The following is a 60,597-nucleotide window of genomic DNA, read 5'->3' as shown; positions in this document are numbered from 1 at the left end:
CAGTCAGTTGTATAGTTTACAACCATACACCCAATTAGTAAATGAAGAAAAACTCGACCAAATGAAAGATCCGGGCAAAGTGGACAGAAAAGTCGACACAAAATAAAAACAAATCGAAATGACATTTAAACACATGAACAAACATTGAGAAAAACAAACAACATGAACTGGCAAGGAAAAGAAGAAGAAAATACCTTAAAGAATTGAAAATCAGATGACCATGTCTCGGATTTTGACTCGAACCTCTTTTGGGGTTGAACGGACTTTAATCGAAGTGTTCTCAACTGAGAATACTTCGATTAAAATCTATTAGACCTCAAACTTCTTGTTTAAACGGACAAAAACTCGGATTCTGGACTTCTAGGGTTCCTAGGGTAGATTTGGGATTCAAGTTTTTCTGGTTAGATTCGGACCAAACCAAGCCTGGTTTGGTCATGAGGGAGGTCAGGGGAGTGCCTGTCATGGATTTGGGGGGGTTTGGCATGGGTTGGGGTCCGGCTCGAATCTTCAAATGAAGATTCGAGATGGTGGGGGAAGATTCGAGACCTACGGTTAGTAGATCTGTGTTCAGGGGGTCGAGGTGGCCTAGGGGTGTTAGTCTGGGGGTCACCGGCGTTGTTGCCGCCAGGTTTACGGTGAAGGGAAAGGGGGGCGGCGCTAGGGTTTCGTGGGGTTTGGGTCTGGTGAGGGAAACGACCTAAAGGAAGGGGGGGTCTGGCTTAGGGGGCGTGGGGGTAAGGGATGAGGGATTATATACGGGGTGGGTTGTTTGATCCTGGTCGTTGAATCGAGTGGGATAAATGGCCAGGAACCTTTCGTCAATGGGAAACGGTGTCGTGTGGTTTAAAACGTGGGACTGGGTCGGTCTGAAATGGGAACGGGTCGGTCCATGAGGGGCGTTTAACACCGTGGGATCAAGGGAGATGAACGGTTCTGATTGCATATCCTACACGGCGTCGTTTGGTTTAATGAGGGGTTGCATTGGACCGTTAGATTTGTTTAAATCAAAGGTCCAGATTTGACTAGCACTAAACGACGCCGTTTGGTGAGGCTGTAGGGATCAGGGACCGGACTGGGTCAGGCCATTATTGGGCCTGATTTCTTGGTCTCAAATTTGAGCCCAATTCCAGATTTTCTTCAATTTTGAACTCTTTTCTTTTCCTTCTTTTAATTTCTAATTTAAACAAAAATCCTAACTAAGTTGTAAAATAAAAATAAAACTTATACAAATATTAGTTACTATTTAAACAACAATTAGCACACACATTAAACATTTAATTAAAATAAAATCACTCAATGACAACAAATAGAATAAAAGATACATATTTTTGTGATTTTCCTTAAAACCAAATTATGGTTTGATTAATTTCTAATAGTAGAACGATATCCTAAACTTACACGCGACATATATTTTTTTATATATTTATTTGATAAAACTAAAACAATCAGAGACAAAACTACAAATAACTACCAAAAATGTCACGCAAATTCCAAAAAGTTGTACAACAAAACCATTTGTTTTTTATTTTTCGATTTCTTTTGGAGCAATTGTCGTGTAGATAAAAATCACGTGCTCACAATTCCAAAAACTGATGAGTGCATGATCATGAAAAGATATTGAAAAAGTCAACAATCACCTTTTCACATCGTGTTATCAACAGGCGGGCAAACCTGCTGAACATTAGCACGAGGATTGGAGGCATGTTTATCGACATTCCAGAGCTAGGGAACCTATGTAATACACGATATGATTTGGTAAAAGGTACCACTATTAACCTTTTCAATTTTTGTACTAATTAATGTAGTTTACATATGCTCATATCTTTAAAATGCAATTATCTTTTATCATATGTGATTCCTACCGTGTATAAAAAGATTATACAGCATGCACATCAAGTTCTTCGAATAATTACCAAGGTAAAAATTGATTGATCTTATATATAATAATTATTATTATTATTTAGTCGTATTTATTTTTCTTTAATAACCGCACGAAGCGCGAACAAATTTACTAGTTTTACTTATTACACAGTAAAAGACTTCATAATATCTCGGCCCTTAGCAAAAGGTGACTTCCCCCGGTTGGAGTATATAAACTGAAAGAAATCGCAGATGCTTTAATGGAGTATTAACTCCCACATATGCGCCGAAAACTAGATGCATTATAAACCTTTTTTGCTAGTGTAGGCTTCATAGTATAAATAACTATACTTAACTTTTTGACTTTGTTAGCTCTTTATAATACATATAGGACATCATTGTAGAGGAGCTCACTGAAATTTTGCTCACTTCTGTAATATTCAGCATCTTCTTGAAGCATTTTTAATGAAACTTCATTTACTTGATAAAAAGGAGAAAAAAAAGAACTTTAATGACTTAGGTTTGAAGTTGAATTAAGCTAAAAGCATGTTTAGAGTGCCCATAAATGATTGTCTAAACAGAGTTATAGTTTCTGTGTTAATCGGATGATAGAAAAAATATGTAAGAGGCTGCTTAAATGAGATAACTTATGATGAAATTGCCATATTGGTTTCTCTCCATTAGTAACAATCTCAAACACTACGTGATCTCCCTCCTCTAGGCAATTTGTATCACGGAATTCGTGCCATCCGCCATTAATACATGCGCCAGTACCAAAAGAAACGTAACCTTAAATTCCACGACCTTTGTCTTTCATCTCTAACAATCAAATCACATTTCTTGTTGATGAGACCATTTGTCAATGCAAATTGTTTAGGGATGCACTGAAATTTTGCATAACCATTTGAACAAATTATCAAAACAATTATTAAGCTCTACATATTGTCACCAAAAATAATACCAAAACAAATAGAAAAGAAGAAAATGCTACACATGATTACTTTAGCCTAAGCAAAGACTTACCAAGAGATCATTTGAAAGGCAATAGGGTCTAATAGTGCATACAAAATGCGTTAATGCCTTGCTTGATGACTTGATGTTGGGGTTTGGTTTGCCTGTTACACGGTTAATTACATGCAAAACCATATTAATAAACTAAATATGACAAAGAGATCACAAATTAAAATATCAAAATATGAAACTTTATCCTCATGGAAGCTGAGCCAGAACCTTTAGAACACTCAATATATAAACTTGAGTGAATAAATAGAGCAAACTGCCCCTTTACTATGATTTATGACACTTGAAAATGAAGTACACTTCTTATAACAAGCATAAGCAACTAAAAGAGAACCCTATAAAAGAAAGGACAATGTTATGTAACGCATTAAAACACTATTGTATTACGAAGTGGGGTTTGTAACTTAGACTCCTCATGGTACAACTGAAATAATTCCAACCAAATGTATTCTACTTATAGGAAACATTTTATGTTTCATAAATCATTTTCCAACTGTTTGGTTGGGCAACTTTTGAAAACTGTAGTTGTTTATGAATAATATTCATTTTACAGTTTTGAACAGTCAAACACAAATATAAATTTCTTGGTGTATATAAGTATAAAGATGGTTGAGGTTTCTTAAATCAGAAAACATACCATGAAATTTCCACACTGGTTGTTCTCCATTAGTAACAACCTCAAACATTATATGATTTCCCACCTTTATGTCATTTGCAGCACGGAATTCACTCCATCTGCCTCCCATATAGACTTGAGAACCATAGGTAGTTAGCTTTAAATTCCATGACCTTTGTCTTTCATCTCTGATAATCACATTGCATTTCTTGTTGGTGAGACCATTCGCCAGTGCAAATTCTTTAGGAATGCGCTGAAATGTTTATAACCATTTGCACATATCATCAAACATTCATATGCTTCATATTTTCAATGCAAAAAAAACTCCAATAAACAAAGAGGGGAAAAGGCTAACCAAGAAACCATTTGTAAGGCAATATGGTTTAACAGTGCATATAAAATATGATTGACCAACAGAGTTGTGAATAGCAGCATCTGCATTGGGAAAAGTCTTGCATTGTTAATTTTAGACAAATCCATATCAAGAAATTAAATATGACAAAATAATTTAAAATAAAACATGAATATCATCTAAACATCCATCCCATCTTTTAGCTAACTTTTCAAAATAGAACAGCCCCGTGCACAAGGTATCCCGCTTTCAAGCAGGGTCCGGGAAAGGGCCGCATAACAAGGGTGTGATGTAGACAGTCTACCGTAATGTAAGCATTAGTGGCTGCTTACGCGGCTTGAATCTGTGGCCTATAGGTCACAGGAGAGAGACAACTTTTGGCTAACTCTTCATTTAAATAAATTAAAACATATTACTATAAGTTAAGGGAATTAACTTGGAAATACATCAAGAACAACTAATGGACTATAAAGATCTTAATTACCTTTAAATTCAAAATTCTTGGAAGTCTCTTCAACAGTATGGACTTCTCCTTCTTCTTGTTGCACATACTCTGCATATTCTCTATCACATTGACTTGAATCAAATATGATTACCTCAAACTCCATATTACCTTCATGTCTAAACACCAACATATCTCCCAATTGCAAATCATGCTCCTCCGCAAATTCTGCCCAACCATCTCCGAATCGACGGCCGTTCACCTTCACCAGCCACTTCTTACCGTCCCTTTTTAGTATTGCATGTTCAATATGGTCGCACCCCTTCAGATACTTCAAGAAACCTATAGGAATTTTCTGCAATACAACATAAACTTAGGGTAACGCTGTTTCAAATCAGTATGCTGGTTTGTTTAGGGCATGAAATTGTAATATCTACTCAGTTAAACAATAAAAAATGATCATATGCACATGCACTATGGTTATGATTTTTGAGTGTTTTCCTTTTATGGGATAAATTCTTCCACCATGCATACACACACATAATTAATACATATAATAACAGAAAACGGAATTATAAATAAAGGATTACTTACAAGATCATGCTTGAAACCTGGCAGAATAGGTTTGAGAAAATGAGGTTTCTTTGGAGGAATTTTCATGGCAGCCAAAAAATTGTACTTTTATGTGCTTCTGTTTTGTATTTGATATAATTGGTAGTTGAAACTTAGACTTCAGCCGACGGTCTACCAAAAACAACCTCTTTACTTTCTCATGGTAGGGCTAAGAACTACATACACATTATACTCTCTAGACCCCGTATATGAGATTCATCAAGGTAGAGGCAAAAATTACGTATATATTACCTTTCTCAAACCTTACATATGGAATTTTTAAGACAAAGGTAAAAACTGCATACACACTATCCTCCGCATATCCTATATGTGGAATTTCACTGGGTTTGTTGTTGTTGTTGAAATGAGGGACGGCTTTTAGGCCCCACATTAGTGGGGGGGGCATTTTTTGTTACACCTAATAGATTATGTATAATTTTAAAAAAAAGTTTTGTGAAGTGAAAAAATTCGATTTCTTTCTTTAACAAATATAGAGAAGAAGGATTTGCAACTGCTAAGATTTTTGCCAAGGAATTTGCACTTGAAATGAATATCGAATCCAAATTTCATAAGAAACGTGTGATATATATGAAGTAATAATTTGATGAGAATGTTGATAATAAAATCTCAAAATCTTTCGAAGAGTACTTTAGAGGAGGGGTTATACACATTTTATTTGATGGAGCTAAGTAAAAGCTAAGCAGTGGAAATTCAAAAGATTCCCTGGGAAAAAAATAGATATCTCTCCTACATTACCCATTGATTACTTTTATACATAGTAGACAAGGTTATTTTTTTACTCAAAATAGATTTGAGCAATTCGAAGCATATAAAAATATTTTTGGTTTTCTATTTAGCCGGTAAAAACTAAGATCACTAGATGATGAAAATTTGAAAAAATATTGACTTAATCTTAAATGTTCCTTAAAGCATAATAATCAATTTGATATTGATGATTTAGATTTATTTTCTAAATTAAAAGTATTAAGTAAAATAGTACAATTAGACGATAACAGTTTAATTGATACACTCAATCAAATAAAAAGATGTGATTCTTTTCCAAATGCCTATATTGCTTATGGAATAATGTTAATAACTCCTTTTACCGGTGCTTCAGTTGAAAGAAGTTTTCAAAATTAAAATTGATAAAATCTTACCAAAGATCAACAATGTCTCAAGAAAGGTTAAGTGGATTAGTTGTATTATCAATTGAGAAATACTTATTAGGAGTTATTGATTATAAGAAAATTATTAATAACTTTGTATAAGCTTTGGTACTCAGGAGTCCAAAGAGGTAAGAATGAAGTGGGTATCTTGGTGGATAGGGAACTTAGAGAGTCAGTGGTTGAGGTTAAACGAGTGAATGATAGATTAATGAGTATTAAGTTGGTGGTCAGAGAGTGCACCATAAACATCGTTAGCGCCTATGCGCCTCATGCGGGCCTAGATGAGGAGGTTAAACGACGATTTTAGGAGGGGTTAGGTGAGATTGTGCACCACGTTCCGCCTGCTGAGCAGCTATTCATAGGAGGGGATTTCAGTGGTCATATTGGGTCGACCGTAGGTGGTTATGGCGAGGTGCGTGGAGGCTTCGGTTTTGGGGAGAGGAATGGAGGAGGTACCTCACTTTTGGACTTCGCTAAGGCTTTTGGGTTGGTGATTGCGAACTCTAGCTTCCCGAAGAGAGAGGCGCATTTGGTTACTTTTCAAAATGCGGTGGAAAATACTCAGATTGACTATCTCCTTATCAGGAGGTGTGACAGAGGGTTGTGCAAGGATTGCAAGGTGATTCCGGATGAGATACTCGTGACACTGCATAGGTTATTGGTGATGGAGATTGGTATTATGTTAAAGAGGAGAAAAAGGTCTGCTCGAGGAAGACCGAGGATTAGGTGGGAAGCCTTAACTAAGGATAAAGCCCAAGAGTTGGCGGGGCAGTTGTCGGCTATGGGAGCTTGGAGGAGAAGTGGCGACGCAAGCACTATGTGGTCAGCAACATCCGAATGTATAAATGAGGCTGTGAGAGAGGTGTTAGGGGTCTCGACGGGCATCTCTGATGGGCACAAAGGAGACTGGTGGTGGAATGAAGTGGTCTAAGGTAAAGTAGAAGCGAAGAAGGCGGCGTAGCTAAAGTTAGTGGGGAGTATAGGTGAGGAGGAAATAAGAGCGTGCGTAGAAAGGTATAAGGTACCTAGGAAGGAAGATAAGCTGGAGGTCACGAAGGCTAAAACTGCGGCTTATGGTCTCGTATGTATGAGGAACTAGGGAAAGAGGCGGGGAGAAAAAGTTATTCCGATTGGCCAACCTGAGATAGAGAAAAGCTCGAGATTTGGACCAATTGAGATACATCAAGGATGAAGATGGTAGAGTTGGAGGATACGCAGATTAAGAGAAGATCACAAACTTATTTTCATAAACTTCTTAATGAAGAAGGGGATCAAGATATTGTGCTAGACGAATTAGAACGTTCCGAGAGTCACCGTGACTCTGGTACTGTGGGTGTATCAAGGTTGAGGAGGTCGTAGAAGCTATGCGTAAGATGAGTAGGGGTAAAGCGACCGGTCCAGACGAGATTCCGGTTGAATTTTGGAAGAGTGTGGGGAGAGCAGGTTTGTAGTGGTTGACTGGGTTGTTCAATATTATTTTTAAGGCGAAGAGGATGCCATAAGAGTGGAGGTGGAGTACGGTAGTTCCATTGTATAAGAACAAAGGTGATATCCAGAGTTGTAACAACTATAGGGTATCAAATTACTGAGTCATACCATGAAAGTGTGGGAGAGGGTGGTTGAAGCAAGGGTGAGGAAGGCAATGTCTATATCCGACAACCAGCTCGGATTCATGCCGGGTCGTTCGACTACAGAAGCTATACACCTTGTTCGGAGGTTGGTGAAAATGTATAGAGAGAGGAAGAAGGATCTGCACATGGTGTTTATTGACCTGGAGAAAGCATATGACAAGGTTCCTATATAAGTTTTCTGGAGATACTTGGAGGCAAAAGGTGTGTCGATACCGTACATTATGGCGATCAAGGACATGTATGATGGGGCTAAGACTCGGGTTAGGACAGTAGGAGGAGACTCTGAATATTTTCCGGTTGTAATGAGGTTACACCAAGGTTCTGCACTCAGTTCGTTCTTATTCGCCTTGGTGATGGACACGTTAATGCACCATATTCAATGGGAGGTACCATGGTGCATGCTATTCGCCGATAACAAAGTTCTGATTGATGAGTCGCGAGCCGGTCTTAACGAGAGGCTAGAGATTTGGAGACAAGCTCTTGAGTCTAAGGGTTTCAAGCTGAGCAGGACGAAGACGGAATGCCTGGAGTATAAGTTCAGCGCTGAGCTGGGGGAAGTGGGCGTGGATGTGAGCCTTGAATCACAGGTCATCCCAAGTAGAGGAAGTTTCAAGTACCTTGGGTCGATTATCCAGGGCGGAGGGGAGATCGGCGAGGATGTCACACATCATATTGGGGTAGGATGGATGAAGTGGAGGTTAGCATCTGGAGTCTTGTGTGACAAGAGAGTGCCACCGATCCCCAAAGGTAAGTTCTATAAAGCGGTGGTTAAACTGACAATCATGAATGGGCTTGAGTGTTGGCTTGTTAAGAACTCACATACCCAGAAGATGAAAGTAGCAGAAATGAGGATGCTGAGGTGGATGTGCGGGCACACTAGGATGGATAAGATTAGGAATGATGATATTCGGGAGAAGGTGCAAGTGGCTCCCATCGAGGAAAAGATGCGGGAAGCGAGGCTCAGATGGTTCGGGCATGTTCAGAGGAGAAGTCCAGATGCTCCGGTAAGGAGGTGCGAGCAGCTAGATGTGGAGGGGACGAGAAGAGGTAGAGAGCGGCCTAAGAAGTATTGGGGAGAGGTGATCAGACATGATATGGCAAGACTTCAAATTTCCTAGGACATGACACTTGATAGGAAGTTGTGGAGGTCGAGTATTAAGGTTGTAGGTTAGGAGATAGTTGAGTCTTGCCTTACTTATACCTTTGCGAGACTAGTCTGGTAGAGTTTTTACCTAAGATAGCTAGTGCCATTGTTGTGTCTTACTATTTCAGTGCATGACGTATTTAAAAGCTATCGCTTTACTTTGCATCTTTCTTCTGGATTTCACGTTCATATTTTTTTCTTATTATTTCTGTGGTGATACTAATATTCTCTGCTTTTGTCCTTTTGTTCTATTGAGCCGAGGGTCTTTCGGAAACAGTCTCTCTACCCCTTCGGGGTAGGAGTAAGGTCTGCGTATACACTACCCTCCTTACACCCATTAGTGGGGATTTCACTGGATTGTTGTTGTTGTTGTTATTGTTGTATTAAAACTTTGTATCTCAGAAAAACTAGAAAAATAGACTTCAAATAAATAAATAAATTAAAAATTAAAAAAAAAAAATCTTTCACAAAGTTGGGATTTAGGCCACAAAATTAGCAGGGTCGCCCCTTGTTGAAACTTGACTTCAAGTCAGGGTTGCAACAATTTGGTAAATGAAACTTGAAAGGTCTTACGGAATGTTCATGCCCACATTCTTATGCATTTTCCTTGGTTAGAACCATTGTACATGTCTAAATACCTTATTGGGATAATACTCTAGTTCTGATTTTTCAAGTCAGTGGCCTATGTAAAGCAGTAAAATCACTATGCACTGTCAATCAAATACCAGATTTTCCAGCATCCCAAGAAATTGTGTTGAACAGAAATAGTCGGATTAGGTGTAAGCTCACCGTCAATCAGAGTGAATGGCACAGTCATTGCGACAATAGAGAAAAAAATAAGGAAAAAGGGCCAAAATATTTACAGCTTATAGGCGTGGGCAGTGGCGAGTTTATCATAAAAGAGGGATCGTCAGCTTGTTTGGCCAAGTTTATAAGTTGATTAAACTAGCTTACAAATATTTTTTGGCTTATTTGCATTTTGGTATAATTAAAAATACTTATAAGCCTGACACTTATAAGTAAAAAATAAACTAAAAATCATAATTTGGTTACCTCATCTTATGAACTTTTACCTTAAAAACATTTTAAGTTTAACCAAAATTTTTACTATTTTATCTTTAAAATATTTATTTTACAACAAAACTCCTACATCAATACTCACTGTCTCAATCAACCTAACCATGCTTTTCAGCACCTAATGTTTATCAGCTATTTCAGATTAGCTAATCCAAACGGGCTCTTAATCCAATATTCAATTTCCAAAGGGAGTCCAAGAGAGGCAGTAAAATCAGCTAATTTTGTAAGTGGTTTTTCAAAAGTAGTATTTGATTAACTAATTTAAAAAATATTTTTGAATAATAATTAGTATTTGATCAAATATTTAAAAAATACTTTTAAGTGTAACTTTTCTCAAAAGTATTTTTCAAAAAAAATGATTTTTAGGAGAAATTACTTTTTTCTGCTTCTACTCAAAAATACTTTTTTCTTCTGAAAGCTAGGAAAACACCTTAACTTTGAAAAATATAATTTGACAAAAAAAACTATTTTTGGACAAAAAAAAAAACTAAACCAAATACATTAATAAAATATTTCTTTAAAAACATATATCTCGAGTTCCAACTCTAACTTAATGGAACTTCACTAAGAATACCGCACATCAAATTAGAAAAAGAGCGAGGCAGTAGTGCAAATTGGTGACGTATGAGTGTGGACTAACGGCGCCACATTTATATGGTGAAAAATTCGATTTAAACGAAAACTGTTATAAAACAATAAAAAAAGAATAACAATGTTGCAGACAAAGAGAGAAAATTCTTATTGAATTTTGGGATGATTTACAATTGGGTAAGACCCCTCTATTTATAGGGGAAAAATAACTTAGCCACAAAGTAAAACTCTCTACAAGATAGACATTCACTCTAAATAGAATTCTATTCATAACACTCTCCCTTGAATGTCTACTCGATAAGTAATGTGCCTCATTAAAACCTTAACTAAAATAAAACCCAATGGGAAAAACAATTCTAGAAAAGGAAAAAGAGTACACATATTTAATAATACGCCTTTTGGTTGCCTCGTTAAAAACCTAGCAAGGAAAACCCAGTGGGACAAAACCTTATAAGGGAAAAAGAGTGCAACGCGCATTAACTCCCCCTGATGAGAGCATCAATTCACATCCTTGAGCCTTCGCATCCCGATTTTGTACACTAGCTTCTTGAAGGTTGACATTGGTAGAGATTTTGTGAACAAATCAGCCATATTATCACTTGAACGAATCTGTTGCACATTGATATCACCATTCTTTTGAAGATCATGTGTGAAAAATAACTTTGGTAAAAATGTGTTTTGTCCTATCTTCTTTTATGAATCCTCCATTCAATTGAACTATGCATGCTGCATTATCTTCATACAAAATTGTGCGCAATTTGTCACATTTCAAACCACATTTGTCTCGAATAAGATGTATTATAGACCTCAACTACACACACTCTCGACTTGCTTCATGAATAACAATTATCTCACCATGATTAGATGAAGTAGCCACAATTGATTGCTTAGTCGATCGCCAAAATATGACAGTGTCTCCACAGGTAAATACATAACCTGTTTGAGACCGAGCCTTGTGTGGGTCAGATAAATACACAGCATCATCATAACCAACCAGATCGGGACTGTAATTGTTGCCATAAAATAAGCCCATATCGGTAATCTCTTTTAGATACCGCAATATGTGTTTGATTCCATTCCAGTGTCTCCTTGTAGGAGCAGAGCTATATCTTGTTAAGACATTAACTGAAAAAGTTATGTCAAACCTTGTAGTATTAGCAAGATACATTAGTGCACCAATTGCACTAAGATATGGTACTTCAGGACCAAGTAGCTCTTCATTCTCTTCTTGAGGCCGGAATGGATCCTTATTCACATCAAGTGATCGAACAATCATCGGAGTACTTATTGGATGTGCTCCCTCCATGTAAACCCGTTTCAGTACCTTTTCTATGTAGGCAGATTGATGAATAAATATTCCGTTTGCCAAATGTTCAATTTGCAAACCAAGACATAATTTTGTCTTTTTGAGATCTTTCATCTCGAATTCCTTCTTTAAATAATCAATTGCCTTTTGGAGTTTTATAGGAGTTCCAATAAGGTTTATGTCATCAACATATACGGCAGGTACAACAAATTCCGATGTTGTTTTCTTTATAAAAGCACATGGGCAAATGACATCATTTATATAGCCTTCCTTTAATAAATACTCACTAAGACGATTATACACATTCGTCCTGATTGCTTTAGACCATACAACGATCTTTGCAATTTGATTGAAAACATTTTCCGGGACTTTAAATTATTTGCGTTTGGCATTTTAAATCCATCGGAAATTTTCATATATATCTCATTATCAAGTGAGCCATAAAGGTAGGCGGTAACCACATCCATTAAATGCATGTCAACCTTTTCATGGACAACAAAACTAATGAGATAGCGGAAAGTTATAGCATCCATAACGGGTGAATATGTCTCTTCATAATTGACATCAAGCCTTTGTGAAAATCCTTATGCAACAAGGCGTGCCTTATATCTTTGTACCTCGTTTTTCTCATTTCTCTTGCGTACAAAAACCCATTTATAGCCAACAGGCTTAACACCATTAGGTGTTTGGACTACAGGCCCAAAAACTTCACATTTTGCAAGTGAGTTCAACTCTGATTGGATTGCTTCTTGCCATTTTGGCCAATCAAGTCTTTGTCGACATTCTCAAACAGATTGAGGTTCAAGATCCTCACTTTCTTGCATAATTCTAGATGCAACATTATATACAAAAACATAATCCACCACTATATCCCCTCGATTCAACTTTTTCTCAATATCGATTGGATTTATTGATAGTTCCTTATTTTCTTGAGCCTCGGGCTTAGTGGATTCCTCATGAATCTGAGAATTTATTAAATCGTGGATTTCTTCATGAGATTCTTTCGTAGTGTCATTTTGATCATTTATTTTCCTTTTTCTAGGATTTCGATCTTGGAACCTAATGGTCTGCCACGTTTTAGGCGTGCTTTTGACTCATTAGCTATGACACTAGAAGATTATCCAATAGGGACATCAATATGGATTGAAACATCCTTTTCAAATCCGTAAATGCGTCTGGCATTTAATTTGCGATTCTTTGCAAAAAGATAATCTTTTGCACCTCTTTTTCACAAATAGTAGCACGTGGATCAAGATGAGATAATGATGGATTTTTTCAGAAAATTTCTCGTTTGGTTTCACCAACTTCTCCCCCTAATTTTGGGAAAAGTGTCTCATCGAATCGACAGTCTGTAAATCGTGCAGTAAACAAATCCCCCGTCAATGTTTCTAGGTAGCGAATGATGGAAGGCGATTCAAACCCAACATATATTCCTAACCTTCTTTACGGACCCATTTTGGTGCGATGTGGCGGTGCTACAGGCACATATACTGCGCATCCAAAAATTCTTAAATGGGATATATTAGGTTCATGACCCAAAACTAGTTGCAATGGGGAATATTTATGATAATTTGTCAGTCTGAGACGAACTAGCATTGCTGCATGCAAAATGGCATGACCCCAAACAAAAGTTGGCAGTCTCGTTTTCATGAGTAACGGTCTTGCTATCAATTACAGACGTTTAATTAACGACTCTGCACGACCATTTTGAGTGTGAACATGAGCTAGATGTTCCACTTTTATCCCAATTGATAAGCAATAATCATTAAATGTTTGGGATAACTCAGTAGTATTATCAAGTCTAATAGACTTAACTGGATTATCGGGAAATTGTGCCCGTAATCGAATTATTTGTGCCATTAATTTTGCAAATGCGAGGTTGTGAGATGACAATAGGCACACATGGGACCATCTAAAAGATGCATCTATTAAGACCATAAAATATCTAAACGACCCACTAGGTAGGTGAATAGATCCACAAATGTCCCCTTGTATACGTTCCAAAAACGCAGGGGACTCAATTCCAACCTTTGTTGGTGATGGTCTAATAATTAACTTGCCTTGATAACAAGAAGTGCAAGAAAATTCATCATTTAAAAGAATCTTTAAATTCTTTAACGGATGCCTATTTGAGTTTTCTATAATTCGTCTCATCATAATCGATCCAGGGTGTCCCAATCGATCATGCCAAAGTACAAAAGTATTGGAATCAGTAACCTTTTGGTTTACAATAGAATGTGCCTCAATTGCACTAATTCTTGTCCAATACATGCCACAAGATAAAGATGAGAACTTCTCAATAACCCTCTTTTGGCCAGAGACATTCTTGGTAATGATGAGATATTCAAGATTATTCTCATCTATTGTCTCAATATGATATCCATTTCGACGGATATCTTTAAAACTCAACAAGTTCCTCTTGGACTTGGAGGAGAACATTGCATTCTTTATGATAAGTATTGTTCCCTTAGGCAGAGTTATAGTAGCTCTTCCAGAGCCTTCAATTAATTTACTACTACCAGAAATTGTAGTAACATCTGCCTTACACATATTTAAATGAGAGAAATATTTCTTCTCTTTGAATATTGTATGTGTCATACATGAATCAATTAAACAAATATTTTTACAATTGAACTTTGATCCAAGTTTGCTTTGTGGAATATCCATATTTTCTTCCCATTGTTTTACATGCAAAACAAATATACGAATAAACATTAGTATTTTCAGAGAAATAAACTAGGCTTACAAACAATTTGCTTGAACACAACTATTAAAAGTGCAGCATATTTTTCCGAATTACAATCGGCTTGTTCATTGTTGTTCTTTTATCTCACATAATTTCAATAAGCCTAAACTTCCAAAATCAGGACTATGAAATGAAGTGAAAATAAATAAATAAAATTAGCGTGACCATTACGAAAATTCACATGGTCGAGTTATGTAGATTGACGCCTTATACCTTAACAATCAAAAAAAGAGAAAGCATCTACTTGGACAATTGTGAATTTTTTTTCTATTAATTTATACACATAATCAATTATACATAATTGATAACAAGGGTAGTAATTCACTAATTGAGTTGCTATCGTATATCTTACATCTGTAAGTTCCGGTTTTCGCTAGATTCTTTTTTTCGTTCCTCGATAAAAATAAATAAGCAGAACTAACTTTCAAAAGACTTACTTTAACAAGGCAGAACTAACTTCTATTGTTCAACTCCAGTAACTGATTTTTTTTTCATATCACAATTACTTTAACAAATAATATATTAATCATTGAAGACTAAATAAATTGAAACATCATTTGCAACGAATACTAGAACTACATTTAATCAAAACGAACTAACACAATTTTATAAAATAAATAAAACTAATGACTACTACTCATGTAAAGAACTATGATTACATGATATTTATTCACTAACTACTATGAATAGGCAAAAATAAAAATTAAACTACTCAATCATCTTTAATCACGGATCCATCACCGATCAAGTGGTCTATTTTCCCATCAGGGTGCTCAAAGAAGTCTGCCACATCCAAGTGGGTGATGTCAAAATCATTGTCAGAGACAAAATTAGCTTCAGGGCCTTTGTTCTCTAGAGATGCTTGATAAAGCTCAACCAAATGTCTTGGTACACGACAATTATTTGCCCAATGGCCTTTTCCACCGCAACGATAACAATCGGTTTCTGTACCATTTGCCTTTGGTTTCTCATCTTTCCCTTTCCACTTTTGGTGGTTATTTTTCTTTGGGGGGTGATCAACACCAGGAATATTTCTTCCTTGTCCACGGCCACGGCCACGACCACGACCACGACTACGAATAGGGCCACGACCCTTTCCACGCTTAACATAATGGGAATACACCTCATCCACTTCAGGCAATGGTGTAGACCCAGTGGGTCGATTTTCGTGATTTCTCATGAGCAAGTCATTGTTTCGCTCAGCCACAAGGAGAAGAGAAATCAACTCAGGGTACTTTTTTAAGCCTTTCTCTCTGTATTGTTGTTGCAAGACCATATTGGAGGCATGAAACGTTGTGAACGTTTTTTCAAACGTATCATAATCAGTGATAGTATCTCCACAGAGTTTCAATTTAGAAGTAATTCTGAACATTGCAGAATTATATTCAGAAACAGACTTAAAGTCTTGGAACCTCAGATGAGCCCAATCATATCGTGCTTGTGGAAGAGTGACCAATTTTAAGTTGTCATATCTTTCCTTTAAGCCATTCCACAAAACAAGTGGATCTTTGACTGTGAGATATTCTATTTTCAACCATTCATCAAGGTGATGGCGCAAGAAAATCAAGGCCTTAGCACAATCTTGGGTGGATACTTTAGTTTTGTCTTTAATGGCATCTCCAAGACTCATTGCATCTAAATGGATTTCAGTATCCAACACTCATGTCATATAGTTCTTGCCCGAAATTTCAAGGGCAACGAACTTTCTTTTCATAATATCAGTCATAATTAAAAGAGAAAAAAAGTTGTACCTTAATCTTCTTGAGACGGTAGACTCTCATGCTGATAATGTGTTATAAAACAATAAAAGAAGAAGAACAATATTGCAGAGAAAGAGAGAGAGAAAATTCTTATTGAATTTTGGGATGATTTACAATGGGGTAAGACCCCTTTATTTATAGGGGAAAAATGACTTAGCCACAAAGTAAAACTCTCTACAAGATAGACATTCACTCTAAATAGAATTCTATTCATAACAAAAATAGAATTATAGGACTAAAGTTTCATAATTATAAAAATGAAATCAACGACATTAAAAATAGGACAACAACAACAACCACCCAGTATAATCCCACAAGTGGGGTCGGGTAGGATATACACAGCCTTACCCCTATCCTAGAAGGGCAAAGAGACTATTTCTGATAGACCCTCGGCTAAAGAAGGTGAAATAAACCCTGATAGCAAGTAATAGCAAGACAAATAATTAGAAAACTAAATCGAAGATAGCAACAGAGAATATGAAAGAGGTACCGATAACAAGTAATATCAAGATAATATATTTAGAAAACTAAATCCAAGACAACAAACGAGAATATGAACGAAGTACTGCTAGCAAACTACGGAATTACCGATGTCAAGTAATAACGGAACAAGACATGTGAATATAGCAAACTAAGGAAAAAAGGGTATCGTACTAGCACTAATACTATCGAACTAGAGAAGACAAAGGGAAACGCACGACTACCTACTAACCTTCTACCCTAATCTTCAACCTCCACACCCTTCTATCTAGGGTCATGTCCACGGTTAGCTCAAGCTGCGTCATGTCTCGCCTGATCACCTCTCCCCAAGACTTCTTTAGCCTACCTCTACCCCTCCTCTCACCTCCCAAGTCCAACCTTTCACATCTCCTGACTGGGGCATCTGTGCTTCTCTTCTTAACATACCTGAACCATCTTAACCTCGCCTCACACATCTTTGCCTCCACAGGGGCCACTCCCACCGTGTCTCGAATAACATCTTTCATGATTCTATCAAACCTAGTATGCCCACACATCCATCTCAACATCCTCATTTTCAATACTTTCATCTGCTGGACATAGGAGTTTTTGACTGGCCAACACTCTACCTCATACAACATAGTCGGTCTAACCACTACCTTGTAGAACTTACCATTAAGTCTCAACGGTACATCCTTATCACACAAGACACCGAAAGTGAGCCTCCACTTCTTCCACCCTGCTTCGATATGGTGTATGACATCCTCATCTATCTCCCCATCCTTCTGAATTATAGACCCCAGATACTTGAAACTCTCTCTCCTGAGAATGACTTGTGTATCGAGTCTCACATCCCCGTCCGCCTCTTGGGTAACACCGTTGAACTTGCACTCCAAGTACTCCATCTTGGTCCTGCTCAATTTGAAACCCTTAAATTCCAGAGTATGTCTCTAGACCTCCAACCTCTCGTTAACGCCACCTCGCGTCTCATCAATCAGGACTACGTCATCCACAAATAACAAGCACCAAGGCACCTTCCCTTGAATGTGTCGCGTCAAAGAATCCATAGCCAGGGAAAACAAAAACAGGCAAAGTGTTGATCCCTGATGCAACCCCGTCCTCTAACCTCCAAACATCTCCATAGAAACTGCCGGGACTTTGTCATAGGCTTTCTCCAGGTTAATGAACACCATATGCAAATCCTTCTTCACTGCCCTATACTGCTCCATCAATCCTCTCATAATGTGAATGGCCTCAGTAGTCGACCGTCCCGGCATGAAACCAAACTGGTTCTCGGAAATGGATACACACCTCCTCAACCTCCCTTCAATCACCCTCTCCCACACTTTCATCGTGTGGCTTAAAAACTTGATACTCATATAGTTGTTGCAGTTTTGGACATTCCCCTTGTTGTTGTACAACGGGATCATCATACTCCGCCTCCACTCTTCGGGCATCTTCTTCGTCCTAAAAATGACGTTAAACAACCTAGCAAGCCATTCCAAGCCTTCCTTACCCACTCTCTTCCAGAATTCCGCCGGGATCTCGTCCGGCCCAGTCGCTCTACCCCTACTCATCCTGCGCATACCCCCTACAACCTCCCCCACTCGTATGCGTCTACAGTACCCAAAATTTTGCTGCCGCTCAGAGTACTCCAACTCCCTTAGCACAATGCTCCTATCTCCCTCTTCATTTAAGAGTTTATGGAAGCAAGACCGCCATCTCTGCCTAATCTGTGCCCCCTCCAATAAAACTCTACCCTCCTCGCCTTTTATGCACCTCACTTGGTCCAGATTCCGGGCTTTCCGCTCCCTCACCTTTGCCAGCCTGTACAACTTCTTGTCCCCGCCTTTATCCCCAATTTCTTCGAGCCATTGTTTAAGTTTTAACTCCATTTAAATAAGCTCTGTAGAAATAGTGTTCAGATCATAAGTAGGAGTCTAGTTCTTGGCGAATTACCAGAAGACTTCTCTTGCTACAAGTTATGGCAATTCGTCATGAGTTTCTGATAGATGGACTTGCCACGAGTCTTGATGGATTGTCAGGACTTTAGTACAAATAGTTCACAATTCCTAGCGTTTTACCGTAAGTTTATGAGAAATATCATCAACATGTTTTTACTTCATAGATAATCCAAGTCAACTCCAAATTTGATATCCAACATTCTAATACCAATCACGACAATTCCCAAAGGTTAGATTTAACTCAAACTTTCAAAAACAATAGATTCAATTTGTCTCTTCAACAAGCAAGCTCAACAATTGCCAGATTGATGGTTTTGTTTGGTTAAAAACCAACAATAACACCTTTAGGGGTCATTTGGTAGGGTGCATAAGAATAATGCTAAATATGGTGTATTAGTAATGCTAGTATTAGTTATGCTGGTATTAGTTATGCTGACATATTTCTTATCCATTGTTTGGTTTGATGTATTAAAGTATTGCACAATTTCTAAAAGAATTATTTATTTACAAAAATACCCTCAAATCTAGTCCACACTCTAACTTTTTAAAAGAAATATATGTTGAGAAATATTTTTATATGAAAAAGTTTTAAAAAAATTATTTTATTTGTCTACCTATGTTGTAAAATAAAATTAAATATTTATTTATAAAAAAGGAAATATGCTAAGTATTTATTTATTTACTAGGGATATAATTTTATTTCTCACTATTTGGATTATTTTGAACTTGCATTAATATACTAACTAGTATATTTTAATAAAACATAAATTTTGAAGGACAATTCTGTCTTTAACTAAGCTAATACATGCATTAAAATCCATTACATTGCTAATATCATTGTTTTCTATGCATTAGTTATACATAGGATAATACCAAATAAGATGTATAACTAATGTCTGCATAACTAATGCATAAGTTCAAAATGTCTACCAAATAATGTATTATTAATACACAAAGCTAATGCATGCATTAATTTATCTAATGCATCCTACCAAACGACCCCTTAGTATTTAAGGTAATAGAAATTATGAAACCTGCCACATGCAAAGTTTTTCCTTTCTTTGTTTCAAATGAAAATATTGCTGGTTATGTTCAACATATATATCAAAAAGCTAAAATTGATCAACAATTCAAAATAAATCATCTTAAAAATTAATGCGTGATTTGATATAGGAAATGGCACTGAACTAGAAGAACTGATAATTTTTTTTATAAAAATTTGGCAGGTAAAAAAATGAACTTAAAACAACCCAATTTCAATTGATTTTTTGCCCCATTAGCAATTTTTAAGCTAGTCAATACATGAATATAACACACTCTTGATGATCCAATGGACAAAATATTGTTTAATGTAAAATTTCTTTTCCATCGAATACCAGCTCGTCTGGAAAGAGCCCTATCTCCTTGGGCTTTAAATCCCTTCGAAAAAGAGAATCGATCATCTTCGCCTTCAAATAGGGATTGAGAGACTTTCCCCTACCCAACCTGAATTCTAAGGGTAATCGATGTGAACCATAGAGTTTAGAAGCAACCGCTTTTAGTCGTTCCCAACGTTTAGATTGAGTAGACATCAAAGGAGAGAGAAGGGGTTTATGAATCACTCAAACGAGCCTTTCTAGCTGCATTTGAATCGGCATCCCTATCCATATGTTTATGCGCAGGGGCATCCAAGAGAGAGAGAGATTTAACTGCTTTAATTTTTCTTTTTTCTACGAATTGCTTCATTGTTCAGTCGACCTCTCGAAGGATGCTTGCATTTTCTCAAGAAATATGACCTACAAAACACATTGGATTATGTAAGTCAACGTAAAAATTGCTGGGAAGCCAAAGGGTTTAAAATGATAACTATATTAAGTGACATTGCTTTAAGTGTTGATAATTTTCGATCTCTTATTACGCATGTAACCAACATTCTCTTAGCATATTTTCCATAAGATTAGGAAATCACTCCCCAAAGTTAGCCACAATTTGTTTTGTCTATTAAGTCAAAAATGTAAAAATATGTTTTGTACACTTCAGCAACCAAACAAAAAGACCAAAACAAAGATTATCTCCAAAGAAGAGAATACTTGCCTTGATCCCTGACTGGAGTTTCTCCATCAGTAACAACTTGAAATTTCCATATTGGTGTTTCTCCATTAGTGACAACCTCAAACATTACACGATCTCCTTTCTTTAAGGAGTTATCAACAATGAATTTACGCCATCCATCTCCAATATAGGCTTCAGTTTTGTTTTTCCAAGAGTTTAGCTTAAAATTCCACAACCTTTGCCTTTTATCTCTTATAATCAAACCGCTCTGTAAGAGATGAAAGACAAAGGTCGTGGAATTTTAAGCTAAACTCTTCGAAAAACAAAACTGAACCCTCAGGGGTTGGCCTGGTAGCAATTGACTTGAGCCTTAGGGTTTGCTCCCTTTCAAGGTCTCAAGTTCGAAACCCACTAGGTGCAAACAATTTCTGAGGGCCATCGGACTGGGTAAAACCTGAATTAACCGTGGTGCACTTGCGGGAAACTCCTTGCCGAGGGCTTGTGCACCCTCGGGATTAGTCGGGGCTCTTAGAGACTCGGACACCCGGTGCAAATAAAAAAAAATAAAAAAATCAAACCGCTCTTGTTGGCGAGACCATTTGCGATTGCAAATTGTTTAGGAAGGTACTGAAATTGTGTATAACCATTTGTACACATCATAAAACAGTTCATATTTGAGTTCATATTTGACTTCAATTAACAGAGGAATATACGAAAAATGGTGCACATATGCTTCCTTTAGATTCTTGAAGAGTATGCACGAAATGAGTTTTGAGACTTACCAAGAAACCGCTCGAAAGGCAATATTCCCCAAGAGTGCATTTAAAATAAGATTGACCAAAAGGCTTTTTGGTAGCAGCTTCTACATGGGAAGAAGCCTTGTTTGACAACTTGATTCTGGGGCTCGGTTTATCTGTTACATTGTCAAGCGATTAAATATGACAAATAATGATACTTAAAAGATGAACAAAAGCCAGATATCCACCCCACCTAGATAATATCAGTTTTTCTTGTAAATTAAGCATGTTGTTTATGTATTCAGACACGGATCCAGGATTTGATCGTAGAGGGAAACCACTATTTTTAACATAGATATGTCAGCTAGTAGCAACAAATTTTGGCGTGCTAACTCCTTGAAAACTTAATGATTATGAGTCAGTGACCGTAAGATGTTCAAAAGAATCAAAAACTTGCTCAAATAAGATCAGATTAAAGGTTTGTTAAGCAGTCCAAACAGAGTCTCGGTCACCGTCGTTGAATCGACAGACATTTGCTACTTTGCGGAAATGATTTTTGAAGGCAGAAGGTCTTTTGAAGTTTTTCTATTACTCGGGGGGGGGGGGGATGATTTTGCTGAATTACTTGAATTTATACAGGTCCAGAAAATTGTGATGCCTATAAACTTAGTTATTATTAGGATAAAGAAGGTGATTGGCTTCTTGCTAATGGAATATCTTATCCCCTTCCAATTTCCTTTAATCTTTTTGTCTCTCTCTATTGCTTTTCGATGTCTAGAATGATGATTCTCAAAAAGAGTTTTTGACTATTTTGTGTAGAAATTCTGAAGCAATAATTATAGAGAGAAGCTTGGTTTGAGGGTATTGAGAGAGAGATTTGAAGGGAAAAAAGCTATACTAAGTTGACTACTATATACTAGTGCTAAATTATTGTTGAACTTAGAAAAGATAAAGGAAAAAAAACAAGTTAAGCACTAAATACAGAATACTAAACTATCTTGAATTCAAGGAGGAAAAAACTAAAATGAAAAAGTGCAGAATTACGCTGGTGTAGGTCTCAATCTCCGTTCATCTAGTGAGGGAGGAGATAATGCTGCATGCTAAACCACCACAACAATCCAGCTTCTGCGTTTGAGGGGGCACATCAAAATTGTTTAGGGGGTCCTTGATGTATATACAAATATATATATATATATATATATATATATATATTGTTTTTGCCGAGGCTAACGAGTTCCAGTGAACCCTCTACTCGAAATGTAGGTTTGAATGTATTATTTCCTTTAAAGGTTGCATAAGTGATCTAGAAAATAATTTCAAGAGTAATAGCATAAAAAAAAAAGTTGAGGACCGGAACTGGCCATTAAAGTTTCCACCCTATAAACTTGAGGGAATACATACAACAAACTGCACTTTAATACGACGTTGATTTAAAAGTTTAGAGCCAGCTGAGATAAAGTACGGGTAAATTTCATAAACGGTCATAAAATCATAAAACTTTCACTAAATCACACAAAAATCATAGTGACCGGCAAACACAAATTTAAGGTAGTATTTTCTTATTTCAAGTTTTTTATTTTTTACTTTCAGTTTAATAAATAATAACCCAATTAAAATAGGAGAAATATACTCCCTCCATTTCAATTTATGTGAACCTATTTCCTTTTTAGTCCGTGCCAAAAAGAATGACTCCTTTCCTTGTTTGGAAACAATTTACCTTTATGCAATGATTATAGCCACACAAAATATATGTGCCTCATTTTACACAAGTTTAAAAGCCTTCTCTCTTCTCTCTTCTCTTAAACTCTGTGCACAGTCAAATGAATTCACACAAATTGAAACGACAAAACTTTCTGGGAAGCCAAAGGGTTTTAAATGATAACTATATTACCTACAAAACATTAGATTATGTAAGTCAACGTAAAAATTTCTGGGAAGCCAAAGGGTTTAAAATGATAACTATATTAAGTGACATTGTTTTAAGTGTTAATAATTTTCGATCTGTTACGCATGTAACCAACATTCTCTTAGCATATTTTCCATAATATTAGGAAGTCACTCCCCAAAGTTAGCCACAATTTGTTTTGACTATTAAGTCAAAAATGTAAAAATAAGTTTTGTACACTACAGCAACCAAACAAAAAGACCAAAACAAAGATTATCCCCAAAGAAGAGAATACTTGCCTTGATCACAGACTGGAGTTTCTCCATCAGTAACAACTTGAAATTTCCATATTGGTGTTTCTCCATTAGTGACAACCTCAAACATTACACGATCTCCCTTCTTTAAGCAATTATCAACAATGAAATCCATCTCCAATATAGACTTCATTTTTGTTTTTCCGAGAGCTTAGCTTTAAATTCCACGACCTTTGTTTTTCATCTCTTATAATCAAACTGCACTTGTTGGCGAGACCATTTGCGATTGCAAATTGTTTAGGAAGGTACTGAAATGGTGTATAACCGTTTGTACACATCATAAACCAATTCATATTTGAATCCCATTAACAGAGGAATATGAAAAAATGGTGCACATAAGCTTTCCTTTAGCCTGAAGATTCTTGAAGAGTTTGCACGAAATGAGTTCTAAGACTTACCAAGAAACCACTCGAAAGGCAATATTCCCCAAGAGTGCATTTAAAATAAGAGTGACCAAAAGGCTTTTTGGTAGAAGCTTCTGCATGGGAAGAAGCCTTGTTTGACAACTTGATTCTGGGGCTCGGTTTATCTGTTACATTGTCAAGTAATTATGTATGATAAATAATGATACTTAAAAGATGAAGGGAATTTAGATACCCACCGCACCTTTTGGTTAAGACAATATAAGTTTTCGTTGTAAATTAAGCATTTTGTTTATATATTCAGACACGGATCCAGGATTTGAGCGTAGCGAGGATACCACTTACAATTTTTAAAATAGATATGTCGGCTAGTAGCGACAAAATTTGGCGTGCTAACTCCTTGAAAACTTAATGATTATGAGTCAGTGACCTAAAGGATGTTCAAAATTCTCAAAAACTTACTCAACTAAGATCAAGATTAAAGGTTTGTTAAGCAGTCCAAGCAGAGTCTTTGTCGTTGAATCGACGAACTTTTGCTTCTTTGCGAAGTGATTTTTGAAGGCAGAAGGACTTTTGGAGTTTCTCTATGGCTGTTTTTAGGGGGAAATTTTGCTGAATTACTTGTTTTTATACCGGTCAAGAAAATGGTGATGTTTATAAACTTAGTCATAAAGAAGGCCGTGACTGGCTTATTGCTAATGGAATATCTTATCCCCCTTCCAATTTCCTTTAATCTTTTTATGTCTCTCTCTATCACCTTTTCGACATCTAGAAGGATGTTTCTCAAAAAAAGTTTTGGACTATTTTGTGTAGAAGTTCTGAAGAACTATTTGTGGAGAGAAGCTTGGTTTGAGGCTTTTGAGAGAGATTTGAAGAAAAAATAGTTATACTAAGTTGACTACCATGTAGTAGTGCTAAATTATTATTGAGGGGGCACATCAAAATTATTTATGGATCCTTGATGTATATACAAATATTGATACATGGTTTTGGCCGAGGCTAACGAGTTCAGGTGACCCCTCTACTCGCCGTGTAGGTCTGAATGTATTATTACCTTTACATGTCGCATAATTAATCTAGAAAATAATTTCCAAAAAATTACAGAAAAAAAAAAAGTTGAGGACTGGAACTGGCCATTAAAGTTTCCAACCTATAAAGTTGAGAGGATCCATAAAACAAACTGTACTTTAATATGATATTGATTTAAGAGTTTTAAGCCAGTATTGTTGTTATAACAAGTAGCTAAAAAGTACCCTTTATATAAGACTTTGCTATGCTATTAATACAGGGAGGAAACAGAAATGTGTAGATTTATTTTCTTAATTTGCACTAACTATGTTTTGTATGATCTAAAATGTATGTAAAAAAAATTAATTTTCATAAAAAAATTTATAAAACAATTCATTTGATGAATAATTCATTTCTAGCATGGGCGGAGCAAAGGTTTTTTTGTTGAATCTCCTTGACATAAGAAACTACTATAGCGGCAAAGACTAATATGTTGATGAAAGCAAGTTATAAGAAATAAGAAATACGAACAATAACGGAGTAACACCACAATTTCCTGTTTCTATTAAATGAAAATTGTAAAATTAACTTTTACACACTTAAGACAAAAAATAGAAGTTTTTCCATCCAAGACGTTACGCAGAATATGGAAATGCATATGACAATAAAAGAGATCAACAAAGAAATAAGGGGGGCTGGCTATAAGATGAGAAACTTGCCTTGAAACTTCCTGATTGGAGTTTCATCAGTAAGAACTTGAGATTTCCATATTGGCGTCTCTCCATTAGTAGCAATCTCAAACCTTATACGATCTCCCTCTTTTAAGCAATTATCAGTAACAAGTTTACGCCATCCATCTCCCATATAGACTCGACTTTTGGAAGAACTTAGCTTTAATTTCCACGACCTTTGTCTATCATCTTTTATAATCAAATCACACTTCTTGTTGCTGAGACCATTTGCTTTTGCAAATTGTCGAGGAAGGGACTGACATGGTGTATAACCATTTGCACACATCAATAAACAGTTCTTATTCTTCATGTTTCTTCGACTATATAACACCAATTAACAATGAGAAAAATAAGAACATACTACCTTTATCCCAGTTGTAGAAACACTTTCAATCAAATGTGACATCCATCACTTGAAAAATCTTGATAAATAATGCAAAGTAAGCTAATTTTGGTTAAGAAGTAACGCATTAGACCCCCTTCGGCCATCGCCCCAGAGCTAAATCAGTATATGCAAGCCGAATTTCGACAATAAATCAACACTGTTTACATAAATTCATGCTCACACCATTGCTTTAGCCTAAAATTCAATAAGGTTTGATAGTGCATACAAAATGAGTATTGAGACTTACCAAGTAACCACGGAAAAGGCAATAAGGTTGGATAGTGCAGACAAAATGAGATTGACCAAAAGGCTTTTCATAAGTAGCTGCTTCTGCATGAGAAGAATCCTCGTTTATTGACAACTTGATACCGCGACTCGGTTTTTCTGTCACATTGACAAGAAATTAAATATGACAAATTAAATTACACATAAAAAATTATAATAGCATTATATATCCACCCAACCTTTAGGTTTCTGTTAGAAAATAAGCATCATTAGTGTTTATGTATTGTTTCCTGTACAAGTTTCATAATTAATCAAGAAAATAATTTCCATAAAAAACTTCACCTTTGAATTCAAATTTCTTGGAAATCTCTTCAACATTATTGGCTTCTTCTTGTTGTTGTCGCAAATACTCCGAATATTCTCTGTCGCAGTGACTTGAATCAAATATGGAAACTTCAAACTCCATGTTTCCTTCATGTCTGAACACCAATAAATCTCCTAACTGCAAATCATGCTCCTCTGCAAACTTTTCCCAACCTTCTTCTATATATCGGCCATTCACCTTCACCCGCCACTGCTTAATACCCCTTCTCAATACTGCACGTTCAATGTGTTCATGTACCTTCAGATACTTCAAGAAACCAGTAGGAATTTTCTGCAGTACAACAATAAGTATAATTAGTATAGCCTTGTCCCAAAATGACTAATATCTATTTCTAAAAAGTGACAATACTATTATCTACCCAATTAATCAATGAAAGAGTATTCATTTAGAACATCTAACATCCCCTACCTTCAGCTCTATATCATACATAAAGCAGATATATATATAACAAAAGATGAAAAGAAGTTTTAACGTATTACTCACAAGTCCATTCTTGAAACCTGGCAGAATGGGTTTGAAAAAATGAGGTTTCTTTGGAGGGATTTTCATGGCTGCCAAGAATATGTAATTACAGAGGAGAAGAGGTGTTCTTTTTGTTTTTCCTTAGATAGAATGAAAGAATTCAGGGGAAACTAAATAGTTGCAAGGGAACTTAAAAGTTACTAATGGAATTAATATGTCAGATGGCCTTTTCATATTCAGAGGACAGTGTAATCCAATACCAATAAATGCAGCATTAATAGTGCACTTTAACATACTTGAAGGACTAATACTGCACCACTTTATATTTAAGTGCCATTTTGAATCAAAGTCCAAACTTACGGGACGATGTTGTGCCTTTTATCAAGATTTTACATATAATAGATCTTTTTTCATTTATCAGACTAACTAGTATCCTAATAATATGGTTAAATTAGAGATGTGATTACAGCATAGCCAAATTCTGGATGTAATTAGACTGAAAGAGGTTTCATGAACGTTCCACGATACGAATGGCAATAGACAAGAATCCAAAAGGCTACCTTAATCTAATTACTAATCATGCATGAACGGATATTCTCAAAACAGAAGTAGAATACACCATATATAGAAAGTAGGTTTCTGTGAGATTTAGCAACATGAACTCTCTTCTCCCCGGTCAGAAAGAAAACTAGGTATATATATAAAAAAATTAGACATACAAGGAGTAATGTGCTGCAATGTCATATTTAGTGCATGGTTTACATTAGTACAAACTAGTGGAACTACACAGTGGTGGGTGGTGGACCCATAGATAGGTCGTTACAAAAAGTAGGGCCGGGAAGATTGCTACTACCTAGTACATGGCTAAGATGTATCTTGCCCAACAGATCCTCCTTCCCGGAGTAAATTCACAACAAAAGATGGTGGATCGTCGAAAAGGGTGATGGAGTTTGGGCGTATCAGACTACAGCAACATGAAGAAAACGCAAACTTCAATATTTACCTGGGAGGCTTACATTTCACTAGCTTCAGTGCTGATTTCCTTGCCCATCACCAAAAGCTTCGATTTCTTAGCTTCTCTGAATCTTGACATCCTTACCAGAATACTTACCTGAATTATTTTTAAACAAAACATTATATAATCATATAAGTCTGATGAAGATCATTTATATGGAAAATGTCATAAAGCAATCCTTACGCAATTTGAAAGAGGACCAAAATCTCATGGACATAAAATAAAATGAGAAATTTTGGTACCTTTTGCAGCGGATAAATAAGAAACTGACTGCAAGTCCCACAAATTTTCGCAGGGAAACAGATCTAGTCTTTTCACAATCTAAATACAAATTCATCAAAGTTTTTTGAGATGTAGGGAACAGAACGCAACTTGGAGAGATATAGTTATCTTTTATCACTAAAAGTTGAACTCAACTTTCATATCAGATATAGTCAAATAGAAGTTACCTAAACTTACTTCCCCAACTCCCTTCTTTATTCTCTCACCATTCACGGTCAGCTAAAAATTTACCAATAAAAGTGCAATGGACACTATTTGAAACCTTTAAGATTTTGTGTATCTTCAAAAGTTAACATAATATTTTAAAATCTCAGTGAAAAATTGTTTTCTGGTTCCAACTTCCATATTCTAATAATTGAAGGGACAAAGAGGAAAAACAACAACATATATACTAACATACAGGATGGTCATGAAACTCAAAAGGAGATAAAGAAATACTCACAATGGACATGCGCTATCGGTATTGTTGTCACGACCCGAATTTCCCATCCTCGGGAGTCGTGATGGCGCCTACTAATGAGAGCTAGGCAAGTCAATCCTTAACTACTTACTTCATTATCAAATTACTTCTTTTTAACAAATATAAGGCGATAACATGACCCCACTTGTGGAATTATACTGGGTCATTGTTGTTGTTGTTGTTGTTGTAAGGCGATAACATGAAAAACTGCGGAACCTTAAATAATTAAGCGGAAGATAACAATTAAACATCTGACATCTGCGTCTATTACAATTACTTAAGTCTCAACTACCCAAAACCTGGTGTCACAGTGTCACAGACGGTCTAAGATTTACTACATACAAAGTCTGAAGAAATAATAATACATTGTTTCTGACTGTAAGGAAAATGAAACAGGAAAGTAGGGATAGAGGGAGACGCCAGGGCCTACGGACGCCTGCAGGTCTACCTTGGATCTCCGCATGGACTGAAGGTAGCCTCCACACTACGGTCCAAAAGCTGCTCCGGCATTTGCACATGGTGCAGAGTGTAGTATCAGCACAACCGACCACATGTGCTGGTAAGTGTCCAGCCTAACCTCGGCGAAGTAGTGACGAGGCTAGGACCAGACTACTAAATAAACATGTGCAGTTCAAATATATATACAGCGGAAAAGAAATACAGAATTAATCAGTCAATATGGGAGGGGGAGCATGGTGTGGGGGAGATAACAATTCCGAATAGAAAGACATCAAGTAATGAAAGAACAGCATAACTCGGATATCAACGAATAATCAAAAATCAACAAATGCACGGCATCACCCTTCGTCCTCACCAAAGCAATCATATAATAAAAATGTACATGGCATCACCCTTCGTGCTTTTACTCTCTTTCCTCACCATATAATCAATATAATCGGCACGGAATGGTACATCGTGCAGCACGGCATCACCCTTCGTACTTTACACTCTTTCCTCACAAAACAAACAATACACGGCATCACCCTTCGTGCTTTACACTCTTTCCTCACAAAAACAAGCAATACACGACATCACCCTTTGTGTTTTAATACTCTTCCTCACCCAAACAACAATCACAAACAATGGGGCAAGGGAATAAACAAGATTATAATAGGAATCCCGGCAAGGGAATAAACAAGATTATAATAGGAATCTCGCGGCAAGGGAATAAACAAGATTATAATAGGAATCCCGGCAAGGGAGCAACATCAATAATATCAACATCCCGGCAAGGGAGATAACCAATAAAGCAACAATATCCCGGCAAGGGAACAATTTAATGACTTCTTTCTCTTATTTACTTTTACTTCACAACTCACTTTACCACTTGAGCCAATGCTCCAAAGGGTTCAATCAACTCATATATTTACACAATTCATAATATAACTTGAGCCAATGCTCCTCGATGTTCAAAGGTCACAATTCCTTCCACAAACTTTTCACAACAAATAGAAATCACCTCTAAAGCATGGATAATACAACGAAGTCAGGAAAATCACAATATAAAACTCACGGGCATGCTTGACACCAACGTATAGATACTCGTCACCATGCCTATACGTCGTACTCAACAAGAAGCAAATAGCAACTAGGACACAACTCCTAATCCCTCAAGCTAAGGTTAGACCAAACACTTACCTCGATGTCACGAACACAATTCACGATTCAACTATAGCTTTACCCATTGATTCCACCACCAATTCGCTTGTATCTAGTCACAAGTTACTTAATTACATCAATAAACGCTAAATGAATCAACCCCAATGCATGAAAATGAGTTTTCTAAAGTTTTACCCAAAAAGTCAAAAATCGCCCCTAGGCCCACATGGCCAAAACCCAAGGTTCGAACCAAAACCCGATTATCCATTCCCCCACGAACCCAAATATATAATTTGTTTTGAAATAGGGCCTCAAATCGAGGTCCAAATCCCCAATTTTTGAAAAACCTAGGTTCTACCCAAAACACTCAATTTCCCCATGAAAATCATTGATTTTAAGTTGAAATCATGTTAAAAGATGTTAATGATTGAAGGAAATGAGTAAAATTTAACTTAAAATCGATTTGGAAGAAGAGTTGTTCTTGGAAAATCACCCAAAGGAGTTTGTGTTTTGAAAAGATATGAAAAATGGGTTTAAAATCGCCTAAGTATAAAGTTGCAGGTTGCAGGTCCAAGGTATGGGAAATGCGAACAGGGGTTCGCAACCTCTACTGGCTTGGGAATTGCGAAACAGGGTTCGCATTTGCGACTTGGGAATTGCGAAGACAGGGTCGCATTTGCGACCCAAGGCTGATTAGGGGAATTTCGCATTTGCGATCATAAACGTCGCATTTGCGACTGGCCTTTAGCATTTGCGAGCCAATTGGTCACATTTGCGATCAGGCCTGCCCAGGTCCCATTTTCGCATTTGCGATGGAGGTCTCGCATTTGCGATCCAGGCTTAACTGAAAACCTGCAATTTTTCTAAGTTCAAAATGCACTCCGTGGCCTATCCAAAACTCACCCGAGCCCTCGGGGCTCCAAACCAAATATACACACAACCTCAAAAACATCCCACGGACTTATTCGTGTACTCATATCACCAAAATAACATCAGAAGCATCGAATTAGACCTCAATATCAAAGAAATTTATCAAAACTTCTTAAATATCCAATTTTCCAATTAAGGTCCGAATCACGTCAAACGGACTCTGTTTCTTACCAAACTTCACAGATCTATCTTATATCATATATAAGACTTGTACCGGGCGCCGGAACCAAACTACGGGCCTAATACCAACATGCTCTAATCAAAATTCATTTCCAAATCTTTTAAACAATTTCATAAAACAATTTCTTTCAAAAATTCATTTCTCGGGCTTGGGACCTCGGAATTCGATTCCGGGCATACGCCCAAGTCTCATATTTTCCTACGGACCCTCCGGGACCGTCAAATCACGGGTCCGGGTTCGTTTACCCAAAACGTTGACCGAAGTCAAATTAATTCATTTTATAGTCAAAATTTATCATTTTTCACAGATTTTCACATATAGGCTCTCCGGCTACACACCCGGACTGCGCGCGCAAATCGAGGTGATGCTAAAAGAGCTTTTTAAGACCTCGAAAAGTAGAATTCATTTTAAAACAAGTGATGACCTAAAACAATTGTGCCATTGTTTATAAGTTCAAACTTATACGTCTCCTACTTGAAGACCATTTGCTTTCATGAACTGTGGCAATCCCTTTTTAACTCCAAAGTGATGTCCTATCGGCCCTAGCCACACTGACCATGATGTATGTTTTTCATCTATGAGAATCATCTCACAGTGTCTATTCATCAAGCCAGTTGATTTTGCAACAGCCAATGGAAAATACTGCTCAAATTTTATCCCAATATAGAGATCAATGCCTCGTTGTCACAAAAAAGGAAACTAGTAGTAACATTTTAACTGAAATTTATTCTAATCACTTAGTTCATAGAGAATTGAACAGAAGCTGTATGTATGTTGTAGACTCAGTGGTTTATATCTGTCGGTAAAAAGAAAAATTCAGCCAAATTACTTTTAAAGATGAAATTTAGCACACTAGACTATAAGGACAAACTTTAAAGAGCAACCTTAAAGAAAAAGTCATACAGCGCAAATATTCCACATAGTTTATACAACCAGAACCAAGACATACTATTACTGAGTAATTGGGACCTGGAACAAAAGCTGGCTAGGCCAGTCATTACTTCCAAGTCTTTTTAGGAGTAGTAGTTTTCAGACATTTACTTACCTTACATGGAAATTTTTATAAGAAAACATTATACATACTTTTTGAGGTTATGCACATATATTGGATCAACAAAATTAACCAAAAGTCAAGTTGCTTCAATGTTCCTCCCCTATTCCAGAATATCTGCCTGCAACATATATTACCATGAAAGTTGTTACAACATCAGCTAGGGAGGCCCATTACAATGTTTTCAATATAACATCCTTAGTAATGTTACATAATTTCACACTATAGCAAACATGTAAATACCTTTTAAAATAACTATTTGCAAGAAATAATAACACAATTATGAGAAACATTAAATAGAAGCCATGAAACTGTAAAAATCAATTTGCAATTACCGACCTGATTGTGTGAATATTCTTTTACAGCGTCAATTCATAGAACTTAAACTCGACAAGACAACAACAACAATACCAACAACAACAAAAAAAAACTAGTGGAATCCCACAAGTGGGGTCCAGGGAGGGTGGTGTATATGCAGACCTTACCCCTACCCTACGAAAGTAGAGAGGTTGTTTCTGATAGTCCCTCAGCTAAAGGAAGATGAAAAGAAATAATAATAACAAGCAATATCAACAACAAATGCCAGAAAAATAATAGCAACAATCTAAGCTCGACAAAAATATAATAAAATTGGAAGAACACTTACAATGGAAGTGAGCTATAGGTATTTTCTCATTCTTGATGAGTTCAAATTTGTAAGCATCTCCAACTTGGAGACCTTTTGCTGCTCTGAATTTTGCCCATCCACTTGTAATTCCAAAATGACGTCTACCCGCTAGCGGCCCTAATCGTACTGACCAAGATCTCTGTGCTTCATCTTTCAGAATCATCTCACACTTTCTATTCATCAACCCACTTGACTTTGCAAAATGTCGTGGAAAATACTGCCATAAAAGTTATTCAAATATGTAGAACAAGTTCAGTCATCACCAAAAGAAGAAAAAGAAAAGGACAACAATCAAAAGCGTTTAAGTTCTGTGAACTGATAGTGTATAAATTTTACACCATTAGGTTAAGTTGCCTACAATAACAGGTAAATGTTGTAACCAAGAAAATAGAGAATAGCCTGCTATAATAAGTTAAATTACGCTTTCTTTACACTGTTAGTGTGTATAATTAACTTAAACTCCAACAAAATCAGTTCAAATCACTTACCAAAACTGGCTTGCTGATGCAATAAGGTTTAATGATTGCAACAAAATACGGAGGATCATCGTCACCGGAAGTTGGAGTAGATACTTGTGCATTGAGAGGAATCATGTTTGAGGGCTTTTTCCTAATGTTTGTTGCTCCTTATAAAGAAAGAAAATAGCAAAAGAAAGAGAACGTAATGAGTAAGTGTTACAATTAAGATAAAAGCAAGATCATATTACATAAGGTTTCCAAATAATAAGGAAACGGCTAAAAAAGCAAGAATGGTGTAACAAAAATGAAGTTTAATGATTTAAAATTTAGTTTGACAAGATTCCAGAACAAGTAGAGCTGTATTAACTGCATTATGCTGTCAATGCATACATTAATAAAAGTTACAACATATTCTAAATCGCCACTGTCCCTCAACTTACAAAAGAAATGAAGAAATTCAATGCCAAGCCAACAGAGAAAGGATAATACACAGAGAAAGGATAATACACTGCAGCAGAGTTTAATTGGTAGGATTCTGGAGTATATAACAAAGTAAAAGGATCGTATAAAAATTAAGAGGTTGCTTAAATCAGAAAACTTATGATGAAACTTCGATCATAAAAAATACTCCTAAGAGGTTGCTTAAATAAGAGAATTTACGACAAAATTTCCAGATTGGTTTTCTCCATCAGTAACAACCTTAAAAATCATATGATCTCCCACCTTTAAGTCATTTGCGGCATGGAATTCACGCCATCTACCTCCAAGATAGACTTGAGAACCGTAGGTAGTTAGCCTTAAATTCCATGACCTTTGTTTTTCGTCTCTAATAATTAAACCACAATTCTTGTTGGTGAGACCATTTGCCAATGCAAATTGAGTAGGAATACGCTGAAATCATTTATAATAATTTGCACATTTCATCACTTATGCATCACATTTTCACCATAAATAACTCCGACTGAAGAAAAAAAAAGAGGAAAAAAAAGGATTCTTGAAGGGTTATAGGGAAATGAGTTTGGAGACTTACAAAGTAACTGTTTGACAGGCATATGGTTTAGCAGTGTATACAAACTGAGATTGACTAAAAGGGCTGTGACTAGCAGCTTCTGCATTGGGAAAATCCTGGCTTGATGACAGAATGCAGGGCTTTGCTTTGTCTGTTATATTGTTAATTATAAGCAAATCCATGCCAAGACATCATAGCATGACAAAAGAGAGTTACCATTATAGGAGTCGTTTGGTATACTGGTGGGATATCCCACGGGGTTAGTTATCCACCTGCTATATATGGGATAGCTAATCCCACCCTTTTAGTGTAATAGTTATCCCGGATTAGCTAATACCTCAAACCAAACATGGGATTAAGTTAATCCCAAACTTTCTTCCTAGATTATCATTCTTACCCCATGTACCAAACGATCCCTTATAGTTGAGTAACGTGTAAACATCCACCCCCTCTTTTGGCTAACTTTTAAACAAAAATTAAACTCTAATTTTAAGACTAAAAGAATTCATTTGCATATTCATCAAGTATACACTAATGGACACTAAGATCTTACCTTTGAATTCAAACAATAAAGATGTTACTAAACCACAACAAACATACAATTTATCCAAACATTGTATCCACAGTAGAATGTAAAATGCAAAATTATGATACGACGGATAATAAACATCCAAACAAGCTGTAAAGATCTTACCTTTGAATTCAACATTATTGGCTTCTTCTTGTTGTTGCAGATACTCTACATATTCTCTATCACAATGACTTGAATCGAATATAACAACCTCAAACTCCATATTTCCTTCATGTCTGAACACCAACATATCTCCCAATTGCAAATCATGATGTTCTGCAAAATCAGACCAACCCGCTTCGAATCGATAGTCATTCAGCTTGACCAACCACTTCTTACCATCCCTTCTCAATATTGCATTTTCAATATGGTCATGTCCCTTTAGATACTTCAAGAAACCAACAGGAATTTTCTGAAGTACAATATAAACTTAGATTAGCCTTTTCCCAAACTTTTGGGCAGGAAATTGTACTAACTATCATACATGCAAACAATAAACAATTAAAAATTGTTCATATGGACCATGCTTTTTATTTTCTAGGGGCTTTTTACTCGGAGGCGGATTTAAAATTTCTAGTATATGAGTGCATTATTCAGAAAAAGGAGGAAAAAATATATTAGGTGGACCAATTTTAAAAAATATATACATAAAATATCTAATTTTATAAAAGACTGATGAGTTCCATAATTTTCGTTCTAAATCCGGCCGTGCTTTTAGCTCTGTGTCATACACGCATATAATAAACAAAAGAAAAGATGAAATGCATATCATACTCACAAGACCATTCTTGAAACCAGGCAGAATTGGTTTGAAAAAATGAGGTTTCTTTGGAGGGATTTTCATGGAAGCCAAGTATATATCTCTTGTTTAACTCTGTTTTTTTGTGAATAACATACTGAAAGGTGTAACTTCTGTTCATTGGGACGCAATAATTTGGTAAGTTAAACTTGAAAGGTATGATAAACTTGAAAGGTATGATTTTTAGTGGAATTTACTGACAGCAAAGGCAGCTTTTCCAATTCAGTGGACTGTGTAAACCAATAAAAAGACATCATACGACACATTCAACAAAGACAAAATTTTCAAGAATCCCAACGAAAAAGTTGAGAGAAATGGTGTAAGAGGACAAAGGAACAAAGCAAGGCAAAGAGGACAAAGGAAGGCAAAGATCAGCATAAATGAAATATTTTACAGTCGTCGGAAGTGGTTTAGATCCCTGTGTTATTTGGCTAAGCACATTAAGCCTTTAATTAATATAACCGTGTAATTTTAGTCCTTTAGACTAACAGAAAGTTAAAACTTAATAGTATTGTAATATTGTGGTTTAGATCCCTGTGTTATTTGGCTAAGCACATTAAGCCTTTAATTAATATAACCGTGTAATTTTAGTCCTTTAGACTAACAGAAAGTTAAAACTTAATAGTATTGTAATATTGTGGTTTAGATTAATTTAAAAAAAAAATAAACTAACAATATTTTATTAAGTTAAACTTTCTGTGAAATTTTTAAATTTTAAACTAATAGAAAATTAAATTAATATCCTCATTTCCAACCAAGAGGTTGTGAGTTCGAGTCACCCCAAGAGCAAGGTAGGGAGTTCTTGGAGTTAAGGATGCCGAGGGTCTATTTGAAAATAGGCTCTCTGCCCCAGGGTAGGGGTAAGGTTTGCGTACACACTACCCTCCTCATACCCCACTAGTAGAATTATACTGAGTTGTTGTTGTTGTTATTGTTGTCTCTTCTTTTTAAACTAACAAAAAGTTAAAAATTAGTTTCTTCAACTTTTCATCTTTCTTACGGGAGAGATTTTGAAAGAGCAATATTTAATTAGTTAGAGGAAAATACTTCTACCACTCTCTCGTCCATGTTAAGTTAAATTTTCTATTAAGTTTTTAACTCTCTATTAGTTTAAAAAGAAGAACATGTATTAATTTTAAAAACTTAATAAAAAGTTCAACTTTATAAAATATTGTTAGTTTAAATTTTTTAAAATTAATTTTCTGGTTTAAAGGACTAAAATCACTCGGTTATATTAATTAAAGGTTTAATGTGATTAGCCACTTAACACAGGGACCAAAACCACAATATTGCAATAACTAAGGGACTAAAAGTACTATTTTCTCGGCGGATTTTATCATAAATGGTGGATTTTGTGGGAGGGTTAATCCAAATTTCGAGGGGAGTCAAAGCCCAAAGGGAAGTAAAACTAACGACGCTATATTTTTTTGTGGAACCTTTGATTTTTTCGAAAGAATTTTTACATTACTATGCCACATAGTAAACCTTATTATCCTCAATGTTTAAGGTTTGACTTAATTACACTTAGTATACCAAATTACCAATTCTATACCATAATTAATTAAGGGTATAATTAATTGTACATTTTTTACTCCTTAATTAAAGGAATCTGCACGTTTCTCTCTCCTAACCCCTCAGTCCCACCTACGTTTTACCTATACCCGCGTTCCTTTTACCATTTTCCATCTTCTGAAACCAAATTCTCCCTCTAAATTCAAAGAAAATTGAAGAAACCCTTTAACAAAGTTGGTTCCCCATTTTACTCTAGTGGAAGTTCATCAAAATTGAAGTCAAATCTTCAAAGTTCATACACACATTTACCTTCAGCTTCAAATTTTCTCAATGAAGAAGAACAAACCTTCAAAGAGATAAGAGAGCAACAATTCCACCATTGATAGCCATTAAAAAGCTTTGAAGTTTTGAATTCAAATTTGGGTTTTCAAAAATCATTATTTGTTTTGATTGGGTGTTGTTGTAAATAATTGGGAATATATTTTGGAGTTTATATCTCAATTTTGAGGGGTTTTGGTGAAGATTTAGACTTGGTTTTGGCTGAATTTCAGATTGAAACTCGAAGAAGAAGAAGAAGAAGAAGAAGAAGAAGAAGAAGAAGAAGAAGAAGAAGAAGAAGAAGAAGAAGAAGAAGAAGAAGTGCCTTACGAAAACTACTCCAAAAATAAATCAAAAATAAAATAAATTTCTGTTAGTATGCAATTTGTGAATTTGCGTGGTGTTTGTTAAATATTTGTTTTATGTCCGTAAATATTTACGTTGTCATAATAAAATGAAAAATAAAATAAAATACATGTTGCATGCATATCTAGGATTTAATTATGCATTAATTCAAAATAAAAACACAAAAATATGCATTTTTGTTCTATTTTAAATATTCCACTATGTGATTAATGTTTTGTCTGTATGTTGAACAGTTGTTATAAAGTGATTAATATTGTCTAGAAGTTAAAATTGTTTTATAATTAAATTTAGGAATTTAAATTAGAAAATTGAAATAAAAAATAAAATAAAATAAAATAGAATGTGAAAATCGGACCTGGATTAAAATCCAGGCCCAAAACCAAATTACCCCCCCCCCTAGCCCAATCCAGGCAGCCCCAAGTCCGGTCCAATCCAGACGAGCCAAAACGACAACGTTTGGTCGTAGTTTCTCAGGGACCGTTGGATCAAATCCAACCAACGGTTAAGATCTCACCCCTTACCCGTAACCCGTAACCCGACCCATTGACCCGACTCAGCCGACCCTGGCATTAAACCAAACGACATCGTTTGGTTTAATGAACTGATCCTGGCCCTTCATTCTACTTGATCTAACGGTTAGTATCAATTCACCTTCCCCCTATATAAATCCCAAATCCCTACCCCGGCCCCTAGCCAAACACCCCCCTCCTTCCCTGTTCATCATCCCTTCTGAAACTCACCCCTAACCCTAGCCGCCCTAGGATCCCACCGCCTGAAACCCGGCGGCATCAACGCCGCCGGTCACCAAAATAACACCCTAGAACCCCCTGAACATCTTCTACACAGATCTGACCTTAGTTTTCTTCGAATCAGACCCCAACTCTTCGAATACTAAATCGAAGGTGGGTCTGAAAACTCCAACCTTTCCAATGGCTTCCAAAATAACACCATAGCTTCCCCTAACCACCCTAGGTATGGATCTGTTGCTTGTTTGGCTCGAATCACTTCCGAGCTTCTCGAATCTTCTTTTGAAGATTCGGACCAAACAAGAACAAACTCAGATCTGTTCTAAATTGACACCAAATGACCCCTAGGTTACCCTCACCCTTGTGTCGTATTTGGTCCCCCTCGAATCTGACCAGAAATGGTTAAGTCCCAAATCGAATCTTCAAAAAAACCTAGAAATACCAGACTTTTGGATTCTGCCCAAATTAAATAAAGATTGAGGTTTAATCGACCTTAGTCGAAGTATTTTCAGTGGAAAATACTTCGACTAAGGTCTGTTTGATTTCAAACAAAGTCCGAATCCAAGTTGAGTTCGAGTCCGTATGAAGTTTGAAGATTCAGAGGTATTTTTCTATTTCTTTTGTGTATTCTACGTGTATTGTTGTTTGTCTTAATAGCCTGTTAATTTTTCATGATTTTATTTGATTAATTCTGTCATCTTTGTCTCATGCCCGTCTATATGATCAAATATGAAACTATTTCTGTTGGTTGTGATTATTTACAATGTAAGTAATCGACTCGATTAAGTTCGTCGATTAGTTATAATATGAATTCTCATTTATGATAATGCTGATTGAAATAGTCTGCTTCTATTATTTTAGACTGATTATGGACAAATGTTGTAAATAGTCAACTGATTAATACTCGTCAATTAAATCATGTTTGTTTACAAATCAGTAAATTAAAATGTATGATGTGTATATATTGTTTTTTTGAACATGGCATTGTCAGCATATTGACAATGCTCCTGTGTTTGTTTAATTTTTCGTCCAATGTTGAAATTCAGTTGAACTATTAGGCTGAATTCAGTATAATATTGTTGTGATGTTAGTTTTGAATTCGAATTTACAAAGGTTGGTTAAATACAATTGTATTAGGAGGTTAATCCTAGGAATGGTTATAACTGTTAAAACAGACTTTAAAATCTGTTTTGTAACAGATTCTGACTTTAGTTTAAAGGTTGTAAATACAGTAGTATTTCAGGTTTATTTTGGATTGAAACAGTAGGGTAATGTGATAGTGTGCTTATAATGGAATGATAGTGGCTATAATTTAAGTAATAATGGGGAACAAAGGATAATGGGGCTGCTGAAAAATCAGGATAAGAGCACTTAGATTTAAAGTATTCAAAAGCAATTTTAATGGAAAACTTTCTGATTTTAAAAGGAGAAAAGGGTCCAAGAAGCACTTAAAAAAGATAGGATCAGCCCTGTATAAATACAGGGAGCTGGATAGACTTTTAGGGGCAGACTTTAGGAGATTGAAGAAAGAAAAAAGATCAGAGAAAAAGAAAGAAAAGAGAGGAAAGAAAAAGAAAGAAAAGAGAGGCTGATTTCTAAAGCATAGAAAATACACACAGAAATACATATACATTTGAGAGAAACAGAAATCCGAGAAGGGAAAAATCAGATTGGAAGAAAGAAGAAACAGAAAAATCAGAAACAGAAAAAAAAAAACAGGAATTTGAAACAGAAAAGAAACTAAAATCTGAAATATTATCCCTTTGTTGAATCTGTTCGGATTTATTTGAATCCATAGTTCAGTTAAAATCTGAAGTTTTCTTTAAAATACTATTACTGTGCATCTGGGTTTCTCGGGTCTCATTATTGTTTAAGTCTGTGGAAAGACTGCTATTCTGCTGATTTTGTTACTGCTGCAACTGCTGAAAACTTACTTCTTCTACCTTCATTTCCAGGTACTTATCTCTTAAATTCTATGTTGGAAAAAAGATTCAGCATGACAAATCAATGAAGCTTGAATTGCAAAAATTCTATTTTTCATTTGTTCAAGTTCATTAGTTTAAACTTCATTTTTTGTTTCATGTTAGTTAACTAGTAGTGAATTCAATTTGATAGTTATGAGTTAATTGTCTTTATTTGAAATTCATGTAAAACTTTGTAATAATGTTTTCCATTCTAAATTTTCATTAAAGTATAGTTATGATTGAATTGTTAAGATAGGGAACATGGCATGAAGTTGGCTATTAGTTAAGTCCTATGACATTGTTAGTCAGGTATAGAGTATTCTGAAATATCAAGAAATTGCATGGTTAGTGTATTTCGATTGTTTGGTTGTGGATTAAGGTTAGATGTTGATAGTTGAATAAAGAGTAATATAAAAATGTCAAAAACTATATTGCTAGTTTTACCTGATTTAGTTATGGATTGAATGATGTGAGTTATACGTTCATATATGGCGTGATAATAGGTATATATATAACCATTAAGGGATGATGAGTTGATGTATCTCATTATGATGTTAAAATGCTATGAATGTTTTAGACATACAACTATGTTGCATGTAAGGCAATATTATTAATCGATTTATAATTCCCTTTCTTATCAAATTGATGCCTATTTACCATCTTAAATAAATAATTAGGCCTATTAGATTAAAAGCAAGTATATGAGAATAAGATGAGATATACAAATTGCAACACTTTATATCAATGACAATTAGAAATAGGATTTGCACTAATTAAATAATGAAAAATTGTTCAAAAATACTTCTTCCCTTCATAAATCATGTTTGTTAATTTCATATACAATTCATCCTTTGGCATATATATGTTGTAGTTGCTAGAATCATATTTTTATTTTTTTCTTTGAACTTGAATAGTTGGGCTGAATATAATTTATATCCGGAAATTATAATCGACGGGCAACATTTAATAAATTGTGAATTTCTTTTAAAAGAATTCAAAGACATCCCTTGAATATGAATTTCTCAGTATTTTCATATAAAATGTGTAGATATAACAAACAATTTTGTGAAAAATTCATAATATCATTAAGAATATTTGGTGTAATTAGGGATACGTTCGCGTAATCTGATTATACCAATAAAAGCAATTCGAATTATGCGTACGCGCAATTTCGAGTGAATATGTAATATAAGGGATTTCTTCGAGGACGTTAAATTAATTTCATAAAAACCCGAGATGTGCGGTTCACTATTTAAGAAAAACAAATATTCTTGATTCGACACAATTTCGAAAAAATGATTGTTTAATAAATATATTATCAAAAGTTATCGTGTACACGTACGCGTGACACAATTCCGCATTTTTAAATTTATAACACGAATATACGTACGCGTAATTCGATTCAAAGAAGGATCCTTAATCACAATAAGTAAAAGCGGTAGTAAAATCACGTAACAAAAATATATTTAATAAAATCAAGATAATTAAGCCAATAATAAAAACAGTTAAGCGACCGTGCTAGAACCACGGAATTCGGAAATGCCTAACACCTTCTTCCGGATTAACAGAATTCCTTACTCAGGATTTCTGGTTCGTAGAATAATAAACAGAGTCATATTCTCCTCGATTCAGGGATTAAAATTGGTGACTTGGGACGCCTTAAAATTCCCAGGTGGCGACTCTGAAACAAACAAACAAATCCCGTTTCGACTGTCCTTTAATTGGAGAAAACTCCCCACGCGCCCCGCGGGCACGGTAAATAGGAGGTGCGACAGCTCTGGCGACTCTGTTGGGGACTTTGAGTGTTATAACCCAGAACCACTGGTTCAGGGTCTAAAGAATTCGAGCTTAAAATAACTGCGATAATTGGCTTTATTTACTATATGATTTTTCAACTGTTTATATGATTAACATGCTAAATGTTTTTTTTACCGCTTTAATATTATTTGAATTGTGAATATATACAACTGCTACGAAACCCCCTCTTTCTGAGTCTTCTAAATTTATGGTGCACATGTGCGCGTGGCCCACCTTTTTGTTAAAGGTCATACCAAATAAGACGAAGTTGGGACAAGTAACTAGGCCGGATAGACTTTCGTTCTCCCGGTACGTTGCCACCGCTTCGGCTCAAACTGTCCGTTTGGGTAAGCCAGGTTTAGAACAATCAACCTCAGGTTTTTACCTAGAATAACTCAGCCATGAACCGGATCCCTAGTAGGAACGTCTATTTGCATCATGTACATTTGGCCTTGGAGACTCAATACAGGGGTTGGGTCTGTCTAGGACAGGTGAACCCGAAACAAAAAGACCATCCTGATGCATCCTACTTGCTACCTGTGCATTCATTTGCCTCGAACATGCTTGTTGACCAGTTTAAATGAAATCATGGTGAGAACCGAGGAATAAAATGGGTTGTTTTTTTTTTAAATAAAGATATTTAATAAATAAAATGATTTTTTTAGTGTAAATTTTCAAAAAAAATATAAAATTCTGAAAATAGTTTTTTTTTATTTTCAAAATGAGTCTTAACTCTATTAAATTAAACTTCAGATACAAAATGAGCACCACACAAAGCCTCTCATCCACGAGTACAAAAGAATTTCTCTTTCAGCTTCAAATGTGGTGGTATGATTTAGGCGAAGACGGTCAAAAATGGGTCGTCAAGCATTTGGGAAATCTCACGGACATTATGAAAGTTAAACCCCGTGATGATCTGATTGCGGCGTTAATAACTTTTTGGGACCCTGTTCACAATGTCTTTCATTTCTCTGACTTCGAGTTAACTCCTACATTAGAGGAGATAGCTGGATATGCTGGTTTTGACGGAAGTCTAAAAAATCAAAGCCTGATATTCACAAAGGCTCCTTCGGTACTTCGATTCTTCGGTCTTCTGAACATCAGCAGTCAAATCAGGAAAAGCAATGTCATCAATGGATGTTGTTCCTTCAACTTTTTGTATTCAAGGTTCGGAAAGTCAGATGGGTTCGAAATTCATGAGAAAGGCCTTACTAACAAGCAAAACAAAGACACTTGGCAGATTCACCGTCGCTTTGCCTTCATGGTGGCTTTTCTAGGAATCGTGATCTTCCCAAACAAAGAGCGAACAATTGATATTCGCACCGCAAAAATTGTGCAAATCCTCACCACCAAAGAAAATCACACCCTTGTCCCCATCATTCTATCAGACATTTATCGGGCTTTGACTTTATGTAAATCAGGAGCAAAGGTCTTCGAAGGATGCAAAATTTTGTTGCAAATGTGGGTAATGGAACATCTCCAACAACAGCCCAAGATCATACAGTATGGGTCAAACAATGATAATTGCATCGAGAGCTATGAGGAAAGAACAAAAAATTATCAGGCTCCAGAAGGAATAGAAGCATGGGTATCTCATCTAAAGGCTTTAACGGCAAATCAGATTGAATGGACTTTGGGATGGCTCCCGATGAGGGAAGTAATACACATGTCAACCTCAAATAGTTATCTACTACTATTGGGATTGAGAAGCATTCAGCCGTATGCGCCACTAAGAGTCTTAAGGCAACTAGGGAGATATCAAGTAGTTCCTGATGATGAAGATTTGAGTATGCAAGTAATCGAATTACACCCAGAAGCCACTATTCCCGAGGCTCTACTTCAGCAGATGTGGAATGGATGTCGATACTTAAAAAGTGATACTCAAGTCCCAGACACTACAAAGGGTGAGATAAATCCTGGATATGCAAGGTGGTTTGAAAAACGGTCTCGCGTGGATGATGTACCAGAGCCTGAGCTAAGAAGGCCAACAAAAAGACCCCATGTTCAAAACTTCAATGATAAAATCCAAGAGCGGTTGATCTGGGGAGAAAAGGAAAAAGGGTACAAAGCAACTATCCATGCCCTAAAAGAAAATCTGAGAAGCCTCAGTTTGGAGAAAGATTTGCAAGCACAAGAAGCCGAAGGCGACAAGAAGAGTCTAGCTTGTGAGAATGAAAATCTTCATGCTCGATTCCAAAAAATGAAAAGAGTTTCTGAAACACCAAAGAGGAGCTGGAAGGATCAAAAAACCATCGCCAATCTTTTTGAAAGAATGCAAGATTATGATTCTATTCTTGCAGAAAACGAAAGGACGTTGAGCAAAGCAAAAGAAAGGATCCAACGATTAAACGAAGAAGCCATGTCTAATAAGGAACGCCAAGATAGGCAATCCGAAAAAGACAGGGCACAATTCAAGAAGGAAAAAGACCATTGGATACGATCAGAAAACCAGCTTCGTGCACAACTAGAAGAGGCAAGAAGATGCAACAGAGAACATCAACAAGCAGACCTCGACAGAGAAAGAGCGCAAGCAAGATTAGAGCAGGCCAGACTCCGAGCTCTGTTAGAATCAGCTCTAGATCGTGAAAACCGTGTCAGAGATATAGCCACCACTCGTCAGCAGCAATTGCAAGACCAAGACCAACGTCTTCCAAGGTTTCAGGGCACAAATCCACGACCTGGCAGTCTTCACATCTCAAAGTTATGTAAATTGCCAAGGAATGGATTATGAAAGGTTTACAGAGCATGCGCCCACTTTTGCTCGTCATCTAGCAATGGAGTTGGAAAGGATGTATCGTACGCTGGGAGGCCATCCAGGTCAAGCCCCGCATTGAGCAGATAATCCAATATTTGACAACAAAAATGGAAAGTGGGGCATGTTGTGAGATGTTAAGAATTGTATCTTTTATTTTGATTTAAGTGTGTGTGTTTCAAACCATTTTCTTAAAAGTTTTCAAATGTAATTCCATCTTTGTATAATGAATAAAAGTGATTGCCTTTAGTCCGACTACGCAAGGTCTGATTCATGTAAGGGCATGATACGTAGGCAATCTCTATAAGATTCGACCACCACGATAAAAGACATATATAATAAATAAAAGTGAATAACAATAAAAATTTCAAGAAAGCTGGGACGACACAAGCAGCCGAGCAAATGCATAATAGAAAGGGATTATTTGTCTAGGAGCATTGCATCTCAACGTGTGATTATATATGTGTTAAACTCTCAAAACTAACAAGTTTGTTCATTTTCAGAATTCAAGCAGTTAGTTTCTCTAAAGAGTATACTGGCATATTATCACTATCACACAAGATCAAAAGGACCAATACCCGAAAGTATGTCTATCCCAGATGTTGACACAGGTATGGAGCTAGAGGAGATGGATGTCGGGAAAATGAAAGAAGAGATGTTTAAACTCAAGCAGCAAATGGCTGAGATGTACCAAGCCTGGTCTACAGGACAGTTACCCCCATCTTACCCAAATAACCCTGCTCCATCAATGACCCAAACTCAGGATAATATTACCACTGAATTATCCCCAAACTTCCCCATTTACCAGCACTACCGAGGCACCACCTCTCAGACACCACAGTCTCCACCTCCGAAACTAGTTCCATACTTTCCTCCACCTATGACTCCTGTTTTCGTAGCACCTCCCCCTGCTACATTTCACAAATCTCCTAGTGAGCCTACATTCCAGGCCCAGGACAACCAAAATTACCCCCCGGAGCCCACCCTCAAAGCCTCTGAAATTAATTCAACTGCTCCTCATTTTGATCTCCCAACAGAAATTGACAAGCCAGCCAAAAATGTTGAACAAGAAGAGATGTTCAGGAAGGTCAAAAGTCTAGAACAATCATTCAGAGACATGCGAGGATTAGGTGGACAAGTCAGTGTAGCATACAAAGATTTGTGCTTATTCCCCAATGTACAATTACCAGTTGGCTTCAAGATGCCCAAATTTGACCTATACAATGGGAACGGCGACCCAGTAGCCCACTTAAGGGGTTTCTGTAGCAAGATGCGAGGAGCTGGGGGAAAGGATGAATTATTGATGGCTTACTTCAGTCAAAGTTTAAGCAGATCAGCTTTGGAGTGGTATAACACGCCAGGACCATGGGAGATGGTACACTTGGGATGACCTGGCACAGGCATTCGCATACCATTTCCAATACAATCTGGAAATCATCCCAGATCGATTATCTTTGACAAAATTTGAGAAGAAACACAATGAAAGTTTCAGAGAGTATGGCTTCCGATGGAGAGAACAGGCAGCACGAGTGGATCCTCCTATGAAGGAGAGTGAAATGGTAGACTACTTCCTCCAAGCCTTGGAACCAACTTACTATGCCCATCTAGTTTCAGCGGTTGGGAAATCATTCAACGAAGTGGTGAAGATGGGAGGTATGGTGGAAGAAGGCCTCAAAACAAATAAAATTATGAGCTATTCAGCAATTAAGGCAACTACTCAAGCTATTCAAGGCGGGGTAGGAGGAATTGGAAGAAAGAAGAGGGAGGAAGCAGCGGTAGTTGATTCAGGAATTTGGCCGGGACCCAGAGGTTCACCGCTTTACTATAATCAACAACGACCTCGCCAATCAGCTTACCACCATGATTCATCCCAACACTACTATCACCCTTCAGAGCCTCATTTTTCCATTAACCATGCTCAAGCATACAATCAGCCACCTGTTCACACCAATTGGCGTGCTCCTGTCACACCAAATACTTACCCACGAGCCTATCCCGGACCAGGTTTCAGGCCTAGGCCAGCATTCAGGGGAGAAAGGGAACAGAAAAAGAAAACTTACACTCCATTGGGAGAGTCTTACACTAGTCTGTTCCACAGGCTGAGACAGCTAGACATGCTAAGACCAATACAATTCAAGCTACCCAATCCTCCGCCAAAGAATCTTGATTACACCATTAGCTGTGAATATTGCTCCGGTGCACCAGGCCATGATACGGAGAAATGCTGGCATTTGAAAAATGCAATACAAGAGTTGATTGATACTAATAAAATCGAGGTTCAAACCCCCGAAGCCCCAAATATCAATAGAAATCCAATGCCAGCCCATCAAGAGGCCAATATGATAGAAATCATACAAGCTGATGGGGAGACAAAGAAGCCGTCACAAACTGTCATGATGATCAAGTCTCATGAAGCCAAGCCAGATAAGCAGTTAACAGAGGAGAAGCCGGTATCTAAGCAGAACAGAAATGGTGATGGACCATCTATGATAATCGAGGAGGGATCATCGAGCAAAGTTGCCGCAAAACAAGAAAGGCCGAAAGTGATAGTACCAGGGGTTGCTAACAAACCCATTGTATTCGTGGAAGGAGCCCGTACAGATCGGGTTATTATCACACCTGTAACCCAGCTGCCAGTCATCAACAACAAAGCCATCCCATGGAACTATGAACGGGTGACTGTAATGTACAAGGGAAAAGAAGTCAAGGAAGAAGTGTGTGAGGTGCAAGGCTTGACTCGTTCGGGAAGATGTTTTACGCCCGAAGAGTTAAGAAAAACTAAAAATAATCCAACACCAATAAAGAGAGCTGTGACGGAAGAAGAGGCGGAAGAGTTTTTAAGAAAAATGAAACTCCATGATTATTCTGTTGTGGATCAATTGAAGAAGACGCCCGCTCAAATTTCATTGTTGTCATTACTGATCCATTCAGAGGAGCACCGTCTGGCTTTGATGAAAATCCTGAATGAGGCTCATGTTCCTGAAAAAATCTCTGTAAATCATTTGGGAAGAATAGCCAACAGAATCTTTGAGACAAACAGAATTACATTTGCTGATGATGAATTGCCTGTGGAAGGTACCGAGCACAACAGAGCTCTTTACCTCACCGTGAAATGTGAAAACTCCGTAGTAACCCGGGTATTGGTTGACAATGGGTCAAGTGCAAACATCTGCCCTCTCTCCACTTTAAGCAAATTAAAAATTAAAGAGGAGAGGATCCAGAAGAATAGTATCTGCGTACGGGGGTTTGACGGTGGAAGCAGAGATTCATTTGGCGACATAGTGTTGGAACTAACAATAGGGCCAGTTGAATTCACAATGGAATTTCAAGTGTTGGACATAACTGTCTCTTACAACTTGTTGTTGGGCCGACCATGGATCCATGCTGCTAAAGCAGTCCCGTCAACACTACATCAGGTTGTCAAGTTTGAATGGGATCATCAAGAAATAGTTGTGCATGGGGAAGAAAGTTTAAATGCTCGCAGCAGTACCATTGTACCGGTCGAGGGAATAGAAAATGACCAGGGACTATGGGTATACCAAGTGTCCGACACAGTGTCGCTAGAGAAAATTCCAGAGGGGAAATACCTTCCGAATCCAAAGATATCCTCTGCATCAGTCATGGTAGCTTATGAAATGTTAAAGAATGGTTTTATACCCGGCAAAGGTCTGGGCTTATCTTTGCAAGGAATTATACAACCAGTATCTCTCCCCGAGAACTGGGGAACATTCGGTTTGGGGTTCATACCCACCGTAAATGACGTGATAAAGGCCAGAAAGTTGAAACACAAGGCATGGGTTCTTCCAAAACCAGTCCCACATCTGTCAAAGTCTTTTGTCAAGACCGGTGCTAAAAATCGCCCGATAACAACAATTCCTAAATCCCGGGTCAATCCTGAGGAAGAATTAATTGAAAGATTCGAGAAATTGTTTGATGATGTGAATATGTTGGAAAACGGAGAAGGGTGTAGCGACGCAGAAGTTCAATTCATTGGGCCAGAAACAAAGCTTAATAATTGGAAAGCCACTCCTCTCCCCATTCGAAAGGAGTCTTGGTAGTTTATTTTGATTTTCTTTCAAGTTTGTTTGGGTTACTTCAGGGTTGTAATCCCAAAGCTTATCTTACAGTTTGTTTGAAGTGTGCAAACCTTGTTATCTTTCATCATCCAATAAAAAGCAGTTTCCTTTTTATTATCATTCCTGATAATTTTCTTTTCTTTTTCTTTTTTCTGTACAGTTCTTTTTACGATGGCTCTAGTGATATGGCATGCATGAGGAATCCTCAGCCCAGTCTTAAAAATCAATCTAGTTCCGAAGTAATAATTCAAGAAATATATTGTGATTATGAATCAGAATATGATGAAGATGAGGTTTTTGAAGAGATTAGTAAAGAGTTAATTCACTTTGAGGAAAAAATCAAACCTAACTTGAGTGATACCGAGGACATCAATATAGGGGACACGAGTAATATCCGGGAAACTAAAATAAGTGTCCATCTCGAACCAAAGATCCGAGAAGAGTTAATTAAAGCACTCATAGAATTCAAAGATGTTTTTGCATGGTCGTATGACGACATGCCGGGCCTGAGCACTGATTTAGTGGTTCACAAATTGCCCACCGATCCAACGGTGCCTCCTGTCAAGCAAAGGCTGAGAAAATTCAAGCCCGATATGAGTGTGAGAATTAAGGAAGAAATCACCAAACAATTGGAAGCAAAGGTCATTCGAGTCACTCGATATCCTGTTTGGTTGGCTAATGTCGTTCCTGTGCCAAAGAAAGACGGCAAAATTAGAGTATGCGTCGACTATCGCAATCTCAACAAAGCAAGTCCAAAGGATAATTTCCCATTACCCAATATCCATATTTTGATCGACAATTGTGCCAAGCATGATATAGGGTCTTTCGTGGATTGTTATGCCGGGTATCATCAAATTCTAATGGATGAAGAAGATGCAGAAAAGACGACATTCATCACACCATGGGGAACTTATTGCTACCGGGTAATGCCATTCGGTTTAAAGAATGCCGGAGCAACCTATATGAGAGCAATGACCACAGTGTTTCATGATATGATACACAAGGAGATTGAGGTATACGTGGACGATGTGATCATAAAATCAAAGCATCAGGCCGACCACGTTGGGGATTTGAGGAAGTTCTTCTTAAGACTTCGCAGGTACAACCTCAAGCTTAACCCTGCCAAGTGCGCATTTGGAGTTCCATCTGGAAAGTTGCTGGGATTCATAGTCAGTCGACGAGGCATCGAGCTAGACCCATCAAAGATCAAAGCCATCCAAGAACTGCCACCTCCAAGAAACAAAACTGAAGTAATGAGTTTGTTGGGAAGGTTAAATTACATCAGCAGGTTTATTGCTCAGCTCACAACAACCTGTGAGCCAATTTTCAAATTGTTAAAAAAGGATGCTGCAGTCAAATGGACCGATGAGTGTCAAGAAGCGTTCGATAAAATAAAAGGGTACTTGTCAAACCCACCCGTGTTGGTCCCGCCAGAGCCAGGAAGACCTTTGATTCTTTACTTGACGGTTTTGGAAAATTCATTTGGTTGTGTATTGGGGCAACATGACCTCACTGGCAGAAAAGAACAGGCCATCTACTACCTTAGCAAGAAGTTCACAGCTTATGAGGTTAAGTATACTCATCTGGAAAAGACATGTTGCGCCCTAACATGGGTAGCTCAAAAATTGAAACACTATTTGTCATCCTACACTACTTACCTCATTTCTCGGTTGGATCCATTGAAATACATTTTTCAAAAGCCTATGCCAACGGGAAGACTTGCAAAGTGGCAGATATTGCTCACAGAATTTGACATCATCTATGTGACTCGAACTGCAATGAAGGCTCAAGCACTGGCCGATCATTTAGCCGAAAACCCGGTCGATGAGGAATATGAGCCGTTGAAAACTTATTTTCCTGATGAAGAAACAATGCATATCGATGAGATGGAGCGAATTGAAAAACGTGGCTGGAAACTTTTCTTTGATGGAGCCGCTAACATGACAGAGCTGTCACACCTCCTTTTTCCGGCACCGCGAGGTGCGTAGGGAGTTTTTTCCAATTAAAGGACAGTCGAAACGGGATTGGTTTAATTATTTCAGAGTCGCCACTTGGGAGATTTAGGGTGTCCCAAGTCACCAATTTTAATCCCGAATCGAGGAAAAGAATGACTCTATATTACAGTCTGCGTACCAGAAATCCGGATAAGGAATTCTGTTAACCCGGGAGAAGGTGTTAGGCATTCCCGAGTTCCGTGGTTCTAGCACGGTCGCTCAATTGTTATATTCGGCTTGATTATCTGATTTTATACAAGTATGAACTTATGTGCCAATTTTATCTTTTAACCGCTTTTATCATTCACTGTTATTTTTATAGGACTTGCAACGTCGTGAAAACATATCTCGAACCACGTTACATCAATGCACCCGTGGTTATTGATATATCTCGACTCGGTTGAGATTTGGATTTGGGTCACATAAATGTGCACCCGAATTAAGAAAAATAAATTATTTAAGACGCGCCTAAAGCAACTAACGTATGGTTGTTTTGGGGAAGGCCGTAAAATTTGCTAAACGGCATGTCCCGAATTCTAAGTATTTTTAATATATATGCATTTAGAGGGCCCCGCAGCTTCTACATTTTTGTTTGTCGAGGCTCGTCTCATTTATTATTAAAAGGAATTTACAACGTCATGGAAATGCATCTCGGGCCACGCCACAATCAATGCGCCCGTGACTAAAGACATATTTCGACTCCGTTGAGATTTGGATTTGGGTCACATAAATGTGCACCCGAGTTTAGGGAGATAACATTATTAAAGGCGCGCCTAAAGCAACTAGCGCATTATTATTTTGGGTAGGGCCGTGAAATTTGCTAAACGACCCATCCCGGAATCTAAGTATTTAATACATATATTTTGTGAGGGCCCCGCAATTTGTCCCTTTTATTTGGCGAGGCTCGTCTCATTTTATTTTTTATTATTATTATTATTTTTTTATTTTATTATTATTTTTTATTTTTATTTTTAAAGGGATGCCATTTTTACGCCTTTAACCATACTAAACCCTACAGCCTCTTTACAAATACAATCTCATAACTTGTCAAGCTTTAATAAAAGGAGTTGAGCGAATGAGTATTTCGGGCGTAGTAACAACAAGTACTAATACTAATCTTGTCCAAATAAACTGAGACAATGAAGGGACGAGCGAATCAACGTCAAACTGTGTCTTAGGACTACTAATACAACTAAATCAAATGACATCAAGTAAACAATAATAACATAACACAAAAATGAACTAAAATGCATACGGTAAAACATAAGCAGAAAATTATCATATCAATTAATATATTGCAACTTCAAACATTGAACGTAAAATTTCTTTAAACCAATACATCGAGGCTTACTAACCTGCATAAACAGAAACGCGTAGAGCCATGGACCGAACCCCTACAGCGACTTCAACGAACAAACTCGACGCGCCGGACCTCGACGAACAAAACAACCTCACCGGACTGAAGCAACGGCTGAGCTACTCAGCAACGCAGCGACGCAGCAACAGCTGCTGTATTTTTTCGACGCAGCAACTGTTGCGTGAAGCTGCGACAAAGGGGTCGTTGGAGGTGATGAAAGGAGCAGCTATGGAGGGTCGTTCGTGTAGTGACGACGCAGCAGCAACTGGGCGTCGTCAGTGGTGGCGTTCGGACATAAGGTCGAAGAGCTGGGGTCCGACGTGAGAGAGGGTGGTATTTGGACTGTGTCGCTGGTGGTTTTGGGTTAGGTTTGAGGGTGGTTTTCGGATATGGTGTTTGGACAGTGACGACGTTGTTGCTGCTCGTCGGGCTGGGTTATGGATGGAGGTTTGACGGACTGGTTTTTGAGACGACGAGGGAGATGGTGTCGTCGGAGCCGGTGGTCGTTTGGACGTAAGGTCGAAGAGCTGGGGTCCGACGTGAGAGAGGGTGGTATTTGGACTGTGTCGCTGGTGGTTTTGGGTTAGGTTTGAGGGTGGTTTTCGTTGCTGGGGGAGTAGGGAAAATGGAGGGGAAGGTGACGGGGTCTCCTCTCTCTTTGTAGGGTTTTTCTTCTTCTTCTTTATGAAGAAGAAGATGATGAACAGTACCCTTTCAAAATTCCAAAAGTCCCCCTTAAAAATGTGTTTGTCCGTGTTTTTGTAATACAATGCCCATGAAAATGAGCCCCACGCGTGGTGGGGTTCGAGGCATATGTCCCCCACGCGTGGTGAGGTTCCCCACGTGTCCTGGACACGGTTTATTATGGGCTAGGTCCGAAAATTAGGCCTAAAACCGGGTAGTTTAAACCCGAATATTATTCTTTTGCCCGGACCCGAGAAATAGGAACACGTTGCTTAACTAGTCCTATGTAAGCAAAATAACTACCAAAAATAAGACTAGTATTTAAACAAAACTATATCTTTTTTAAATATTTTTCAAGGTTTAAAATAGCTACAAAATATTAATGAAACTATTTTTTTTGTAATTTTCGTTTTAAATATTAAGATAAAATATGAGGTAATATTTTTTGTATTTTTCAAAGTTAAAATGACTATAGGATATTAATAAAACTGCTTTTTTTTTTTGTAAATTTCGTTCTTTAATAAAGGTAAAAATATGAAGTAATATATTTGTATTTTTTCAAAATTATAATGACTGCAAACATTAATAGAACTATATTTTTTTTTGTAATTTTCGAATTTATATAAAGTACCAAAATAAAGTACAATTTTTGTATTTTTCAAGTTTATGAGAGATACATAAACTAAAATTTATATATATATTTTTGAAATTTTCTTTTGCAACGAAATAAAGTAAAAATAGTTAAAATAGCTATATTGGACCCAATTTCACATATTCATGCTAAAAATGTGAAAATTCTCGGGGAGGGTCAAAAATCACGTGCTTACAGCTGCCCCTCTTTGACTGGAAACACGAAGAGTTTTCCGACAAAGAACGACTAGACGTGTTTTTGACCCGACCATTACTTGGACGGACTACACTTAAGGAAAGGGAGGGAATGTGACCGAGCCCTGGTATCTGAGCTGCCTACATATCCTTGGTTATACAGGAATCAGGCCACGTGTAGTTCGGGAATGAGAGAGATAGTGAAGTGTACCGAGGTGGAGAGCCGATCGAGGTGCCGTTCCGTCGAGGTTCCGGTCCGCGGTCCTGTCATTACAACAAAAATGAAAACTGAAAAAGACTAACTAAGCCTATCAGCTACTAGTTACAAGGATTCCTATCTCTTAAGTCTCCTGAAACTTGGTCTTGAGTCTTGAATGGTGCTTCACACAGACTTTGGATCTGAACCTTGATACTTGCTAGTTGTAGGTGCTAGTTCTTGAGCAGACCACATTTGTTCTCCACTTCCGTAATTTGGGTTCTTTTTTTTTTTCTCTTTTTCTTCTTGTTTTTTTTTGTTTTTGTTTTTTGGTGACCAGCTTCTGTTGATCATCCCAGACTGTGGACTTACATTCTTGGGGCGAGCTTCTTGTTGCTTCTGTCTTGGATTGAGTGCTGGGGATTTTTGTTGTAACCTTCTGTTTTCCAGTGGGTCACTGCTTGATCTTGAAAAATGTTTTCCCGTTCTACAAGCGGACTCCTGACTTCTTCTATCTTTGACACGCAACAACCTCCGTTCTACAGGCGGGTTCCTGACAATCAAAACAAACAAAACAAACAAAATTTCCTAACCCAGTTTGTACTGGGAAGATTTGTGAGTCGTTAGCAAAATCGTAACTCACTTGCACTACTGATGCAATGATGAGAGTAAACTAAAGACTAGGCTAGGATGTGCATCTCCTATGAGTAAAACCAAAACTCTTGCTAGCAAATGTGTCTGCTAAAATAAAAACCTCAATGACTCAAACTAGAAAGTGTGTCTTCTATGGTTGAATCGGAATGAGCTAAACTAGGAAGTGCGTCTCCTAAGGGTGAAAACTTCAGTGACTAGAACTAGGAAGTGTGTCTCCTATGAATAAAATCTCGATTAGGAAGTGCGTCTCCTACGGGTAAACTTCAAAAAAACTGGACTAGGAATTGTGTCTCCTATGGTCGAACTTAAAATGAATCAAACTAGGAAGTGCATCTCCTAGGGGTGAAATATTTCTAGGAAGTGCGTCTCCTATTGGTGAAACTGAACTTAGGAAGTGCGTCTCCTATGGTAAAACTGGACTTAGGAAGTGCGTCTCCTATCGGTGAAATATTTTTAGGAAGTGCGTCTCCTATTGGTGAAACTGAACTTAGGAAGTGCGTCTCCTACTGGTGAAACTTATCTTAGGAAGTGCGTTTCCTATCGGTGAAATATTTTTAGGAAGTGCGTCTCCTATTGGTGAAATCAACTTAGGAAGTGCGTCTCCTACTGGTAAAACTTGTCTTAGGAAGTGCGTCTCCTACTGGTGAACTATTCTTCGGAAGTGCGTCTCCTACTGGTAAAACTTGCCTGGGAAGTGCGTCTCCTATTGGGTGCAATAAACTTAGGAAGTGCGTCTCCTACTGGTGAAACTTTTTAGGAAGTGCGTCTCCTACTGGTACAATGGATTTAGGAAGTGCGTCTCCTACTGGTGAAACTTGCTTAGGAAGTGCGTCTCCTACTGGTGAAATATTTTTAGGAAGTGCGTCTCCTATTGGTGAAACTGAACTTAGGAAGTGCGTCTCCTATGGTAAAACTGAACTTAGGAAGTGCGTCTCCTATCGGTGAAATATTTTTAGGAAGTGCGTCTCCTATTGGTGAAACTGAGCTTAGGAAGTGCGTCTCCTACTGATAAAACTTGCTTTAGGAAGTGCGTCTCCTATGGTGAAACTGAACTTTAGGAAGTGCGTCTCCTATGGTGAAACATATCTTAGGAAGTGCGTCTCCTATGGGTGAAATGAACTTAGGAAGTGCGTCTCCTATGGTGAAACTGAACTTTAGGAAGTGCGTCTCCTATGGTGAAACTGACTTAGGAAGTGCGTCTCCTATGGGTGAAATGAACTTAGGAAGTGCGTCTCCTATGGTGAAACTGAACTTTAGGAAGTGCGTCTCCTATGGTGAAACTGACTTAGGAAGTGCGTCTCCTATTGATGAAACTTGCTTAGGAAGTGCGTCTCCTATTGGTGAAACTTGCTTTAGGAAGTGCGTCTCCTATGGTGAAACTGACTTAGGAAGTGCGTCTCCTATTGATGAAACTTGCTTAGGAAGTGCGTCTCCTATTGGTGAAACTTGCTTTAGGAAGTGCGTCTCCTATGGTGAAACTTGAACTTTAGGAAGTGCGTCTCCTATGGTGAAACTGACTTAGGAAGTGCGTCTCCTATTGATGAAACTTGCTTAGGAAGTGCGTCTCCTATTGGGTGAAATAAACTTAGGAAGTGCGTCTCCTACTGGTGAAACTTTTTAGGAAGTGCGTCTCCTACTGGTACAATGGATTTAGGAAGTGCGTCTCCTACTGGCGAAACTTGCTTAGGAAGTGCGTCTCCTACTGGTGAAACTTGCTTTAGGAAGTGCGTCTCCTATGGTGAAACTTGCTTTAGGAAGTGCGTCTCCTATGGTGAAACTTATCTTAGGAAGTGCGTCTCCTACTGATAAAACTTGCTTAGGAAGTGCGTCTCCTATTGGGTGCAATAAACTTAGGAAGTGTGTCTCCTATGGGTACAATAAACTTAGGAAGTGCGTCTCCCATGGTAAAACTGAACTTAGGAGGAAATGCATCTCCTATGGGTGAAACTGAAACAAACCTAGGAGGAAATGCGTCTCCTATGGGTGAAACTAAACAAACCTAGGAGGAAATGCATCTCCTATGGGTAAAACTAAAACTTAGGAGGAAATGCATCTCCTATGGGTAAAGACGTGGAATGTATGCCTCTATTATCTGGGCGGGCTCCCAATTTCAACACTTGAAATAAAAGACTGAATGTATGCCTCTGTTATCTGGGCGGGCTCCCAATTTCAACACTTAAAATAAAAGACTGAAATGTATGCCTCTCGTTATACAGGTGGGCGCCTGGTTGTAAAGATATGAAAAATGATATGCCCGCGTTATACTGGTGGGTGACCTAGAACAAAAAAAATAAAAAGACAGAAAAGTATTCCCGCATTATACTGGTGGGTGACCTAGAACAAAAAATAAAAAGACAGAAATGTATTCCTCTCGTTATTCAGGTGGGCGCCTGTTGGTAAAGATATGAAAAATGATATGCCCGCGTTATACTGGTGGGTGACCTAGAACAAAAATGAAAAGACAGAAAAGTATTCCCGCATTATACTGGTGGGTGACCTAGAACAAAAAAATAAAAAGACAGAAATGTATTCCTCTCGTTATTCAGGTGGGTGACCTAGAACAAAAAATAAAAAGACAGAAATGTATTCATCTCGTTATTCAGGTGGGTGCCTGTCTTTAACAATAACTTTGAAAATAAGATCCTATTTGAGGGCGGATGAACCCGACATGTCCTATTTGAGGGCGGACGAACCCAACATATCCTATTTGAGGGCGGATGAACCCAACATATCCTATTTGAGGGCGGATGAACCCAACATATCCTATTTGAGGGCGGATGAACCCGACATATCCTATTTGAGGGCGGATGAACCCAACATATCCTATTTGAGGGCGGATGAACCCAACATATCCTATTTGAGGGCGGATGAACCCAACAGATCCTATTTGAGGGCGGATGAACCCGACATATCCTATTTGAGGGCGGATGAACCCAACATATCCTATTTGAGGGCGGATGAACCCAACATATCCTATTTGAGGGCGGATGAACCCAACATATCCTATTTGAGGGCGGATGAACCCAACAGATCCTATTTGAGGGCGGATGAACCCGACATATCCTATTTGAGGGCGGATGAACCCAACAGATCCTATTTGAGGGCGGATGGACCCAACAGATCCTATTTGAGGGCGGATTAACCCAACAGATCCTATTTGAGGGCGGATGAACCCAACATATCCTATTTGAGGGCGGATGGACCCAAAATATCCTTAAGACTTGAAAATGTCTTGCCTCGAATACTTGATGGGGATTGGGATGAATTTTCCTTTTCTACCTTCCCCATTTTTATTATTATTCTTTTTTTTATTACCTTTTTTGTTTTTGTTTTGTTTTTGCATAGCTTCTTCCTTCAAAGACTACCTCCCTTGATTTACTTACCCGTTGAGGGGTAAAATGTTATCAGCTGGGGGTACCTGACTTCCAGAAAATTTTCTAAATGGAAGGAAAATTTTCTGCCCCAGTTTGATAATATCCCTTGTGGCACGCAGTTCTGGCATCAATGCCATTTCCTTTACCTGTTTCAAATCAAACAAAATTGTTAGCTTAAAACATGGTGGTTGGTTGTGATACTCCTACTGGGATGACTTTCCCTTTCTCCTTCCTTGCTCTGCGTTCAACAACTTGTTGGGGATGATCTTATGTGCTGGGGATAATCCCTTCCTGCTGGGGGATATCCCTCTTCTTTTGTGGCATAGCTCGGAAACTGGCATTTCCCCGACCTTTTAGTCTAGTATGGATTTCGCCAAATCATGCTCATTGCTTTCCTTGCTTTGTCCATGGGCCTTGGCCTTGAGGTTTATAACTTTTGATAAAGGCAACGGTATCCCTCTTCGGATATACTAGTCAGATCTCATCTTGGAAAGCTGATGGCATATTTTGAAGTCATTTCATACTTGTTCTGACCGGACAGACTCTATTGGGGAAATTTTTTATGAAAGGAGAAAGATAACAGAAACAAAATAAAAGACAAAGGAAACGATGACTCTTTTACAAAAGAAACTATAAATAAAAACCTATCAAACGCAGATACCGACTCTAATGGCCATGACATGCGTATGTGGCCTATCCTCTGCCGTCAATCATCTTTTAAGATCTTCCATTGGCGATTCCCCCTCTGATTCTCAATCTTATTCGACTTGTAGTGCCCGAAGGGTTTTCACTATCAAGTCTCTCTCATTTTGGTTTTCTCTCAGCTTTCATCGCCTTATGGTGCCTGTGAAGGTTTTCACCGATAAGACTCTCTCATTTGTATCACTTTCCAGCTGGGGATTTGGAGTGTCGCCGGTATGACTCTTTCTGCTGGAGATTAGAGTCCTTTCTGCTGTGGAACAGAATGTTATGTTCGCCGGTAAGACTCTTCATTTGTCTGACTTGGCATCTTTTGAAGACTGGTCAGAAGGTCTTTCTTTGGACCGTAATGTGGGTTTTGGATAGGGCTAGAAAGAAAGGGTATAACAGGCTCAAAAATGCATTAATTTTGGGTTATTAATTACAACCTTCGGAATTAGATTTATTTACATCAAACGCAACATTTGCCCCAGTTTCTTGCTTGGGGATATTTTAATTGTTTTTTTTTTCATTTTTCAAAACTATGACCGAGCCGTGAAGCGCCTACGTATCCTCTTTGAGGAATCAGGTCAAACGTAGTTCCCAATTCCTCTTTTCATTTGATTTTCTTTTTTTTCTTTGTTATCAATTTCTTTTCTTTTCTTTTTTTTTTCTTTTTTTTTTCGTTGTTGTTTTCTTTCTTTCTCTATTATTTTTTTTCTTCTTCGTTGCTACTGATTCCGAACGAGGGGTATGAAAGAAAAATAAATAAGGCTCAAAAGGGGTAACGAAGGATAGAGTGTTTGGGTAGCAGAACAAAATGCCTTCGTCATTCCAGTCTTCAAGACATGCCAAGTGCAAACAACACAATTAAACAATAGATTTATAGCCTCTTCCGATGGTGCTGGACTTGACAATTATATTCAACATTTGCTTTTTCATTGGTCCTTTCTAAAGCACCGTTGGGCGACACTCTCATTATCATGAACGACCCTCATGCCAATTTGGCGA

At 37.4% G+C, this 60,597-nt stretch overlaps 5 protein-coding genes across 7 annotated transcripts; 1 reads left to right on the top strand and 4 right to left on the bottom strand.

Moving 5' to 3' along the window:
* Positions 1-2,615: 2,615 nt before the first annotated feature.
* LOC104247594 (B3 domain-containing protein REM10-like) lies at positions 2,616-4,950 on the bottom strand. Its single transcript, XM_009803648.2, has 6 exons — positions 4,885-4,950; positions 4,333-4,645; positions 3,852-3,931; positions 3,518-3,749; positions 2,884-2,975; positions 2,616-2,744 (listed from the first exon to the last, which is right to left on the bottom strand). Exons 1-6 carry the CDS (start codon positions 4,948-4,950, stop codon positions 2,616-2,618), a joined length of 912 nt encoding a protein of 303 aa, XP_009801950.2.
* A 2,970-nt stretch (positions 4,951-7,920) lies between these two features.
* LOC138882731 (uncharacterized) lies at positions 7,921-8,817 on the top strand. Its single transcript, XM_070163357.1, has one exon. It carries the CDS (start codon positions 7,921-7,923, stop codon positions 8,815-8,817), a length of 897 nt encoding a protein of 298 aa, XP_070019458.1.
* Positions 8,818-19,983: 11,166 nt separating this feature from the next.
* Positions 19,984-27,238, bottom strand: LOC104247596 (B3 domain-containing protein REM10-like). The gene is made up of 8 exons (XM_070163355.1): positions 27,218-27,238; positions 26,767-27,079; positions 26,447-26,583; positions 25,803-26,070; positions 24,112-24,242; positions 23,699-23,961; positions 21,560-21,690; positions 19,984-20,521 (listed from the first exon to the last, which is right to left on the bottom strand). Exons 1-6 carry the CDS (start codon positions 27,236-27,238, stop codon positions 23,812-23,814), a joined length of 1,020 nt encoding a protein of 339 aa, XP_070019456.1. The 3' UTR covers positions 19,984-20,521; positions 21,560-21,690; positions 23,699-23,811.
* LOC138882730 (B3 domain-containing protein REM3-like) lies at positions 20,794-23,783 on the bottom strand. Its single transcript, XM_070163356.1, has 3 exons — positions 23,699-23,783; positions 21,560-21,690; positions 20,794-21,045 (listed from the first exon to the last, which is right to left on the bottom strand). The coding sequence occupies exons 1-3, from the start codon at positions 23,781-23,783 to the stop codon at positions 20,794-20,796; spliced, it is 468 nt and encodes a 155-aa protein (XP_070019457.1).
* LOC104247592 (B3 domain-containing protein REM10-like) lies at positions 26,976-36,699 on the bottom strand. Of its 3 annotated transcripts, none has more exons than XR_716259.2 (6): positions 36,273-36,699; positions 35,618-35,906; positions 33,945-34,081; positions 33,436-33,673; positions 28,275-28,382; positions 26,976-27,079 (listed from the first exon to the last, which is right to left on the bottom strand). XR_716259.2 is itself a non-coding variant. In XM_009803647.2 (5 exons), the coding sequence occupies exons 1-5, from the start codon at positions 36,336-36,338 to the stop codon at positions 32,879-32,881; spliced, it is 762 nt and encodes a 253-aa protein (XP_009801949.1). In that variant the 5' UTR covers positions 36,339-36,699; the 3' UTR covers positions 29,272-32,878. The 3 variants fall into 3 exon arrangements, 1 of the variants encoding a protein (XP_009801949.1); XR_716260.2 differs by having other exon boundaries at positions 28,288-28,382; XM_009803647.2 differs by lacking the exons at positions 26,976-27,079; positions 28,275-28,382 and adding an exon at positions 29,272-32,910.
* Positions 36,700-60,597: the final 23,898 nt, after the last annotated feature.

Source organism: Nicotiana sylvestris, chromosome 12 (assembly GCF_000393655.2).
Source record: "Nicotiana sylvestris chromosome 12, ASM39365v2, whole genome shotgun sequence".
Taxonomy (NCBI): domain Eukaryota; kingdom Viridiplantae; phylum Streptophyta; class Magnoliopsida; order Solanales; family Solanaceae; genus Nicotiana; species Nicotiana sylvestris.
The sequence above is the reverse complement of the archived record's forward strand: the minus strand, read 5'-3'. Positions and strand labels throughout refer to the sequence as shown.

Bases quoted from the DNA above. Each gene is read 5' to 3' on its own strand.
- LOC138882730 (XM_070163356.1), bottom strand. From the start codon at position 23,783: ATGTTTGAGGTTGTCACTAATGGAGAAACACCAATATGGAAATTTCAA. The intron at 21,691-23,698 runs GCAAGTATTCTC...ACAATGTAACAG, and splicing joins AACTCCAGTCTGTGATCAAG to ATAAACCGAGCCCCAGAATC. The intron at 21,046-21,559 runs GTAAGTCTCAAA...CATCTCTTACAG, and splicing joins GCCTTTCGAGCGGTTTCTTG to AGCGGTTTGATTATAAGAGA.
- LOC104247596 (XM_070163355.1), bottom strand. From the start codon at position 27,238: ATGTATGATATAGAGCTGAAG. The intron at 27,080-27,217 runs GTAGGGGATGTT...GTTGTACTGCAG, and splicing joins TGTATGATATAGAGCTGAAG to AAAATTCCTACTGGTTTCTT. The intron at 23,962-24,111 runs GTAAGTCTTAGA...ACACCATTTCAG, and splicing joins GCCTTTCGAGTGGTTTCTTG to TACCTTCCTAAACAATTTGC.
- LOC104247594 (XM_009803648.2), bottom strand. From the start codon at position 4,950: ATGAAAATTCCTCCAAAGAAACCTCATTTTCTCAAACCTATTCTGCCA. The intron at 3,750-3,851 runs GTTAGCCTTTTC...TAAACATTTCAG, and splicing joins GCCTTACAAATGGTTTCTTG to CGCATTCCTAAAGAATTTGC. The intron at 2,745-2,883 runs GTAAGTCTTTGC...GCAAAATTTCAG, and splicing joins GCCTTTCAAATGATCTCTTG to TGCATCCCTAAACAATTTGC.
- LOC104247592 (XM_009803647.2), bottom strand. From the start codon at position 36,338: ATGAAAATCCCTCCAAAGAAACCTCATTTTTTCAAACCAATTCTGCCT. The intron at 34,082-35,617 runs GTAAGATCTTTA...TTTCTTTATAAG, and splicing joins CAATAATGTTGAATTCAAAG to GAGCAACAAACATTAGGAAA. The intron at 32,911-33,435 runs GTAAGTGTTCTT...TATATGTTGCAG, and splicing joins ACCTATAGCTCACTTCCATT to GCAGATATTCTGGAATAGGG.
- LOC138882731 (XM_070163357.1), top strand. From the start codon at position 7,921: ATGGCGATCAAGGACATGTATGATGGGGCTAAGACTCGGGTTAGGACA.